This window comes from Carya illinoinensis, chromosome 6 (genome assembly GCF_018687715.1).
Source record: "Carya illinoinensis cultivar Pawnee chromosome 6, C.illinoinensisPawnee_v1, whole genome shotgun sequence".
Taxonomy (NCBI): Eukaryota; Viridiplantae; Streptophyta; class Magnoliopsida; order Fagales; family Juglandaceae; genus Carya; species Carya illinoinensis.
In genome coordinates this window covers 26,072,761-26,144,849 of record NC_056757.1, presented here as the reverse complement: position 1 = coordinate 26,144,849, position 72,089 = coordinate 26,072,761, and the positions used below count along the sequence as shown (strand labels likewise).

Below are 72,089 nucleotides of genomic sequence, written 5' to 3'. Positions count from 1 at the left end.
ATGATTCTTGTTGAGTTGAGGATATAAGTCCAGATGATGGAAATGTGGTAATGGATCACTTGTACGTTTGAATGGTTTTGGTGTTGGCTAAGAGTGCATGAGATCGATGAGTAGTAATGGTAAGTGTGTATGGATTTTGGAGAGTGCTGGTCCTAGTCTCATTTATTTTTTACTTGGTAGGAGTTGAAGAGGAATCTGTGTGATAATATTAAATTCAAGAGATTTTGGCTTTGAGTTGTTTGGTAAGTTGAACGGAATGTGTAGTCGAAGCGGGTTACCCATTGGAATGATGGTTTGTAACAACTGCTGTGTTTATCTTGAGAATTAATTGCGACCTGAAGTCATAGGAATTTAAATTTGTGAGGCTATAATTTTCTTTGGAGATCAAGTATCCAGTTGGGAGAATTAGGGATATTGTTATTTAACTTGAAAAGAGATTGTTAGGTCACCATGTGTGGTGTATGATAAAATCTTGGAAGTTGAAACTTATGCATCAACGGTGGGTAGCATAATCATATGTATGAAGTAATAAAGTATTAGAATCCATGAGTGTTGTTTAATAGTTTTTGATGGATTGAAAATTTAAACAGTATAGTCTGTCTTGAGATTTATTTGTGAAGTGCTATTGAAGGAATTAGTTGTGCTAAAATTAGAATTTTTGAAAGTACAAATAGGTGAGTGAGTTACCAAGAGCGTTTCGATTATGTCTAGGTGAAATCAATGGTAGTTTATAGTGAGTTAGTTATTGCAAGATTAGATGTTATTCAAAACATAGATAATGAGCTTGAAGTGTGGGATATCAGATAGAAGTTATAGGCACTCTCGTTGAATTGGCCGGGAAGGATTTGGGCCTTTTGGATATGTTCCTTATCTTTAGAAGAGACAAGTGTATTTTGGGATGATGTTATGTGTTTTCAATTTTGGGCCTAGAGGTTGATTAGTATTGATTTCTGTCATCAATCAATGAATGTATTTTTGCAGAATGTTGATTTTGATTAAGGTAGCAATAGCCAAATGAGGAGTGAGTAATAATTCATGGCTTTTGGAGGTATATTATTTTTCTATTGAAGTGTGGCAAATGATTTCTTGTTTTCAGGTGTTGAGTTAGCTTGTACTGTTGATTTGTGAGGACATAGTCTTTTTGCATTTTGGCGAGTTATCAGAGTACGCACGGAAGCATGATTTTTTCTTGAGATAATTAGGTATTCAAATTTTGTGCTGATTTTGAGGAATTAGTAGTGGTTCAAAATTTTAATGGAAAATTAATCATTGGTTGTGCAATTTATGCTTATTAATGGTTTACTTTGGAAGTGACTAATAGGTTACCAACTTGTGGAATATAATAGAAGTTTGGAAGTTTTCTTTTAGCATGAGAGTTGACTGATATTAACATAGTTTATGGCGCGAAGATAATAACCATTGGAGTTTATTGGGTGTTGTATTAAGTTTTTTGTGGAATTAGAGATTTCGGATTACATAGTTGCCTTAGGAGTACTAGAAGTGATGGTCATTGGGAGACTTGTGTGGGTATGATAGAATCGCCTATAGAAATAGACAAGAGAGAGAAATATCATTAATTGTTTGGGTGTTAATGATGGTATGTTTTTCCCAAATGTGTTATGAGTTGTATCTTATATCCTGTTTTGTCAATGATGTTTGACCTTACAAATTTCGAGGACAAAATTTATTTTAAGGGGGGAGGATGTAATATCCCGTTTTTACGTGTATTTTTACTGAAAGAATATTTTAATTTAATTAAAATATTAGTTCTTTTATTTTAAATTATTGTATTTTAATTGGATTTATTTAGTTGTGATATTTGTTTTGTAAAGCTTTCTTAATATTAATTATCGTTTTGAGGTTAAATTGCTGTGTAATTTATTTTAGTTTGTTTTTGGATTTAAAATTTTGTTGTTATTTTTATTAGTTATTTATTATATTTTAGATTGATGTAGTGTTTAAATTATTTTAATCGTTTTATAACTTTTAAAATTGTTTTCGTCGGATCAGTTTCTAGACTCCAGAGGTGAGGATTTGACCTCATTTCTTTTTTCCATCTTTTTTTTTTCTTTTTTCTTTTTCTTTTTCCCTTTTCCTTTTCTTTTTCTTTTCCTTCTTTTCTTTTTTCTTTTTTCCGTTCTTCTCTTCCGTGCGACGTGCTCTCTCTCTCTCTCTCTCTCTCTCTCTCTCTCTCTCTCTCTCTCTCTCTCTCTCTCACCATCCAGCTTCTCCGCCCAGAATTGCCTCTCGCTGGCGACATGGTTGACACCACCCACCCAGTTCTCTTCCCCTCCAGTTGGCGCAAGTCCCCACCAAATTTCATTTCCATCCGAATCGTCGAGAGCCCCTCTAAGCCGCATGGTTATTTTGCATTTCCGCAGCCGTTGTTCCATCTCCGGCCACCATCTCTTTACCACTTCATCACCTACCTCTTATCGTCCCAAACCACCCATTTCCAGCCCCGATCTATTGCCGGAGCAACTCCCACGAGTTCAACTCCGTTTTGCCATTTTTTCACTTCCACTGCCATTTCCACCGTCACCCACGGCCAAATCTTACTTCCATTAACTTCATAAATATCTCTAGGCCATTCTCTATCAATCCCAAGTCTTGGTTTGTTCCCGTTCGAAAGTGGGTATTTTACAACCCACGGCCACAGTGTATTTTGCACTGTTACGTTGCTTTTTCTCTGCCGTTTGCAGCTACTTGATCCTTCAAAAATTATTATATAGGTATTTTTCAAACTTTATTTAGATTTAAATATATTATTACTTTTACAATAAATTCATTAACTAGTTGGTTAATTCCGGACCGAATCTGAGGAATCAGGGGTCGGATGGATTGTGTCTTGAGATGTGCATTGCATGGTGCATTCATGTGCATTAGGGGTGCTACCCACACCATACGGTGCGGGGTAGCCCCCTCCCCGCACCATGCGGGGGTGCGGTTTTTCTCCCCGCCACCCACCCCCGCATCCCCGGGGCGGGGTACCCCGCCCCGCTAGGCGGGGTGCGGGGCTGATACCCAATCCGCCCCGCTTTATTTTCACTTCAAATATTAACTATATTTTATTATTTTAAAAAATTATTTCTAGATCTAAAAGTGATAAAAAAATATATGTTTAGATCTAAATTGTAAATTTAAATTTTGTAAATATGACTATAATTTAAAAATTATGTCATTTTTAAATTTACTAATGCATATTTTGTGTAAGTTGTAGTGTAGTAGTTTTTAAACTATATAGTTTTTAAATTTGCTAATGCATAATTTGTGAAAAAGTCTAACAAATTATAATATATATATTTATATATATACAATTTGTAAAATATAAATATATATTTATATATATAAACATATATTTATGTTTTTGTAAATATAAATATTTATGTTTATATATATAATATATATATATAGGTGAGGGCGGGGCGGGGTTGGGCTCTCCCCGCCCCCCGTCCCTGCTAGGGGGACTAGATGAGGGGCGGGGGCCCCCGCCCCTGCCCATGCGGGGCGGTGTACCCCGCCCCGTCGTGCGGGGGCGGGGTAGCGGGGTGCGGGGCCCCGTTGCCCACCCCTAATGTGCATTTATTAAATTGAGAAAAACTGGTTTTATTTGTGTAAATGGATTTTTGGATGCGTGTGTATCACGACCCCAAACCGGGAGGGGTATTATCTCGGTGGAACTCTTCTGATCACTTGGGAGTAGATAATACTGAGTGACATCTCCTGGGTTGTCGCTGGACGATGACCGGATCGCACGATACGGTAACGCTGTAGTATCGACTCTGTGGTTCCTAGGCTGGCGGGGACTAGAGGATGGCTTGGTCCAAGTATGGGCTGGGCGCGAGACTGGGCATTGCTCGTTTAGGTGTCACATTCGTAGTTGTTACTTGCGGTGTGGCACAGGAACCAGAGTGTGCGAATGATCCTTAAGGGAGATCATGGTGCATGCGATAATTGGAACGGGTTTTGGATATTGGATACGGGCAATTTTCTGGGAAAATGACGATGTTATGTTTGAAATTTTGTGATCCATTTTCTGGGAATATGATGGTTTTCTTGATTTGGGTCATTATTTGGGATAATGGCAATGATTTGTTTAAAGGATATGTTTTGGGCCAAAATGAGATTTTTGGCGTATGTAGAAAAATGTGGATTTATAGGATATGTGCATTTGGCATTCTTTCTTGCATATTGTTGAATATAGTATGTTTTTATCTTGTGGCGTTTGGATCTTTACTTATCTGCGGCACCATTTTGGTACCGTAGATTTTGATGCAGATGTCGAGGAGGAGGAGGCTGCTGAGACCGAGGAGGCGGCTCCGCCAAAGTTTTAATTTAGAGTTTTATGCCTTATAGTTTGGTTTTGAAATGATATTTGAGACTTGTAATATTTTATTATGTATGTTTTAATTGGGTTTGTATTAAACACAAAAAAATTCTGGTACTTAATTATAACGCTTTTATTATCCGCTGCGTGTTTTTATTACACACTTGTTGCATGTACACACACTTGGCACTTGGTGATAGGGTGGTGACCCATATTATCATCATCCCGACGTCTCGATTTCCACATGTCCGTACGTTGGATTTGGGGGCGTCACAATAATGGTCCAAACTTTGAAAGTAGGCTTATAACTTATTAGAGCCACTTTTACAGTTTTACGCAAGGCTGCGGTTGCATGGGGAGGTTCTGGTCGTGTCCCCCCAATGGGCGGATTGACCCTTGGTTCGTCCGCCCCTTAGTCTGGCAACAAGTATTACTTTGCCTAATTCAATAAAAAATAATTAAAAGATAATTAAACTTAAAAGTTAAATGCATAAAATATGAAATTTCATAATATTTAATAAAGTTATTAAGTTCTAATTTCTAAGTAATAATTCTAAACTATTTTAAGTACTATAGACTATTACACATTAATCTAAAACTATTATAAATTATTAAATAAATTGAATGAATAAAAATGTTTTGAAAATAATTCTATTACATATTATCAAATAAATTGAATGAATAGCAATGTTTCAAAATAATTCTAAAGCTCCTTTTGGATATGCAGTTGGTCTCATCTCATCATTCAAACATTACTCAAATACATACACTTTTAAATTTTTTTATACTTTTTCATCTAATCATTACTGAGCATTATAATTTTTCTAAACTTTCATACAAAACATAAAAAATAATTCAATATTTTCAAATCCTAAAATAAAATTTATATTAAAAAATTATATTATAACAATATGCTAACTTTATAATATTTTTATTTAATTTTTTTCTACCATTTCCCAAAACAAAAAAAATTAACTCAAACTATTTTATTACTATTCACAAAATATCTTACTACTATTCATAGATTTTTCATCTCATCTCATTTGATTATCCAACAAGACCTAAGTTTCTAGAATTGAAATATATCTTTAAAAAAAATGAGATTATAAGCTTGTTGTTAATGCCTAAAAACGACACAACAGGCTAGAAGATGAGAAAGAGTTATTACTGGCCTGCAATGGCGATTTAGGCCTCGATTGGTGTGGTGTGGAGCCCCTGGTAGTGGTCTGGTGCAGCATCCATGGCAGTGAACATGAAATAAACATAGGGAAAGTAAAGAGAGGGAGATACACAGATTTATATAGTTCGGCATAATGCTTAAGTTCACGGGTCGTTTGATGGGGATAATCTACTATAATATACTTATTTACAGTCTCTCTTCCTCACTGTATATGGAGATCTTATCCCATGAGTCCTAGCTGAGAGGTTGAAGAAACCCAGAAAGTTTTAGTTGAAGAAGAAGAAGTCGTCTAGTTCACTCCCTTTATACTTGGTCCCTACCGTCCCTTTAGGTTGAGCCTGTGATATTTTATCCCTTCACTTGTAGTTGCAAGCCTGTAGCAAGATGAAAATGGTAAATTAAAGTCATATTGCAGCCAATGTAGATTGAGATGTAGCCCTATTTCGATAAGTTGTCTCTACAACAATTGAATTTGCAATTAATTTTATCAAGTAAAACATGATATATTATAACCAAAAGAAAAATAATGAATTAAGAGCGGATCCAAACTGATTACCACCCTCCTCCTTGTTGGCCTCCTCAAAGTCTACCAAATATGGAATATGAATTAGCTTTCCTTTGGTCTTTTGAGTGCAAATCAAAGTCTCTACAGTATTAAGAGATGATGAACTCTGGAATGGATATAATATGTGCCTTCAATGCCAAAGGTGAACTCTGAAGCTATGGTAATAATAGGGATGACCAAGATACTGAGTGCAATTTATCCAAGGATAGGATACTTGACAACATTAGCCTTCCACCAATTTAAGATATCAAAATGTTGCGTAAATGGGTGCATCTCCGCTACCAAGTATCTATCCAACTCCGAGTTGCTATTCTGAAGTCTTCAGAAACTCGAAAACTTGCTCATACCTTTTAGCTCACTTGTGCTTTTTCACCATTCTAACTTCAGGAGGAGGCAATGCGGTAGGTGTAGGTGTTGGAATATTAACATCCCTTAATACAACAAACTCATCATACAATCTACTGAATGTTTCCTTAACCCTTGCTGCAATATGATCCGTCTTCTTGTTAGTGATTTCCAAGCCATACACTATACCCTCAATTTTATATTGTGGGTCAGGAGCAATAGCCACATATAGAAAAATATTGATCATACTCAACTCTCCCCAATACTTCTCAAACTTGAGCCTTATGCTCATTATCATAATCCAAAAAGCACAATCAACACTCTTGCATATTTTATTCAATTGCTCTTAAATCTAAAAAACTTGTTGATAATATTCATTGGATGTAACCTACAAAGACTTGAAAATGGTGCATGTTGCCTCATAGAAAAACCTAAAAAAATTCTACAAAAATCCGCATATTATCCCAATCATCATCTATGGGCCACCCCAATCTCTCATTAGCCTCAAAGTGTTTGGTATATTGTGTGTCCTCCTCATCCATGGCATCAAAGGTCAATCCATATTGCTCAACTGTCTCCAACATGAAGAATGTTGAGTTCCATCTTATAGAGACATCAAGACATAACCACTTCCTGGATTCAATACCCGCAACACAAAAAAAAAAACTCCTTGAATTTTTCAAGCCTAGCCGATGAAGATCTCACAAATCTCATCTTACTTCTAATTCTTGTAACTGACTCATGAACATATTTCAAACTATCGGTTTCAATAAGACTAGGGACATGTGTAATACATCGAACATCAAAACATGTAAACATTCACTACTCATGATTATCTCATTGTCGTTCCTAAGTATATTCTTAAGATATTCAAGTGTGGTATCGTTAAACGAAGTATTGTTAACCATTACTGTCATAACTTACACAAAACAATACTCCTTTATTGCGATCTCCAAGACCTTCTTAATGATATCACATTTTTTATTGGCAATTAAACAAAACTTGATAATCTTTTTGTGTAATTGCCAATCACAATCTACAAAATAGGTAATTAAAAAGACATAGTTCAAGTTTTGAGTCAATGTTTATGTATCAGTGGTGAGGTAAACTCTTTAATCCTTTAATTAGTTTATTAACAAATCTTTTTTTACACCAGATAATTTAATAATATCCTTCATCATCTTGTGACGAAAATGAATGTTAAACCAATGTTCCAAGAACTTAGAATATGGTTGAGCCTTTCACCCTCCACAAACCAAAAGGGTAGCTTGTGAGCTTGTCTATTATGCCCATACGAGCTACATGACTCCTACACCCCTCTATATCATACTTGGTATACCCCTTCAACGTTCCCCACTGCTTTCATTCACCATCTTTTTAAGTCCAATCTCTAATCTAGATTGGTTATTTTCTTGTAAAGAACGTCTAATTTCTTGCATTGTTCTTCTAAGTGGATATTCAATTGAGATGTACTATATCTTTTGTATTAACAATCATACATCTTACCAAAATGGTTACAATTGGTTTGTGGGTTATTGGAGTTACCATCCTCTAACTTGGTGAAGTAATTCCACACAATAGAAGCGGATTTTTTCTTTGGTACGCCCATGTGTACAGGGGTAGGGGTTGGTGTAGGAGTAATGGTATGGATTTCAAAATCGAAACCTCAAATAAAATGAGGGTAGGGCTTTCAGTATAGGCCCCTAACCTAATTTAAACTTTAAGTTTTCAATCATAAACCCTAACATAAATTAGGGTTTCGAATTGAAACTCTAAATTAATATGGGATTTTAATCTGAAACCCTAGTGAATCCTAATTTCTAATCAACAATTCAACTAAATACACACAATCAAATTTCACAGTACACAAAACACAATCACATCCTCCATAGTTCAATCCATTGTAAATTTAAAAAAAAAGAAAAAATTTGAGACTAGAGTTTCAAAATTCTTATAAAGATGGAGGCCGAATGAGGTTTGGTACTTGGAGATGATGACATCAAGAGAAGCTGAGACTTAAAAGTAGAGAGAGAGACGACGAGAGAGAGATAGAGAGGTGAGCCAAAGTCAGGGTTGGTTTTGAGTGCATTGAGAGACTGGGGGGTGGGAAAGGGGGGAGAATATGCTAGTTTTTCTCAAAACTGCGTTGTTTCATTATAAATCTAATATATATATTTATATATATACATACTAGTAGAGGGAACGTCCTTTGGACGTTTGCCTAGCAGGGGGGCATAATTTGTATACTAACCATATATATATAGAAATTATTCTCATCAGCTATTATTTATCATTACATACTATGCATCCTATAAAAAAACATCTATATATCTTATAAAAAGTACCCTTACACTCTATGAAAAAGTTAGAAACGTATAGTGTGAAATTAAATAGTGGCTGATGCATATTAGTTCTCATATATATATATATATATATAGTAGAAACAAACGTCCAATGGACGTTTGCCTAGTAAAGGCAAAATATGAACATTAAATTTTCCTATGAAAACAAATAATAGTATAAAAGAAAAACACAATAATTGTATTAAAATAATTATATATATCTGAAAAATTGGAACATAACAAGTTGTCTTCTGCAACAATAATAGATTGTGGTACCAAAGACATGAACCGTGGTCGAAAGCCTGACGTACAACATTCACTGCTAAATTAACACAAAATGATAAAAAAAATATATTCATTACAATACAATATAAAGGTTTTGGTATTAAAGTTGTAAGAATTTAAAACATAGAAAATTACTTTATTTTAATGTAATCAAATATATGGTTTCTAATATGCAATATCTTTTCCTTTTTCGTGATGGACTCATATCTCGTATTTACGTTTATTTTTATTGAATGTCGATTTTATTTAATATAATGAGTAGCTCTCTTGTTTTAAAATTCAACGTGTTTCTCGTTGTATTGTTTTATGATTTCTAAGTTATGTAATTTAAATAATGTGTTTTCTTGATATTAATCATTATTTTCATTTAAATTACACTCTAGTTTTAATTATTTTATTGTTAGAATTTAATTATTTTATTTTATTAATATTTAGTTGTAATGTTTTTATTTGACTTTTATTTATTTTTATTGTGTCTTTTCCTTTGTTGGACCCTTTATTTTCGAACTGGGTTTGTTTTGAGTGTGTTTTATTTCATTTTTGGGCCCAGCCCGTTTGGAATTAGAAGCCCAACCCATTGCACCAGCGCAGCCCTCTCTTTTTCCCCTTAACGGCGTCGTATTGGCCATCAGCCCTTAGGGCTTTAATTATTTCATTTCTTCTTCCTCCAGCCGCACGCTTCCTACCTTATTTCTTCTTCTTCTTCGTTTATTTCCTTTTCTTCTCCCCGGCCGCACGACAGCTTCTGCTTCTCCTTCTCCTTCTCCATTTCTTTCAGTTTCTTCTTTCTTTTCTTCCCCCCTTGCTGCGCCGCTGCTTCCTTCTTGTTCTTCTTTGGTTTTTCTTTTCTCTTCATTCTCTTACGCTGGTTGCTTCTCTTCTTATGGTAATTGTTTTCATTTTCTCTTGTGGTTCTTCTCTTCTCTTATTCTACTATTAGACCTTGCTTCTTCTTCTTTATTTTGCTTTTATTTTCTTTCCTCTATTTTCTCCATTGTAGGTCCATGTCGTGAAGCTCCATGCTCGGGATCTCCTCTCTTCAGTTTCCTCTCTTGTTTTCCCTTGGTATTTTCATGATTCATTTTGTGGTTTGCTTGTTTTTGGTTCTTGCCGTGACTGCCATCCCCAACCCTCCACCGAAGCTTCCCCTCTCCCCTGCTGTCGATGTGCTCCGTTCCCTCACAATAGTCGACAAACGAAGAATAAAAAGCAACGGAACATAATTTAGGATTACAAGCAAGGGTAAAATTGAAAAAAAAAATATTAGATGAAAATACTGTAGAAAATAGATTCGCACTTTATATATAAGTATAGATATTAGTAGACAGATGGGGGATTGTGCAGGTGGGCTTGGGCCCAACTCTTCCCCTGTCCCTACTAGGCTACCCGCCGTCTAAATTTGACAGACAGAGGTTGGAGGAGCCGAACGATGGAGGGCGGGCAGATAGTGAGTAGGGCCTGCCCCCACCCCTACTAATTTCATTTACGAACTTATGAAATATGAGGTCAAAGTGAGGCACCAAGCTCAAGAAGCTTGGTTAGGCCCACAAGATTTGTGATCTGGCAAATGTTAAAACTACTATAAAACAGAAAGGGAACTTCTTGAGCTTGATCCATAGGTCTCTTCAAAGAAAAAATGGGGTTAGTCTGAGATCGACCAGTGCACGTATTTATTTTTTAATAATTTATTTGTAAGTTTGTTTATTGACACATGATTGACGTAGAAGGCTACACATAAGCTTATATAAATAAGTGCTGATATTTTAACAATTTGTTTTAGATATAATATGCCCCACTAGGTGATATTTGACAAACTTACACACCAAACGTATAGATACTATTACTCATATTTTTTTACTTTAAGCCTGGTTTAGATAGTAAAATCTTCTCTTTTTATCATATTTTATTTTATTTCATCATATTTTATCTCAATATCTAAATATCATAATATAAATAATTTTTAATTCAAATATTTAACTCTTTTATCTAATCATTACAACTTTTTTAAATTTCTAAACAAATTACAACAAATAATTCAACTTAAAAAATAATTTAAAATTTTTAAATTTCAAAATAAAAATAATATTTTAATTTTATAATATTTTTATTCAATTTTTTATCTTTCTTTTTTGGAAACCCTATAAAATATTTTGACCCCAACTATTTCTAAGTCTACTCAAGATTTCAAACAAACATGAAGTATGTTTGGATGTAAGAATGTTTTAGAGAAATTTTGAGGATGAAATAAGTTGATTTAAAATAATTAAAACAAAAACTTGAAACCAATCCCCGTGGTGGTTGCCAACTTGGCCGCCATAGGTGGTCTGATATGGGCGGCCAGGGTGGGCACCTCTTGCCTCTTGGTGGCACCCACCATGGGGTGGCGTGCAGTGTGTTTTTTTTTTTTTAAAAAAAAAAATTATATAACTTTATCTTGCAGAGGAATTATTGAATTTTTGTACGATTGGATGTAAGACATCTTTTTAACTGAAAAATGGTTTTGACTTTTAGAGAGAGTTTTGTCTTTTGATGGATGATGGTCTCACCCCAACTGGATTTGAATTTTGTCTTTTGATGGACTTTATGTGGTTTCTTCGGGTCATCATCAATAACAATCGTATTTACCGAAGCCCCATTCGTGTTAACTCTTGTTGGGTTGGGCTGGGCTGGGCTGAATTGTTGCTGAAACCCAATCATGCGCTTTTGGATGGGCCTTACTTCTGACTGCTTCCCCCAAAGCTCTCTTTGGTTATTATTAATAATAATTATTATTATGATTTGTCATAATTGGATATTGAAGTCAAAGACTGACCCAACAAACAAGCTACCAAGACTAGTTTGGACTCGGCACAAGATGGAACTAATCCCACCTTCACTTAACAACAAATTTACTTTCAAGTCAATTACAGCCTTTATTCACACGATTAACTATTCTATATATACGTATCTTAAATTTATAAATTTTGGGTAAATTTTTTATAAAAAAAAAATTATTATGAAAAATGTGAAAAATTCATTTTTTGTTAGTGTAACTTATCTTTTTATAAAAAATTTGCACAAAACTTATGGATTTGGGACTTGTCTTTAATATTATTCTATTTATATTTTATCAATAAAATATTAACTAGGCTTATCATATTCATAAAAAATTAAAACATTAATATTTTTTTTATAATTGATGACTCGAATTTTCACATTAATAATATATTAAATGTGTCAAATGTCAATAAAAAGTTCATAAATAAATTTATTCTAATGGTGAAAGAGAGCATGAGGATGCAATTAATAATTTTTATAAGGCCTCATTTAGATAGTTAAAACGTTTTATCTTATTTCATCTCATCTTATTATTATAATTTTTTTAATTTTTATATAAAATATAATAAGCAATTTAACTTTTTCAAATTTTAAAATAATAATAATATTAAAAAATAATATTTTAATAATATTTTATTTACTTTTCAATTTTTATCTAAAATTATTTCATTTCATTTCACTATCTAAATAGTACCTAAATGTGTCGTCCCCCTGTTTAGAAATAAAAAATAAAAAATAAAAAATAAAAATCAAGAAAATGTTACCATTAATAGAAAATTAGAAAATAAGTAATTTTGAAGTTATTTAACATCACAATAAAAAAATGATTACAATGAGGAAAATAATATTTTCTTACATAAAAGAGAATAATGATATATAAATGAGTTATTTGAGAGATTGGATTGGAGCGTGCAGTGCAGTGCAGTGCAGTGAGCTACTTCGTAAGCACGCACAAAAGAGCCCTAATTTGCGATCGTAGCATTATATCAACTGCCTATACCCGGTAACCCATACATTAGGCAACCGGGAAACCAACGTCCAACCAAAAAAAAAAAAAAAGAAATTAAAAACCGAGAGCTTACATCCACACCAAAAATATATATATATATATATATATATATATATATATATAAATTCTGCTAAACAGCCTAAACTTTGTTTCTCTCTTTGCATTGTATCTTCTGTTCTCCGTTTGTCTTCCGAGAAAATTAAACTAGTAAAAACTTGTTTTTAATCGTCGTGTTCCCCTCTCCTTGTTCTTTAGAACATACACGTATAATCTTCGTGGTGTTTCTCTTTCAGACGGGGACTCTTTCTTCTTTTCGTATTTTCTGAAAGTTTCTTCTGGAAGACTTGTTTTGCATTTTAACGATCTCTCTGCCGCACTGTAAATTTCGCATCGATAATTATAACATTTTTCCTTCACACGTAGCTTAATCTTGAAGTAACGCGAATTGCTTGTATTTTTATCTATCACGATTTGGCTCTTCGTAGGTGATCTGTTTAGGAGGTCCGGATTGAAATTCTTGCTTCTATTTTTATTTTTTTATTTCGATTTTTTTGCCGCTTAGATCTGCTTTCTGCTTCTTGCTTTGGTGTGAATGAGTGAGTTGGTTTTCCAGGATTTTTATTTCCATTGGAGTCCGCAGTATGATTCGCTGTTGAAGATATAGGAGTCTCGTTTGCAGAGATGAAGAGGTCCAGAGAAGAGCTTTACATGGCCTCTCAACTCAAGCGGCCTATGGCTTCTTCTCGAGGAGAACCGTTAGTGTTTTTATTTTTTTCCTTTCCTCTTTTCGCCTTTCTATTTTTTTTTTAAATTTGTTTAATTTTGTGTACGTAATATTTTTTTTTTATAAATTAAGTCTTACCGTGTAGACGATGAGACTAAGCTTCTTAGCAATTTGACTGGTGAATTTGTGCTCAGGAAAAGTGGTTAATTTGTGTAGGGGGGGGAGTTGTGAGAATTTTGTTATGGATGTTTGTTGATTTACTAAGTAAAACTGTTAAATATGTTTGATTCGCTGAGAAAAATATCAGATTTTTGTACGATAACTTCTTTTAGTCGTTCTATTCTGTTCAGTTGTTGATTGAGAACTGAAAAATAACGATCGTTCTTCCTGTATGGATGTGCTCTTTTCTCGTCTTTTAACGATGAGAATATTATGTGTTTGATGATTAAGTTTTGATTCTACGATAAAATTGTTTTTTGGGTATTGATCTACTGGAAGAGTTTGTGAACTCGTAATTGGTCCAATTATTTACATCTTTGTTTTGGGCAATGAAGATCTGGCCAGCCCCAGATGCTGGCAGGGGCAACTACGCAGAAACTAACAACCAATGATGCCCTAGCTTATCTCAAGGCGGTGAAGGACATATTTCAAGACAATAGGGAAAAATACGATGACTTTCTTGAAGTCATGAAAGATTTCAAGGCTCAAAGGTTTGACTCTGATACACATTGTGCTCAATTCTAGCATTCGTTGTATACCTTTCTTGGTGTATGGAGATAATTGTTCATTTTATCTTGTTGATCTGTATTATTTTTATGCTATTGTAGGATTGACACTACGGGTGTCATAGCAAGGGTAAAAGAGTTATTTAAGGGCCATCGAGACCTAATTTTGGGTTTCAATACCTTCTTGCCAAAGGGATATGAGATCACCCTCCCAAATGAGGATGAACAACCTCAACCAAAGAAACCTGTTGAATTTGAAGAAGCAATCAGTTTTGTTAACAAGATAAAGGTAGACATTATTCTACAGCTTATTCTGAGGTGATGCCTTTGGTTTCACTTGATGTAATATAAACTATTCTTTGCCTGCAGACACGATTTCAAGGTGATGATCACGTATATAAGTCATTTTTGGACGTTTTGAATATGTACAGAAAGGAAAGCAAGTCCATCAGTGAGGTCTACCAGGAGGTGTTTCTTCTTGACCCTTGATATGGTGACGCAGCATTTATTTATATCTTTAAAAAAAAAAAGTTGGTTTCTGCTATTGATGATTATATTTTCTGACTTATTCAGGTTGCTGCACTTTTCCAAGATCACGAAGACCTGCTTGTTGAGTTCACTCATTTTCTGCCTGATGCCTCAGCAACAGCCCCCACTCATTATGCCCAATCTGGTAGGAATCCAATGCTCCGGGACAGAAGCTCTGCCATGCCTATAATGCGACAAGTGCATGTTGACAAGGTTTGTTTCATTTTCTTATGCTTATGTCACCCATCTTATTTCCTAATCATAGGGGCTTACATTTGGCTTACAATTTTTTTTGCCAGAAAGAAAGGGCAATGGCTTTACATGGTGATCGAGACCTTAGTGTTGACCGGCCTGATCCAGACCATGATAGATCTTTGGTCAGAGTGGAGAAAGAGCAACAGAGGCGTGGTGAAAAGGATAGGCGAGAAGACAGAGACAGGAGAGAACGAGATAGGGATGATAGAGAATTTGAGCATGACAGCAGTAGGGAATTTAATATACAGCGATTTCCCCACAAGCGAAAAACTTCTCGTAGGGTTGAAGACACTGCTGAACAATTGCAGCAAGGTGGGGACGGTGATGAGAACTTTAAAGTGCATCCTAATTCATCCTCCTATGAAGATAAAGGTTCCATGAAAAGTGAGCATTTTAACTGTTTTTAATGCTACACTGGGGAGACTATTGTTGAACTCTGCGCCCCAATTACCAACATTATATACTTATCAAAAAATAAAAAAATAAAAAAAATACCAACATTATATAGGAAAAACTCTTCATCACTCAAGTAACTTGACATAAATCAAGTTTATGAGAACAATTTGCAGAGTTCTTCAAAATTTTTTGAAGCAGTTTCAGAAAGACGTCTCTCTTTATTGTTAACTATAGATGTCAACATAAAGTTCAATTGCTTAATTCATCACATTAATATCACTGTTCAATTGCTTAATCTTTTTCCCTTTTTTTCTGGATATATGTTTACTTAGTTGCATGTTAACCTCTATTTGTTTTCCCTACATTAAAACATGGATATTTTGTTGACATAAATATTTTTTTTTTGGGTCTTAGCATTTTTCTCATGGTTTTAAGGATCCTAAGTTACATACATATATTTTTTTCTACAGAAATTCTCCTTTTTCTTAAAAGTTTTCGTCAACTCTTATTTCAGTAATTTTATTGCTGATTGCCTTGTTTTTGCTTTAACTTGGTTCATGTTCTGACAGGTTTGTGTGGTCGAGAGTTTGCCTTTTGCGAGAAAGTTAAAGAGAAGTTACGAAACCCTGATGACTACCAGGAATTCCTGAAGTGCCTTCATATTTATAGCAAGGAAATAATTACAAGATCAGAATTGCAATCTTTGGTATGGCTAATAAGAACATCTAATTATAATGTCATTGGCGCTCGTTAATATAGTTAAGTCTATCAAGCATTTGCTATGATAGATGTGGATAATATTACCAAACAAAGAAGTGTGAAAACTCTTAAATTAATGAATGAATGAAAAATGTTTAACTGGAGCCGTAACAACCCTTTCCCATAGGTTAGGAGTGTTGCGTGCTTTCGTAACTGTGCCCGATTACCCAACTTGATAAAACTATCTAGTTTATCAAAAAATAAATTCCCAAAAAACATAACATAAAAATATAGTCTCATAGCGAGAAACTTTAAAATTGATGTTTTAATTAAAAAAAAAAAGGACGCTTATTAACTAAATCTGAAAATCCCTTGACACTATCTATGCCTGGCCTCGAGCTCATCAACACTATCTTCTTTACCTGGACATTATAAAAACATAAAACAAACAAACAAAATGTGTTGAATACTCAATAAGGAGTACACCATATAGTAAACATAATAAACATAGGGTCTTCTTGAAAAGTGTGCATGCTCAATACTTATACTAACATATACATGTAACATGTATTATGCGTAACTTATTAAACTTGTCTTTTCCTTTCTTTAATGACCAGCACACCTTAACCTCCGTGTGCAGGGTTGTGTGCTTGTTCCACTGCCTTTGGCCACAACGGGAACCTCTTAACTTATCATAACATACTTTGGTGGACCATGCTTAGGTCCTTGGCTTGCACATCCACCTATAATTGCTTTGGTACCAAGCATCTATTATGGCCATTTTTAAAGCCTCTTTCATAACTTATCTTTTATGTTTCTTATTATGATGCATGTAGGGCACATAATGACATAGCTTATCGTAATCATAAATGAAAACATATCATGATGCATGTAAAACATATAGTAAATGACATTGAAACTCGCTTTCATTATATCATAACTGGGTACGTAAAAGGAGCTTTCAATAAAGGGCCATACATATATAATACTTAAAAAAAAACGTTGTTTACCATACATATAAGTGTATGATCATGCTACTTACCTCTTTTCTTCTATCAATAACAAATGCGGCAATAATCATGCTGGAAAAGGGTTGGACTTGATAGGGTGAGGCTGGTTCTTTTTTTGCTCTCCTGAAATTGCAGAACCGGGTTGGACTTGATTGGTATTCTTGCAGAACATCACATGGGATTTTTATAAAAACTTTCCCCAGTCACAACAGCCTTGGTTTTTTCTAGTTTCCAAGCCATACAGTCCTTTTAATGAGATCTGAGAAACCTAATAATAGGGCTGTACGAATTTAACTTAGTTTGTTTTGAAAAAGGGTTCTAAGAATCATAATGGCTAGGAGTTTTAGGGTAAATATGTTTCTATTCTCTGGATCCATTTAGGAGTCATAGATGGGGCTGATTTTCCAATATCATGAATATAACATCCAAAAATCAAATGGCCTTTGGCTAGAAAATACTTGGGGTTATACATCCATATATATATATATATATATATATTTTGATAGGTAATCAAGAATTTTATTCATAAGAAAAGGAGGCATAGCCCAAATACATAGGAAGTATACATGAGACGTACCTTACTAGGGTTTTGGAGGTTACTTCATCAAAAAAAAAAAAAAAAAACTAGGGTTTCAGAGGTTACCCATCCAGATATGGGCCTAATGTGCCAAACCTACTCCATTTTCAATCTAGGTCCATAATTTCATATCTAATCCCATCTCCTCAATACTAGATCCTCAAATAATATACATACTGGCTAATGAGCCCAATAAAATAATCTTTCTTCCAGCCTTAACAAAATTGGTGTTGTGGTCGGTGCCCATATAATTTGGCCGATCTTCAGCTTACAGATGCTAAGCATGAGACCCTATTATTTTATCATGTCGAACAAAATGGGTAGTGTTGGTTGGAAACGAGTTTGTTGCAGGCCAGATTCATCAGAGTTAGTGTGTGATAAAGTAGCCTTCTGGTTAAAATGTGTATTAATTTAGGTTGGTTTTATTACTGAACTTTATATTTGTAAGATTTTTGCATCACTCAAAATGATAACTTTATGGCCATAATTGTAGGATATTAGTTTGTTATACCTTTGGGTGGACAACCAGTGTTAGGTGGCAAGTTTTTCTTCTTGTACTCTTTTCCTTGCTTAATGAATAAAAGGATACTCTTATCAAAGAATATAAAATACATTCTTGTATAAAAAAATATAAGAAAGATTATAATATTTTGGTCTTTCTTCGATATATTAAGCACAACATATAAGTTGAAATTGAAATATCATTAATTCTGCAGATGTTTCAAGCCCTGCCCGTCAATTGAGGCCTCCTAACTCTAGTTTTTCAACTACTTTCCTCTCCTGCATATCTGGCTGCCAGTGGTGTGTTTTTTTATTTTGATTTAGTTTGCTAGACTGGTGTTGATGACAGCCCTGATTTATTCAGAAAAATTATGGATCAACTTGTTCATTTTCCTAATATTTTCAATAATGTTGAGAATACCTAACTTAACCCTGTTGCCAATAGTGATCTGGAGTTGAGATTCTAGCATTTGCCTCCTTTTTTAATTTGGTTTATGCATTCAGATACTCTACATGCGTTTAACATCTAGTTTTATTACCCAACAAAAAAAAAAAAAAAACCTAACTTAATCCCCCCCCCCCCCCCCCCCCCCCCCGCGGCAGCGGGGGGAATTAAGAGGCATTAACTGAAGTATAACTTGTAATTTGTGTTTCTGCACTTATGTCAGGTGGGTGATTTACTTGGAAGATACCCGGATCTTATGGATGGATTTAATGAATTTTTGGCACGTTGTGAGAAGAATGGTAACTCTTCACCTAATGTCACTCCTGATTCTGCATTGTTAAATTTGTATCTAACCAACTTCTGTATTACAGATGCACTCCTTGCTGGTGTCATTAATAAAAGTACGTAAAATGGTTTCTTTCCTTTTGTTATCCTCAGGCTAGATGCAGTTTTTTCTGGAAGTTGTTTTGGGCTTGCATTGCTTCTAAACAGAACCTATTTTAGATTAAAATAGGTGCATTATGATCTTCTCAAACTGTGTCAGGTCTGTTAAATTTAACTGAACTTTTACTTCATGACAGAACCCTTCTGGAATGATGGACATTTACCCAGACCAGTAAAGATAGAGGATAGGGACAAAGATCGAGATCACGAAAAGGATGATGGGGTTAAAGATAGAGACCGTGAAAACCGAGAAAGGGATAGACTTGAAAACCGGGAAAGAGAGAGACTTGACAAAAGTGGAAGTAAAGATGTTGGGGGTCATAAGATGTCTTTATTTTCCAGCAAGGATAAGTATATGGCAAAACCTATTAATGAACTTGACTTATCCAATTGTGAGCGCTGCACTCCTAGTTACCGTCTGCTGCCAAAGATTGTATGCAATGTTTACCTTTGGCTTCATGTTTTTAGAGACTTCAATGCTTTTATTTTTCTTTTGTATTCATCTGCTTTGTGTCCTTCAACGATGCAGTATCCGATACCTTCAGTTAGCCATAGAACAGAGCTTGGTTCCAAAGTATTGAATGATCATTGGGTATCTGTCACATCAGGAAGTGAGGATTACTCTTTTAAACACATGCGCAAAAATCAGTACGAAGAAAGCTTGTTTCGATGTGAAGATGACAGGTTAGAGATTGCTTGAGGTTATAATATTTGTGTTTGCTGTTTTCTTTCCATTTTGATTTAATTTATAGTTGATATAAAGTAATTGGTCTTTTGTTTTCTTCCCCGCCCCCCGGGGGTATATTTATTCTCATTGGGCTTTGGCTTTTCTCTTGTTAGTTCTAGCTACCTACTTTGTCATATATGCTTGTGTTCTATTGCTGGAACTCAAGGCTGTGATTGGATTCAAAACATTTTCACTTTCAATCCAAATAATTTTTAAACGCTAAAACAGATTTTCATTTCTAAAAGGAAAAAAAACTAATCATTTGTGTTAGCTTCCGTGACTAAGAGAAAAAGACAACTAAAACAACTTTCAAAAACCCAAAAACAATAAAGAAATTTTCTTCCCAAATATATTTTCAGTTGGTTTCACTACTTTGTAAATCCTATAAGAAAAAGTACCTCAAAAACTTTCTCAATTCAAGCACGTTTTCTACTGTTATCACAACTTAGACCCAAAAAAACTAATTTTAAACTTCTTTCACAACAATTTCAGATGTTTTCAGGAAAATATTCAATCCTAACAATGCCTGAGCTTCAAGAATAACAATAACATTACTGATATCATATAAAGATGCGAGTCTATCATATACTTATAAAAAAAAAAAAAGAAGAAGAAGAAGATGTGAGTCTATCATCATTTGATATGTTTTGTTGAAAATCTAGGTGATCTTCTTATGATTATGCTTTCAGGTTTGAACTGGATATGTTGTTAGAGTCTGTGAATGTAACAACCAAGCGCGTTGAAGAGCTATTGGAGAAGATCAACAACAATACATTGAAAATTGACAGCCCAGTTTGTATTGAGGAACACTTCACAGGTTATAGTTCGATTAATGGCTAACAAAATCCCTGGACATATATCATGATATGTAAGCCTATTTGTTACATTTTTTCTGAAGAATATTTTGCTGTCTGTTCTTGCAGCTCTGAATCTCAGGTGCATTGAACGCTTATATGGTGACCACGGGCTTGATGTGATGGATGTGTTGAGGAAGAATGCACCTCTTGCTTTGCCAGTTATACTAACACGCTTGAAGCAGAAACAAGAAGAGTGGGCGCGGTGTCGTTCTGATTTTAACAAAGTTTGGGCTGAAATTTATTCTAAGAACTATCACAAATCGCTTGATCATCGTAGCTTCTACTTCAAGCAACAGGACACAAAGAGCTTGAGCACGAAAGGTAGTTTTCACCTTGATATCTCAGTTTATTGATTTATATTAACCTCCTTGACTCCACCAATCACAATATGTTTGATGTTCATGATATATTGTAATTAAGCATATGGTAAAATAAATATAATTAGGAATGGGCGCGGCTTCAAATAATAACTTATTCCCTTTCTGGATTACTGGGTTACAGTATGATCTGATTTTGTTGCCATAGCTTTTCAGGTTTTTTGAAGGAAAATGAATGGTCTTAGATACTATAGAAATGATAAAAGGCTGTTGGACTGAGTTATGTAATTATGGCAAAAACAATAGACCAATCACCATGAGATGTCCTGATACAATATATGTTCAGTTTTCATGTTTCACTGTCATGCATTTTTTACAGCCTTATTGGCGGAGATCAAAGAAATTAGTGAGAAAAAGCGCAAGGAAGATGATGTGCTACTTGCTATTGCTGCTGGAAATAGGCGACCAATCATTCCAAATTTGGAATTTGAGTACCCTGATCCAGACATCCATGAAGATCTATATCAGCTAATTAAATATTCCTGTGGAGAAGTTTGTACAACCGAACAGTTGGATAAAGTTATGAAGATTTGGACAACATTTCTGGAACCCATGCTTGGTGTTCCTTCTCGGCCTCAGGGTGCAGAGGATACCGAAGATGTTGTTAAGGCAAAAAGCCATCCTGTCAACAGCCGTGCTGCAACTGTTGGGGAAACTGATCTCATTGCTGGTGGTGGCAGTGCCACTGCCATGAATCCTTCACATTCCAATCCTTCCAGAAATGGTGATGAAAGTATTCCACCAGAACAAGCAAGTTCTTGCAGGGCTTGGTCAGTAATTGGGGATAATGGAGTTAAAGAAGAAAGTCCTCTTGATGCTGAACATATTGTACATAAGAGTGATACTTTCTGCAACCCTCCAAACGGTAAAGTACAGATCAATGCATCTATGGCTGATGAACAATCTGGAGTCAACAAGAAATATAACTCCAATGAACGAATAGTCAATTCAAGCACATCCCTTGCCACTGGAGTGGAGCAAAGTAATGGAAGAACTAACATAGAGAACGCATCAGGTTTGCAGAATGCCTCCAACTAATTATGCTTATATTAATTGGCAAAATAATCTTGTTGAACCTTTCACTGCTAGTTATTTTGATTCTTCGATATGTTTTGGTATGAATTCTGAAATACAGTTTTTTTGTTACAAGGGCTTAGTGGTACTCCATCCAGACCTAGCAATGCTGCTGTTGAGGGCGGGGTCGATCTACCTCCATCAGAGGTATGGCAAATAGTTGTCTAGCAGTTCTCTCGAAACTTAACATCTCAAGTTTAGATATTTGCCCCTTGCTCATTACATGAGTTCATTTTGCCTGCCGGCTCCTCTTAGTCTTAATTTGGACTCCTACTGTTTCCAATTAGATTAAAAAAAATGGTATGAAATTGTATCTTTCATCAACTACGACAGATTATAATAATTATTAGCTACAAAATATTATCAGCATATAGTGAATCATGGTAGCCTTTCCATATCTGTACTGTCGCTCTCAGAAGGTCACATCTGTCTGACTTAAAGGAAGAGCTGTAAGACAAGAACTTCTCTATCAGTTATTGATCAGTTTGTTTGTCAATGCTTATCAATAATCTGGATGATAATTATGGTGCTAGGTTCTGGATCTTGATGGTGATAAATATTGTGATTAATATGGACTGAGAAAATGTTTTTTTTTATAAAAAAATTGATCCTAGGGTGATGACTCTACAAGACCAGTTATATCCACCAACGGGGTGGTGTCAGATGGCATCAAAGTTCAGAGATTCCATGAAGAATCAGTTGGACACTTCAGAGTAGAAAGAGAAGAGGGTGAATTATCTCCAAATGGAGATTTTGAGGAGGATAATTTTGCAGTTTATAGAGATTCTGGTTTGGAGGCCGTGCAGAAAGCAAAGGATGGTGCTATGGGCAGACAATATCCAACCAGACACAGAGAAGAAGATATATGCTGTGCAGAGGCAGGAGGAGAAAATGAAGCCGATGCCGATGCCGATGATGAAGGTGAGGAAAGTGCTCAGAGGTCTTCTGAGGACACTGAGAATGCTTCTGAAAATGGGGATGTATCTGGAAGCGAGTCTGCTGATGGTGAGTGTTCCCGTGAAGAGCACGAGGAAGATGGAGATCATGAGCATGATAATAAGGCTGAGAGTGAAGGTGAAGCCGAAGGGATGGCTGATGCACATGATGTTGAAGGAGATGGGACATCTTTACCATATTCGGAGCGCTTTTTACTTACAGTGAAGCCTCTTGCAAAGCATGTCCCATCAGCGTTGCATGAGAAAGAGAAGGATTCTCGGGTTTTTTATGGAAATGACTCCTTATATGTGCTTTTCAGGCTTCACCAAGTAAGGCTTGTCATATGTTAATGTGATTGTATTTTTTTTTAAATAAATAATTCTTCAAAAATATATTATGATTGGTATCATAAACTATACTTTTATCTTTTGTCACTGCTTTGACAGACGTTGTATGAGAGAATACAATCAGCAAAGGTTAATTCATCATCTGCTGAAAGGAAATGGAGGGCTTCAAATGATTCAAGCCCTACAGATCTTTATGCCAGGTGGTTTAGCTCTAGTTTGTTTCTCAAATCAGCTCCAATGCCATTCCCTACTAATCAATACACTTCTTTTTTTGGTGTTTCAGATTCATGAATGCACTTTACAATTTACTTGATGGTTCTTCTGACAATACAAAATTTGAGGATGATTGTCGAGCTATTATTGGAACTCGTTCATATGTTTTATTCACGCTAGACAAACTGATATATAAACTTGTTAAACAAGTAAGATCCTTAAACAATTTAGACTTGAACTTTTGCCTTTTCTTTCTCTATTATTACCTCATCTGACATATAAGGGCTATATTCATGCATTTGCTTCAGCTTCAAACAGTTGCCACTGATGAGATGGACAACAAGCTTCTCCAACTATATGCATATGAAAAATCAAGAAAACCTGGAAGATTCATTGATATAGTTTATCACGAAAATGCTCGTGTTCTTCTCCATGACGAGAACATATATCGCATTGAATGTGTATGCCTTACAGTGGTTTTGTCTCCTTATTATTGTCCTCTCTGATTATTTTAATTAAAACATGGATTTTATATGTGCCCTAAAGTGTATGATTGTAACTTGTTTTCCAGTCATCTACACCAACTTGTTTGTCTATCCAACTTATGGACTATGGTCATGATAAGCCCGAAGTGACTGCTGTTTCCATGGACCCAAATTTTTCGGCATATTTGCACACTGACTTCCTTACAGTTGTTCCTGAAAAGAAAGAGAAGTCTGGAATCTTCTTGAAGAGGTATGTAAGAAATAGGAGAAAATTCCCTGTATTTGCAGTCTAGTGGTCATGGCTGACAATGCCTGCTGGTGTTGACAGGAATGTTCGCAAATATGCCAACGGTGATGAATTTTCTACAGCTTGCCAGGCAATGGAAGGAGTTCAAGTTGTCAATGGATTAGAGTGTAAGATAGCTTGCAATTCATCCAAGGTATGTTTAAGTAAAAATTTATATCTTGTTTCTGTTGTACTGATAATGATAAGGTTTTCGGTTCAGACATAGAAAAGCATATAAACGTGTAATAAATGCTGAAGATTTTTGTTGTACGATGTAGGTCTCATATGTTTTAGATACAGAAGACTTATTGTTCAGGGTGAAAAGGAAAAGGACAACTTACGGCTCATGCCATGACCAGGCAGTGTCGTCAAGTAGACTACAACGATTTCACAGACTGCTTTCTAGCTGATACTAGACTTACTGTGACCCTAAGTAGATATGGTATGTACTAATCCTTTTGTAGGTAAATCTGGTTTGCCCGGCATTGGTATCCCTTTCTGCTAAAAAAATGTGCCTGGATGAACATATTCTGTTGCATATTAGCTTTTAAAACGGATATTTTCTATCCTAGTTTTGATGCTTTTCCGTGGTTTTTTTTTTTTTTTGGTCGGTAGCATTTTGCACGCGATAGTTACTCAGGTACCAGAGTCGGAAAGATTATGGCGCCACGGAAGGAAAAGCTTTCGTGGAATCATCTTCCATTTGTTCTCACATTTCTGTCTCACCAACCAAATAAAAGAATTGAAGAGAAGGGGGGGAGGGATATGGCTTAACGGGTGTGGTATAATGTATGTATGTATGTATGTATGTGGCGTTTTTGGCCACATGTAAATAGCGGTAATTTGTGATGTAAACCTGAGATATATGTTCATTCCATTCATCGATATTCTTGTTGAATCTTTTGACCCATAAGAGATTTTCCCTTTTAATTTCATCGAATTTCAATAGTTGAACGTAAGAAATAATATTTGCAGTCTTAGGATCTGTAAGCGCATTAGTAGCACATAGTTAAAGTTTGACTAAAATTTAATTAAGAAATTTACTTTTATAAATTTATTTAGTCACTTTTCAACAACACTAAATGATAAACTCTCTAAATTTATCACTATTTTATTAAAATATTTATTATCTAGTCAATTTTCACTATATATGATCCTCCAAATTTTAAAATTTCAACTAAGAAAATTTCAATACAGAACCAACCTAAAAAGTGAAAGACAATAAAGGAAAAGAAAAATTACAAAACTTGTTTGGTCTAATTTCACGGTTCCGAAAAATTAGAACATCAAGTAGCAAAAGCTTACCATAAAAAGGAATAGGGGTCCTTGAGAAAAGAACCTAAAATTGTTTTTGAGGCTACAACAACAGTGGTTGATAATTTGTTTTTTCAAGTGTGATGCATGACGAAGATAGAAGTAGAAAGATTATTTTATGGCCAAAATATTATTTGGCCAACGGTTTGGGTTGGCTATATTTGACCAGTAAAAAGAGGATGACTAAAATTAAAGTAGAATTGTTGATTCTGGTGTAGGAGGTTTTTAAGCAAGTTAGCTTTAGCTTGGCGAAAATTTAACTTTGGCTAGGCTACTACTAATGCTCTAGACTCAAGTTCTTTCCGTTTAGTTCCTTTGAAAAAAATGGATAAATTTGAAACTCATAAAAAAATTATTTTTTAATAATAGACCATTTTTTTTTCCCCCAAATGGAGTACATGGGAGACTTGCATACAGTAACATTGTATATAGCATTACTCTAAATGTAACATAATTACTTAGCTGAACTTCTAGGTGCAGGTATTTATAAAATTGTCACTCACTACCAGATTTTAGCTGGACGTTGGAGTTTTAGGAGGGGGTTTGGGTTGGGCTAGATATTTTGGCTTCGGAAGTCTGGGCATTGGGATCTTGTTCTCGTCTTTAGTTTTTCTTACAAAAAGTCTACTTATAACCAACCTAGGGGAACCCTGCGTCACTATATCCTACATAGCACATTTCAAAATGAAGACCATCCCAGTCGAGACCCTCTTCCCCAGGAAGCCAGCCTTCCATCCCCCTCCATCCCAGTCGAGACCCTCTTCCCCAGGAAACCAGCCTTCCATCCCCATCCCCCCACGAAGCCAGCCTCCATTGAATCAAAACCTTCTTCTTGCTTCGTCTTCTACACGAAGGTAGTAGGTATTTGTCTTCTCTACGAAGCCAATGGCTCCTCGTCTTTTCCACGAAGCTAGTGGGTCTTCATCTTCACCTCAAACCCAAGAGCCACGAACCCACAAATCCACATTTCAGCCCCGTACTGAAGACCTAAACCCAAGAGCCACAAATCCAATTTGAACCCACAAACCCATGAACCCCTTTCGTCTTCTCCACTCAGATCTGAAATCTCGTTCCCACAAAGTACCCAAACCCTAACCCTACAAAATTTGGCACAATCATCAATTGGACCGAGTTTCAAATTACGTCCTTGCAAAAATCAAGTTAGTTTTCTCCTTTTTATGTGTTTTGGTTTTAGTTTCCAACATACATTCTATACATACTTGATGTGCTTAGTATCCCTTTATTGTAAAGGGTAGATTTTTTTAATGATTATTTTGAAGTCAATAACTCTTTAGTCATATAATTATTGAAATCACATACTATATAGTCAATACTTTCTGGAGTGATCTGCTTTATTTGCAACCTTGAACTGCCTATTGAATGCCATGATTTGCATCTTTGGCGGTTGTAGTCTCTTTGATATGGTTGTGATTAACTTTTCATCTATGGTAATATTTTTCAAGCTTTCATCATTGGTCTTATGACCCATTATCCTTGCTCTGTTTATTCGTTGGGTCTAATTCTTCCACCTTTTTTTCTACACAAGCTTCATTTCTTAGTTATAGGTGTCTCAGACAATCATTTCGCAAGTTCGTTTTGATGATAATTTTCTGGCAATGGATTATGTTAATGCGCCAACGTAATCATATTCCCATATTGTGAATATAATGAAATACTGTGACCTATAAGTACATAATGCTTGCCTTGCATTTAGTCTCTTGGTGACCTATAAGTATATAATGTTTCCCTTGTGTTTAGTCTCCTATTTCATTTTCATTTTCATGAATGTCATGAATTCCTTCATTGAATGCTGGTGTTAGAGCTTTGTGTGTGAACCCATAGTAGTTCTAGTTTCAATAGCCTTCGAGTACTTGCATATTTTCTTAGTTTTAGTTTCAGATCTTAGCAAGTGATGGGCTCAAGGTGGACCACGTTTTAAGGATCAATTACAAGATTAAGAGCCATGAAGATCAAAAAAGCAATGCAATGATTGGTGTAATCCAATTGAGATGAAGCTAGCAAGAGTCAGAACCAGATTTGATCCACTTGATCTACGTTATGGAAGACACAACTTGGGCCTATTGTTATTAAAGGCCTTGGACTTATTTATTTCATTAAAAGAGCTTATTTTATTAGTTTAGAATAAGTGGGCTTGAGGATGTCAGCCCACACAGACGTCTTATTTATAATGAACTAGGATTTTTAAAAAGACCTTATATTTTGGCCAAAGGCTTATTTGGAAAGTTATTATTTTATTTGAACTAGGGTTTTAGAAGTTAATGTAGCGAGGCACTGTTTACACTACAGTACCACGGCACTATTCCTTTAGGGTTTTGGAGATTGTTTATTTAAAGCACTTGTAGCCTCATTTGAAAGGAAATACATTATTGAAATTGATGAATTTTATTCATTGTGAGTTGAGTTTATCTCCTCTTGTTCTTAATTGAACGTTTGAACTTATCAAAGGTAAATCACAACCTTTGTGGCGTTCCTCCTTTGTAATATAGGTTCTTGAGACAAGTTCTTCAACGGGTTTAGATATTCATATAATCTAAGTTCTTGAAACGATTTCTCATTGGGTCTAGATTCTCCATCCATTGACTTGAGTTTGGCTTTCTTGGATTTGTTTTTCCAATATTGTTGTTGGGTTTCAAAGCGAGTCGATTGAGGTTCACATCAGCAAGTGTAATCCATCTTGATACAGAATTTTCCTCTACTCATTAATAGCTGGGCAACAGCCATTCAGTGGTTCCAAAAGCTTTAGTTGCAACATGGTATGTGAACAATCACTTTTCCATGCCTTTGTATGCATTTCTCTCTGTTATGACCAATGGCAGGTCCTTGATCAAAATAACCCTTGTTAATCCTTTACTCGTCTTGATTTCAGTTATCTAATCATCCCCTACGATCCTTGGATCTTGAACAACTTTTATCTTGCAACCAACCTATAGGCACCTAGGTGTTTGTAATGTTAGACTCAATACAACTGAATATTCATCTCAAGATCTCACTTAACAACCCATGAAGATCTCTCAAGCAATCTCGAATATACTGAAGTTGTAAAACAGATTTGTATATTTAAATTAGTTTGTTATGATCTTAAGATTAGTTTGTTATTATCTGTTAGCAGATATCTTTGTAATTCAAATTCAAAGTTGTAACCAACACGTCTATAAATACAAATGTTTGTTTATTGAGTTAGGCACTTAGCCTACTTCACAAATCTCGTGTATTATCTTACATGGTATCAGCCAGAACAAAGGCACACGCCTGATCCATCTTTGATCTCTGCTTCTGCATATATTTCTCCCTTCATACAATGTCTTCCAACTCTAGCAATGTTGAATCCCTCCCTCACCTGAATACTCATATTCACACTCTTTCTCAGCCTGTTACTGAGAAACTCAATAGTGCTAATTTCATGGCCTGAAGTAAGCAATTCATGGTATTTCTCAATAGCCATGAACTTGTTGGTCATATTGATGGCACCATCATTGCTTCTGTAGAAACAATTCAGGATGAACCCAATCTAGCTTATGCAATATGGTTCCGGAAGGAAAATTGTGTCAAAAGCTGGATACTTGCTTCCATTTTAGAAAAGTTGGTTGCCTCTCTCTATGGAATAAAGACTGCTAAACAAGCATGGGATTCTATACAGACTCGATTTGAATCTGCCTCGAGGTCTCGGGTTGCTTTACTCAAGAGACAACTTCAAATTTTGTCTCAGGGTAATAAAATCTATTTTGTATATATTGATGAAGCAAAGGCCATTGCTGATCAACTAGCAGCAGTCGGCAAGCCAATGGATGATCAAGATCTCATTGCTCACTTATTGGGTGGACTCAAAGTAAGTTATACTCCATTATCACTTCCTACACCCTCTCTGCTCGAGATATTGATCTTACTTTGGAAGATTTTCAAGTTGAACTCTTCAGCTTTGAGGCACTCTTAGAAAACCAGTAGCAAAATAGTGCAGACTCTCACTATGCCTTTGTTGTTCATAAATCTAAGATGCCTCCTTTCACTAAGAAACCACAAAGATCAGGGCAGGCTTTTGATTGCAGATCCAACAAGCCATCTGCAGCAACTCCTAATCGTATCTATGATAATAGTCATAGCTCTGGTTCTGTCCAATAGAACACTCGAAATTCTGGTTCTCAATCCAATAGACCTACTTGCCAAATTTGTGGTAAAACAAATCACATTGCTCTTGATTGCTATGAAAGATTTAACTATGCCTATCAAGGCAGAATTCCTCCACCTGATCTTGCATCTATGGCAGCAGAGACAAAGACACAATTTGATAACTAGGTCTGGTATGCTGACAGTGGCACCAATGCACACATAACCACTAATGCTGCAAATCTCAGAACTAAGCAACCCTTTGAAAGAACTAACATGATCACTGTTGGGAATGGCACAGGTTTATCTATTAAAAACACTAGACATTCTTCTCTTTTTCTCAATCAAAAACCTTTTTATTTAAACAATATTCTCCATTGTCCTCAAGCCTTGGTTAATTTATTATCCATTAATAAATTTTGTTTGGATAATGATTGCTATTTTGTCTTAACTGGTTCCCATTTCTTTGTCAAATAGAACCAAACCCACAAAACTCTATTCCAAGGACAGGCTGAGCATGGTTTATATCCGTTAGCTGGAAATAAAAGCTTCTCAAATAAGGTGCAATGCTTTGCAGCCAAACTAGGAGCCAAGACTGCAAAAAAAAAAAAAAATGGCATGGTCGACTAGGACATTGTTCTGAATATGTATTAAATAAATTATTTCAATCTGGCTACTTACCAAGCACTGATTCTTTTCAAAAACTCTCATTTTGTGAATCTTGTCCTTTGGGCAAAGCAAAACAGTTGCCATATGAATTGTCTACAAGACAATCACATGGCCCCTTAGATCTTATTCACTCTGATGTGTGGGTTTCTCCAATAAATCTAGTGGCTGTTTTCGTTATTATGTTCTTTTTGTAGATGATTTTTCTCGATTCACATGGTTGTATCTAATGACAACTAAATCTCAAGTATTCTCCGTTTTCATTAACTTCAAAAATCTAGTTGAGAATTACTTTTTTTCTAAAATTAAACAAATCCAAACCGACAATGGGGGTGAAAACCTTTCAAATGATTTCAAACAATATCTAAAGGACCATGGAATCTATCATAGACTCACATGTCCTTATTCCTCTTCTCAAAATGGCATATCTGAAAGAAAACATAGACACATAAGAAAAATGAGATTAACACTTCTTGCACAATCCAATTTACCAACCTCATTTTGGCAAGACTCCTTCCTAACCATAGTTTATTTGATTAACAAATTACCCTCAAAATCGTTAGATAATCTGTCCCCATTTTCTTTACTTCATAAAACCATTCTGAGATATAGTGACATGCGTGTCTTTGGATGTAGTTGTTACCCTATTTTCCTATGAACAACATAAACTCTATTTCAAAAGTAAGAAGTGTGTCTTTATTGGTTATTCAGCTCAACAAAAGGGTTATAGGTATTTGGATTTAATTACTGGCAGAATATATATTTCCTGCAATGTCATCTTTGATGAAAGCTCATTTCCAACTGCTGATATGAAGTTAAACTCTCTGGTCCAAGGTGCAGAATTTGATTCTGGTAATCAGTTTAAATTTTCACGCATTTTTCCTTTGCCTAGTATCATAACATCTGAGTCAGGAAACCAACATACTTCTCATGTTTCAGCCCCAGTCGAGATTGAAACTGATTTAAATCTCACACGTTCACCAATTCCATTGCCTTTAAATCCTCCAATCGATACCCAGAATATTGCCTCCAATATTCCCGCATTAACTCTTGATACCTCCACTACTAAAATTGTGTCCCAACCAAATCCAACTCCAGAAACTAATCATATTCCTGATCCTCTCCCTAACCAACCTCACCACATGCTCACACGATCCAAAACTGGACATCCTAAGCCAAAGTAGTTCCCCGACTTCAAAATATTTTACTCAACAAAGCATCCCATATGTGTTTAGTCCTCTGTTTATCTAGAAAAAAAACCAACATGTTATTCCCAAGCAGTGACACTTCCTGAATGGAGGGAAGATATGGGATGTGAGTTTGATGCATTAATGGCCAATGGTACATGGTCCCTCTATCTGAGATCACTTCATCATCCAGTTGTTCGAAACAAGTGGGTATATAAGATCAAAAGGAGGCAAGATGGCACCATTGAGAGGTATAAGGCCCGTTTGGTGGCAAAGGGATTTGATCAAAGAGATGGTGTTGATTTTACTGAAACATTTTCACCATTTATTAAACCATCAACTATTAGACTAATCTTAGCCATGGCTGTTAATTTTCATTGTTCTATTCATCAGCTTGATGTTTCGAATGCTTTCCTACATGGTATTCTAGATGAGCAAGTTTTCATGGAACGACCAAAAGGGTTCATTGATCAATCCCAACCAGATTTTGTTTGTTGTTTGCACAAATCTTTATATGGTTTAAAACAAGCTTTAAGAGCTTAGTTTAAGAGGCTTTCTTAAGAACTCATTGAATTCGGGTTTATGGAATCTTTTGTTGATACATCACTATTTATTTATGTCAAGGATGGCTTACAACTATTTGTTCTTGTGTACGTTGATGATATTATTATCACAGGATCAAATAAGGAAGCCATTACTCGATTTATTACTCAACTTGGTACTAAGTTTCAACTCAAGGACCTTGGTAGTCTAAATTATTTTCTTGGAGTTCAAGCTTCCCGCGACTCTAATGGACTTCATTTGAGACAAAGCAAGTATATTCTTGATCTCTTAGAAAAAACTGGAATGGTTGGAGCTAAGCCTATCTCATCTCCAACAATTTCTAAGAAGAAACTCACAGCTTTTGATGGTGATTTACTCACTGATCCGAGTCAATATCGTATGGCAGTTGGTGTACTCCAATATTGCACTATCTCAAGGCCCGACATTGCTTACATTATAAACCAATTATGTCATTTCATGCACAGCCTATGTGAAGGACATTGGACAGCACTAAAACAAGTTCTAAGATATCTTAAGGGTACAATTGACTATGGTCTCTATTATACTCTTTCAGTAACAGAATTACATGCTTTTTGTGATTCTGATTGGGCAGGCAATCCAGATGATTGAATAAGTAGCAATGGCTATGGTATTTTTCTTGGCAACAACTTGATTTCATGGAGTGCAAAGAAGCAAAGTGTTGTTTCTTGTTCAAGCACTGAAGCTGAGTACAGATCACTTGCATTAGTCAAGGTAGAACTCTATTGGATGAGGATACTTTTCAAAGAATTAAATATTACTCTACCAAAATGTCCAATTGTTTGGTGTGATAATATTGGAGCAATTGCTTTGGACTCAAATCCGGTCTTCCATGCTAGAACAAAGCATATAGAAGTGGATTATCATTTCATAAGAGAAAAAGTCCTCAACAAGGATATTCAAGTCAAACAAATCTCAACAGACGACCAAATTGCTAATGTTTTTACTAAGGGTCACACGGCTATGAGATTTAAATTTTTGAGGTCCAAACTGATGATTCACCTCCTCCCCATCAGTTTGCCAGGGGGTGTTAGACTCAATACAACTGAAGATTCATCTCAAAATCTCACTTAACAACCTGTGAAGATCTCTCAAGCAATCTCCAAGATACTGAAGTTGTAAAATAGATTTGTATATTTAAATTAGTTTGTTATGATCTTAAGATTAGTTTGTTATAATCTGTTAGCAGATATCTTTGTAATTCAAATTCAAAATTGTAACTAACACGTCTATAAATACAAATATTTGTTTACTAAGTTAGGCACTTAGCCTACTCCACTAATCTCATGTATTATCTTACATGTACCACGTCTAGATACTCTACTTAGTTTGAAATGTATAACTTAATGAATGAACTTATTATATATCTTTTATGTATTTCTATTCATATGGGGTAACTGAAATAGTAATGAGTAAGATGATTGCATGTTTTGTACTTTTCTTTCATTGTGGGGAAGAGAAGGCCAATAGAACTTCTAACATTCGTCATTTTGCCTACTTTCATAACTGGTACAGACTTGGTTTATAATTGTTGCATGATTTCTAAAATTTGTTTCAAGAAAGTTGTTTTGTATATTCTCTCTCTCTCCAATTTGACCTAATTTTTATTTTGGTTCAGTTTAGAAATGTCATCATCATCATCAATGTCTTTTCATCCTTTGCTAAACATACCTTGGTCAACCATTGTGCTTCTGTGAGGTCAAATCCACACTGAAATACTCAACTACTGCATCCTGGACTACCCATCTTAGGGTATCCAAAATATAACACAGAGGTGACTACATCATTTGTCTTATATAACATTTTTTGAGGTGTTCATTAATATGATGTGTCTTATAATGCTCAGGGATTACCATTCTGCAAATTTTTTAAGTGGGCAGATAGTAATCAAGTGACTGAGCTTCAACTTCTAGAAAAAATCAATGACCTATTACAGAAGGAGAAAGATTTCAAGAAAATAGTCAAGCTTCTCGAAAAGAGGGAGATTGATCTGCGTAAGATAGTGGATTAGCTCAGGAAGGAGTTGGTGCGTCATGCACAAGAAGCTAAAATTAGGCTTTTACCACACTACTTCAAATTTATTGGGGTTTTGCATTACTATTACCATGTTTTTGTATTAGACTTTGGCTCTTGTATTGAACTTCAGACTTAAGAAATTTTTGTACATCCTAGCATGAAATTGTTGTAATTTTAATGGTTATGTGTGGGGTTGCAAAATAGGTTAACTTCTATTATATCTATATATATATTTATATATTATGGGAGGGGGATTGAACTCATGATTTCTATTTTGTAGATTTGAGAATTGTTGGCAATGAATATGCTCAATTTCAGTTGTTTTTTTTTTTTTTTGTATCTAGTTAATTGTTATTTGGTATGCTTACTTCGTCAAAAAATAATTCACAGGTTGTGGTGCCAAAGAAGAGAAAAACATCAGCCATAACGATAACTTAAAAAATGTTCCCAAAAATATAAATAAAAGGCTACCATGATTCTTAAAACATCGGCCATAATTCTGGAAAGTTTTGATACAAATTTTGATCCTCAAAACTACTCGTAGCTCCCAGATGTATGAGAATCACTTTTGAATCTATTAAAATACAAGACTTTGGAAACGTTAGTCATGCCAATATCCCTCATTTTCAAGGACTTTGGTAAAAAAATGCCACTATAGATAAACTTTTTGAGCTAAATGACCACTTGTATCAGTTTCCATAAATCGTGTCACTCTACTATAAATAAACAAGGAAAACTATATTTGTAAAGAGATTAAATTGATAAAAAAAAAAAAAAAAAAAATCTTGATTCTTAACTTGGTTGGGGCTATTTCTCATTAATAGGGCAAGTCATTTTGATTAAAAATCAACTAGCTCTTCATCATATTTTAACGCTAATAGCTCGCAATGGAAAGCAGATTCACATGTCATAGAGAATGGAAAATCTTGGAAACTAAGTGGAAATAGAAAAATAATTCATGTAGAATATGATAGCCTTCTCCTTTATATCACTTTCTAGTGATAAGAGGGTTTATCCTAAAATTCTAGACCTTCTGTGAATATCTACAACTATCCTCTTGAAATATTTTCTTTTTTGTTTTCATCATGGAACAAGAGTATATTCTTTATGATCACAAGAATATTGACACATGATGCAAGAAATATTCAGCTGGCCATGCATGCCAGTAGTCCCTCAATGTATTCCATATTCCATTAATTTATAACCAACCATGACACTCCCATGCATAACTTCATCTGAAATAATCTCAATCCAAAACTCCTAAATCCTCATGCAAAGCATTTCAAATAAACAGGTTGCCCACACCAACCTGAAAATTTCTAAAAGCCATATAAATGTTAGTATTATAAAAAAAATATACTCACGATAATCATATCATTGCCGTGGTTGTAATCCATCCAACTCAATGTGTAACGGTTGTGATTCATCCAACCCAAATTACATATGTAAAAACTAATAAATTATATATTAATGTGATGTCGTTATTACTATTAAAATGCTGATAAAGTTGGGATCCACTTATACTCTCTTAACTTTGAATTATTATTTCTCAGGACTGTGTTCCACTAATATCAATAGCTAGTTTGCTTTCTGGAACAGCCTGATGATAAATACTTGTAAAAACACATCAATAAATCAGAACTCAAATATAAATATATACTTATTATATTACCTGCACATGTCCAACATTGGACATATCCATCTCGAAATGGCCAAATAAATTCTTGCAAGTATCCACGACCGGTATATCTTCTCCATCTCGCTAATAATCAAGTAACAAATTTTTCAGATAGAATTTATAAAATTTAAATAAACAAGATAATATTACAAATCTATACTGTTGAACCCAAGGTTTCAAGTTTCATGTGATTATAAATCTACACATAGATTTTGATGATAACAAATGAAGGCTCAAGAATAAAGGAGTTTCAAACTCAAGTTGTCCACACAATGGAGTCAAGCACATCAAAGAACCAAGCATGAGCAAGAAGGAAACAAGTTCACATTAAAGTCATAGAATAATGTTGTAAATCTCTTAAAATTCGAAATTAGGATTAATACTTAAAATTAATATTTTATCATAAAGCATTAAAATACATTTTCCACATGTGCATGAATATTTTTGAAAATTATATTTGAAAATTTTGAAAGATGATTGATTGTCATCTTTTACATGTGCATGCATTGATTAAAGGGTTGAACTTTGAAAATATTGAAGATGATTGATTGTCATCTTTTACATGTGCATGCCTTGATTAAAGGGTTGAACTTTGAAAATATTAAAAATGATTGATTATCTTCTTTCACATGTGCATGTTTTATTTGAATATTTTCAAAAGTGATTGATGCTTTTTTAGACTTATACAAAAGGTAGATGATTTTGTTTGAAAAATTTGAAAAGTAAAGTATGCTCCTTTTGTCATATACAAAAAGTAAAAGATTAGGTTTGAATTTTTTGAAAAGAAAAGTGTGCTCCTTTTGTCATATGCAAAAAGTAAAATATTAGGTTTGAATTTTTTGAAAAGGAAAGTGTGCTCCTTTTGTCATATGCCAAAAGTAAAATATTAGGTTTGATATTTTTGAAAAAGTGAATGATGTTGTCTTTGACAATTGAAAAATAAGAACCTTTTATTTGAATTTTTTGAAAAAGTGAATGATATTGTTTTTGACATGTGAATATTTTTTAATTTGAATATGAAGTCTCATATGCCTATAAATAGATCATTTGAGAGCTTCACATTTACAACATCCAGAGCATACAACATTTATTCAAAACTTTCATTCTCTCTTTTCTAAGTATTGAGACTTAATCCTTGTTCATTTTAAGAGATATAGTTTGCACTGTATTGTTCTTATTTCACTCATAGATGAGTGTTTTCTTATAACCTACCCACTATCAGCTTTTGTATCAGAAAAAGGGTGTGTATAACCCTTGTGCGTGTAAAAAGTATTCTACACGGGAAATAGTTGAATCACCACGTGTAAGGTGATTGCAAGTGTAGAGGGTGTTCTACACGGATATTTTGTAGCGGTGTTGTTCAAAGGTGTAATAGGTTTCTATCTCCACCTGAATGAGGTTGAATAGTGAATTTGGGAATCCTCAAGGGGTAGTTTGAGGCCAGGACATAGGTAGTGGGGCCGAACCTCGTTAACATACTGAGTTTGCTTCTCTCTTACCCTTACTCTTTATATTTATTGTTATTTCATATTTTGTTTATATTTTTTATTTATAATTGTTATTTTTTTAATACAACTCAATTCACCCCCCTCTTATGTTAGTCATCTGGGTAACAATTGGTATCAGAGCTAAGAGCTCTATTATAAGATTAACTATCTTTTGAGTTAAGATCTTATGGCTAACATTGCAGCTTCATTTGGTGAAGGTCAATCTAGCAGTCAGCCTCCACTCTTTTGTGGAGATAATTATTCATTCTGGAAAGTTAGAATGAGAATATTCCTACAGTCTCAAGGTCGAGAAATCTGGAAATGTATTGTAAATGGACTTTTTATTCCAACAAAAGTGGTTGATGGAGTAAAGGTCAAAAAAAAAGAAGAAGAGTTTGATCGTGAAGACGATAGATTTTATACTTTGAATTTAACTGCTATGAATTTATTATTTAATGCTCTCAATGGAAATGAGTTTAATAGAATAATGACTTGTGCTACGACAAAAGAAATTTGGGATAACTTGGAAGTTATTTATGAAGGAACTTCGTAAGTCAAGGAATCAAAAATTTATATTCTTACTCATGAATATGAAATGTTTAAGATGAATGATGATGAATCTATTTCTAGTATGCACACTCGTTTTACTAACATCATAAACAGCTTGACAGCTCTTGGCAAAGTTTATTCCAAGGTGGAGATAGTAAGAAAAATTCTCAGCTCTCTACCAAAACGCTGGGAATCAAAAGTGACAGCGATTCTTGAAGCTAGAGACCTCAAGAAGCTCGAAGTGAATGAATTCATCGGGTCATTTATCACCCATGAGTACACATTGAAAAGAGGAGAAGAAGAAGGAAAGCCAAAAAAGAGCTTGGCACTTAAAGCTGTTCCTCATGAAAGTGAAAGTGATGAAGATGAGAAAAATGAAGACAAAGATGAAGAAGTTGCGATGATAACAAGAAGAATTCAGAGGTTCTTAAAGAAAAATAAAATTCCTCCGAGAAAATCCTTCAAAAAGTTTTCCAAAAAAGATTCAGGTAAAAATGACACTTTAATTTGTTATAAATATAATAAGTCTGGTCATATCAAGCCAGATTGTCCTCTGCTAAAGAAAGATCGAAACAAGGGCAAGAAAACAATGAAAGCTACATGGGATGATGATTCAAGTAGCTCAGATAGTGAAGCAAGCAATGGAGAATCAGCATATCTTTGTCTTATGGCTAAAGATGACATTGAGGTAGCAAATCTTGATAATATTGAAAATCTTTCATATGAAGAATTGCAAAATGTTTTAGAAGAGGTTTATGAGAAATTTGAAAAATTGGGTATCAAATATACTGCTTTGAAAAAGAAAAATTCTTCTTTAACAAATGAAATTGATATTTTAAGAAAAGAAAATATCATTTTGAAAGATGAAAATCTTGAATTGAATAAGAAGAAAACCGATTTAGAAAATATTGTTGAAAACTTTACGAATGGAAAAAGAAATTTTGAAAAACTTTTTAGTAGTCAAAGATGTGTTTTTGACAAGGCAGGCTTAGGATATATGCCAAAACAAAAATATAAACCTTATAAAAATTTCTTTAATAATCCTTCTATATCAAAGACCAATAATCAAAATTCTTTTCATAAAAATAATTTTGTCAAAAAAAGATATTATTATAATCATTCAAGTTCTTCATATATGTCATATGCTATTTGCAATTTCTGTAATAGAAATGGTCATAATTATCATACTTGTCCTATTAGAAGAAATCATACAATGACTGTTAGGGCTATATGGGTACCTAAAAATCTTGTTTCTTCTAATACTAATAAATAAAGGACCTAAAGAATTTGGGTACCAAGAAAAATTATTTTAATTGTCTTTATAGGTATGCATGAAGTCATCCACAAGCAAAAACAAGTGGTTTTTATACAATCGATTGTATAAAAATCAAAGGTTTCAAGTTTCATGTGATTATAAATCTACACATGGATTTTGATGATAACAAATGAATTCAAAGAATAAATGAGTTTCAAGCTCAAGTTGTCCACACAATGGAGTCAAGTACATCAAAGAACCAAGCATGAGCAAGAAGGAAACAAATTCACATTAAAGTCATAGAGTAATATTGTAAATCTCTTAAAATTCGAAATTAGGATTAATGCTCAAACTTAATATTTTATCATAAAGCATTAAAATACATTTTTCACATGTGCATGAATATTTTTGAAAATTATATTTGAAAATTTTGAAAGATGATTGATTGTCATCTTTTACATGTGCATGCCTTGATTAAAGGGTTGAACTTTGAAAATATTAAAGATGATTGATTGTCATCTTTCACATGTGCATGTTTTATTTGAATATTTTCAAAAGTGATTGACGCTTTTTTAGACTTATACAAAAGGTATATGATTTTGTTTGAAAAATTTGAAAAGTAAAGTGTGCTCATTTTGTCATATACAAAAAGTAAAAGATTAGGTTTGAATTTTTTGAAAAGGAAAGTGTGCTCCTTTTGTCATATGCAAAAAGTAAAATATTAGGTTTGAATTTTTTGAAAAAAAAAGTGTGCTCCTTTTGTCATATACCAAAAGTAAAATATTAGGTTTGATGTTTTTGAAAAAGTGAATGATGTTGTTTTTGACAATTGAAAAAGAAGAACCTTTTATTTGAATTTGTTGAAAAAGTGAATGATGTTGTTTTTGACATGTGAATCTTTTTTAATTTGAATATGAAGTCTCATATGCCTATAAATAGATCATTTGAGAGCTTCACATTTACAACATCCAGAGCATACAACATTCATTCAAAGCTTTCATTCTCTATTCTCTAAGCATTGAACCTTAATCCTTGTTCATTTTGAAAGATATAGTTTGCGTTGTATTGTTCTTATTTCACTCATTGAGGAGTGTTTTCTGATAACCTACCCACTATCAGTTTTTGTATCAGAAAAAGGGTGTGTATAACCCTTGTGCGTGTAAAAAGTATTCTACACGGGGAATAGTTGAATCATCACGTGTAAGGTGATTGCAAGTGTAAAGGGTGTTCTACACGGATCCTTTGTAGCGGTGTTGTTCAAAGGTATAATAGGTTTCTATCTGCACCTGAAGGAGGTTGAATAGTGAATTTGGGAATCCTCAAGGGGTAGCTTAAGGCGAGGACGTAGGCAGTGGGGCCGAACCACGTTAACATACTGAGTTTGCTTCTCTCTTATCCTTACTCTTTATATTTATTGTTATTTCATATTTTGTTTATATTTTTTATTTATAATTGTTAGTTTTTTAATACTACTCAATTCACCCCCCTCTTGTGTTAGTCATCTGGGCAACATATACCTTTTTCCATTCCCTTCACCTTCTTCTTCTTCTCCTTAACTTTCCGCAAGTCTTTCTCCATCCTAGATGCTTTCCTCAAAGATGGGGTCTGCCTTTCTCTCGCACAACACGTGGACTGAGTACTTGCATTGAACTACCAACTCTAGTTGTATCCTTTTTTGTACCACCAACATTGGAACACTTTTGGGTCATCGATAGGCGTTATTGGTTAGCAGAATACAGGTCAATCATTACCACCAACTTGATCGTTGCATCCTCAGAATGCTCTTTCGAACCTGCTGTATGAGTAATCATCTTATAACATATATTCAACATATTTAAATATCTGTTAGCATCTGCCCACTAATCCCCTACGTCATAGCTGCTATGGATTAACGTGTATCTTCTTTTGATGCCCTTTTTCCATTGATCCAAAATGTACCTATCTGGCTAAAATTTAATCCTGTTACATTTGAACATGACGAAGATGTGCTGGCACACTATCCCCTCATTTGAAATACACCACAAGAGCACTTGGTAGTTTCATTTTCCTCACTAAAGTCCACAAAATGTGTAACTAACTTAGTGAACTCTTCAACATGAACTTCTTCTTCTACTAGATAGGTCTTTACTATATCATCCGCCTTAAGTAAAACTGAAAAGATATTCATGCTCTCGCTCCGCTGCATTGTACTCATTCTAACCCAAAAACCTCTTTCAAGAATGCCGGTACCCAATGCTCACGCTTAGTGTATAAACTCTGTAACCAAACATTCTCATGTCAACTGTATGTGATAATTAACCGATCCCAACAATTTTCAAACTCTTTCCCAGTTTGGGTGTCATATACACATTTCATCAGTACAGTTTTCATTCCACTTTTATAGGAATTATAGTAGCCAAACTTTTCGAGGAGTTTCTTCAGTATATGTCACAGGCAAAATCTATATTTGCTTTCTGGAAAAATAATTGCAATTGCATGTTTTATTGCTCTGTCTTGGTTAGTGATAATAGCCTTCGGTGTTATACCATTCATACACTGCAACTAGATTTGGAATAACCACATGAAGGTTTTTGTATCCTTACTGGAAATCAAGCATGCTCCTAACAAAATTGATTGTCTATGGTGGTTTACACCAACAAATGGTGCAAAGGACATCCCATATTAGTTCGTCAGGTATGTGATGTCGAATTGACCACATCTTCGAAATATTGGTAGGCTGCTCTACTATGAAGGTTTTCCTAGAATACATTCTTTCAACTTATGTCATCATCCAAGTCCATCAATGCAAAGAATCTCGGATTTTTGTATTGTATCTGTAAAAAATAATCTCGAAGCACTCTAGCACCATCTGCGCCCAATCATAGATGTCGTACCTTATTAATGTAATTACGGCAATCTTTTTCTAAAAACAGAAGGTTCTCAAATCCACTCATGCCGATAGCAAGAGATGTGAAACTCTTATTCATTCGGATGCCAACCAAATCATTTGTATCTATGACTCTTTTTAAGAATTCACTCACTTCTCTATTACATCGAAAGAAGTGAGATTTCTTTAGATTAATATCGTGGTTGTGGATGTTATGAACTGTAATCATCCAAAACTTTCCATCAACAACTTTTAAGGCATTAATCTTTCCTTACATTCTGTCTTTCCTTTTGGACGTGGGTTGACGACATTCAAAGTCCTATTCAGGGCCTTCCCACCACGAGCACAGGCAATGGTGACATATCTAACAATCTCATTCTCTCCTCTTTCACTTCTTTTTGTCATTACCACAAACTTGCATTTCTTACCATATTCTTTATAATAACTTATTAAATCTTCTAGAGAATTAAACTCCATCCCCGACTTTGGCTTCTCATCACCATCCATTTGCACATCCTCAAATGTTCTAGCACTGCCATACTTGGTTTCCTATGCATCTGGTCTATCCTTGTTACTTTCTTCAACTCTAGAGGATATACATGGCGCTTCAGTTTCCTCACCATCTAGTTTATTATCCTCTGTACCAAGAAATCTACTTGTAATGAGCTTGTATTGATGAGAGATATAGGAGGTTCCATGCTATATTGAAATGAGTAACTAGCATTTTTGCAAAAAGAAAAAAAAATGCAATTAAACTCTTGGAAAAAACCAACTTATTAAAATTAAACGAAAAACATGACATCACCAACTATAGGTTGCTTGGATATTGATTGGCAATAGGATATGGCAGAAAAGTCGGTGACCACATAGGCATTGGTCCATAGTAACCATGCATGTAATTTGGGATGTTTGGACAAGTTGATGGCATGTCTTAAAATGTTATTGGATAAGTGATAGTATCGGATACGTGAGTGAGAAAGTTTTTGAGCTGTTAGTTGGAAATGCTTTGATGGGTATGCGGTCGTTTCTATGCTTCTCATCATAAAATCTTATTGACTCAAATGACTCAACTATCTATGTAGCTTTCAAAGTAATCTGCAATAGAATGTGTATCTATCTGTTGCCTCTTTGAGCTACATTCATATAGCAATTCAGAAAATAAATACCTAGGAAGGTTATAATTAGCAAGACTATTGTCTAAACCAGGTTTGTGTAAAAGGAAAGAATAAAAACAATAGAAAAGAAGAGAAAAAAAAATACTCACATATGAAGAATCATCCAGTAGAAGAAGCAGACTCGAACGACGATCGCGACTTAGATCTGGAATGTGTGACCAACGGCGACCGCACCGGTTCGATCCATGGCAGGGACCACAAATGGGATCCTTCAGAGCTCTATCTCTGGTTCAAATCGAACAACGCGGGGTTGGGTTATTTGATTTCCCTCTCTTTTCTGCATATTTCGATTGTTTTTTTTTTTTTTTAATAAAATATTGGCTGACGTGGCAATATGCCACGTCATCCAGTTTCACACCAGTTCTACACTAGCGGTTGTCTATAGAAGAAGTATTTTTCTTATGTTTTTTTTTTTTTCTTTAGAAGAAGCTGCACACACATGGCCTTGCCACCTAAAATATGTAATAGTTTGTATGTTTTCTTTTCATACAAATAGCATTACCCTTCTATATATCAAATTAATTTATATATCTATATATATATATATAAAGAAAGTAAGCAAGTAGGGTTTAGCATGTATTCTTGTAGTGGTAGTTAGTGATGTAACAAATCTGGTTTGATTCGATTTTGGACGTATTTTAGAACTGAACCGGTATGTACCAATTTTGAGAATCGAAGAACCAATACCGGACAAATTCATCTCCAAAATTAGTATTTCTGATTTTACTGGTTTCTTCTCGATGTACTAGCAAGGTTGGGAGCTTAAAAAGTCAAGCTTGGAACAACAAACCGATAAATTAAAAAAAAAAAATATTGTCTAGATATAAAAATAACATGCAACAAAAAATAAGAATTGTAGTAAAACAATTATAGCATACGTACATTATTTATAAGAATCTTATTATCATATATGTTAGTGATAATATGATGGTTACATATGCTAAAACTATTAGCCTATTTATATTGTATATTATTTTATAATAATTATATTAATTAATACATACTAGTATAGTATTGAATTTAACTATACTATACTCTATATAAGTTACGCTATACAATTTTTATATGAGTGTATATGATCAAATGTATACAAATATATTTATCAAAAAGAATATATATTATAATTTATTATGCCATAGAATGTATTTATCCTTGATATAATATATATACACATTAAAATTAGGTTTATATTAATAACTTAATATTAATGTTCATGTTTGACATTCAAATTTTCAGTTATATTAATTTTATATTATAAAATTAAAATTTATATATTATATCAAATATTATATTAAGATTTATAAGATTAATTTTATGTTATTAGATTATTATACATGAACCGATCTGATTATTATAGGATTGATTCATATCTATCAATCCGATCGAGTGTTAAAAAGAGTAAAATTGAAACTTGACCGATTTGAAACTGATTTTACAAAACTGAAACTAGTACCCAACCGAACACCCCGGTGTGGTCTGATTTACAGGCTTATCAATTTGTTTTTCAGCGCCAGGGCTAGAGCTTGAGTTGAGATGCAATAGATGGGACTTCATATTGAGATATCTACCCTTGGAGTCTGGTTTATATAAAACCTACCTACCTACCTTCACACGTTGATCACATTTTCGTTTTACTTGCCAACCTTCCTTGCTACAAACCGAAGAATGGCGGCCAAACCTTTACTTGAGTATTCAATGTTTGACTTTTATATAGGATATATATGTGTGTGGAGGCGGCACCAATCTCCTGTCTTCATTCCATTTCTCTCAACATTCCACTCTCTTTCTATTTTAATACATGAAATTTTGTACAATTTTACATAATTAACAAATATTATTCTTTTCTTATATAGCAAGAAGTTGATGCCTCCCCCTTTCCTTTTAGTTCTGTTCTTTAATGCTCCTATTCTTTTTTTTTTTTTATTGTAATAGTGATTCTAAGGTAATTTTAGCTGGGGTTTGAATATGAAGTTGAGATGAGATAAGTTGAGATAAAAGTTAAAAGTTAAATAAAATATTTTTAAAATATTATTTTTTAATATTATATTATTTAAAAATTTAAAAAATTGAATTATTTATTATATTTTATGTGAATTTAAAAAAATTATAATGATGAGATAAAATATTTTTACTATCAAAACAAAGTTTTATTCTTACAATTTTTTTTTTCCATTTGAAATTGTTATTGTAAGAAGAAAAGAGTTAAAATTTTTGTCATAATTATTATCAATTTTTAGAATAGAATAAACATAAGAGTAACCATAAATATTCACTTATTTGTATATATTTTTTATATAATTAAAAAAATTCTAGGTGCTATACTATTATCTCATTTTAATTTTACTGTAATAAGATAATATTATTTATTAAATTTTAATTTTCTTTTTAAAAAGTAAGAAACAAAAAAAATAGAAAAAACTACAAAAAAAAATTATATACGAGTAAATATCATATTATTTTTATTTTATTTTATTTTTTTATTAAATATGTTATGTATGAATAATAAATAAAAAAAATATAATTAATTTAAAAATATAAAATTAAATTAAAAAAATGTAGTATACAGTATAAATAATGAAAATAAAAACTCTATAATATATTAAAATATCTGTAGTGGGTACTCAGATACTCTGTCCCAGTCTCATTTTTATGCCCAAAGTCTCTTCCCCAGACTCTTCCTTATCACCTAATCACCAAACCCACCTTCTCTTCTGAAGCTTCGCGTGCGTACGGCTGACCGGCCAGAACGATCCAACGGTTGAGATGGCCCTATCGCACTTAGCCTCTTCATCATCTCGCTCCAAGCTCCTGAAGCCCCTCTCCGCCGCCTTATACTGCACCCCGTCTCTACGCCGTCCGATCTCCTCTGCCGCCGACGACACCAGAACCCTCACCATCGAAACCTCCATCCCATTTACCGCCCATCAATGCGAGCCGCCTTCGCGCTCCGTGGACACCACTCCGAAGGAGCTCCTCACCTTCTTCCGCGACATGGCTACGATGCGGCGGATGGAGATCGCCGCTGACTCGCTTTACAAGGCCAAGCTGATCCGCGGGTTCTGCCACCTCTACGACGGGCAGGAAGCCGTGGCCATCGGCATGGAGGCCGCAATCACGAAGAAGGATAGCATCATCACCGCCTATCGCGACCACTGCACCTTCCTCGCCCGCGGTGGCACCCTCCTCGAGGTATTTTCCGAGCTCATGGGCCGCCAGGGCGGATGCTCCAAAGGTAAGGGAGGCTCTATGCACTTTTATAAGAAGGAATCTGGGTTTTATGGCGGTCACGGTATTGTCGGAGCTCAGGTACCGCTGGGTGTTGGCTTGGCCTTCGCGCAGAAGTACTCTAAGGACGGGACTGTGGCGTTCGCGTTGTACGGTGATGGTGCGGCTAATCAGGGCCAGTTGTTCGAAGCCTTGAATATAGCCGCGCTTTGGGATCTACCGGCGATTTTGGTCTGCGAGAACAATCATTGTAAGGAAATGGTAGAGTTAGGGTAAAGATGATTTTATTTGAAACTTGAGTTACTATTTATCTATGTGCTTTGGTATTTTCTGTTTGATTTAATTTGGTTGTGTTTGGTAATTGCAGATGGTATGGGAACTGCGGAGTGGAGAGCAGCAAAGAGTCCGGCCTACTACAAGCGTGGGGATTATGTTCCTGGATTGAAGGTCAGTTTGATTTATGGTCTAATCTGTTGGTGCATTGAATTTTGGATTTTTTTTATTATTATTAATAAAAGTAAAACTTTATTGGATTTTAGGTCTTATTGTCTTTTCTTTGTGCTTATGTTGTTGCTACTTTATTTTTAGCCGTTTTCAGGGATGAAATTATCGTGATTAGTGAAAAATGGATTTTTTTTTTTCCCCTGTTCTTTAGGTAATAACTTCTTGCCGATAAAATATTAGATCACTATGGTGTTATAATATTGAGACTTTTGTCTTACAATTATGTGTTTGAAAACTCCAAATACTACTGACCTGAGTCATTGTAGTTGCGCACTTTTCTCGATCTTCAATTGTGTTATTTATTCAATGGCTAAGCCTTTCACAATTCATCCCTCTTCTTTCACCGATCAAAAAAAAAGTTATTCTTTCAATGGCTAAGCCTATGGAATACATCAGTGCTCTACTGTTTTGCTTGGAACCCCATTACCTGATTAGGTAAGACCGAATTGCAGGATGCAGTTTCTTTTTCTTTGCAATCCAGGTTGATTCTTGCCTATGAACACACTATGGCCATGCTTCCAGGCTGCATATATGTGCATTTTAGATGTGGTTAATCTGCTTGGATGTTAAATATTTGGACGCTAAAATGTTTGAGTTTCATGTTCACGATCAGGATATACCACATGTTCAACATTTTAGATTTAGTGTCTGAACAGCGGCTTCATTTTTCTTTTCCTTTGAGATATCATCTTGGAAAAGAAAGGAACAATTGAAATTTAAACCAGAAAAAGGTGAAATGCTTTTGACCTTGAAGGAATGTAATTTCCTCCCCTCTGAAATTGCTTGCTGTAAGTATAGATTTTGGAGGGTTGCACACATTTGTGGCACATAATCGGGGTTTTCTAAGAACGTATAAATGGGTTATTTGTTTCATACAAGTATTATAGGACATCTTTTACAATTCTCATCTTGATAGTTGGCTCTGCTGAAGGCTGCTAGCTTATGGTAAATCAAATATAAGGATTTCCTCCAGTAACTTGTACCTGTGATGGTTTTTTATTTTTTATTTTTTTCATCACAATTATTTTTCTTCAACAACACCCCCCCCCCCCCTTTTTTTTTATAGGAAATCAGCATGTGGTATTAAGAGCATCAATCTAGATAATTAAGTTTGAAATAATAATAATAAGAGACCAACCAAAAAATGAACTTGTTTTTAAAAAGAGCAATATTAGCTTTCATCCTGAATTTTATCATCTTTAGTCACACAATTAATATGAAACCGATGATTAATAATTATAATAATACTCATTTTAATAAGAGACTGTAACTTAAGACTTGTTATTGTTTATGTAAAACCCATGATTGAGTATAGGAGGGTGGTGAATGGAGATTACACATTGCCTGGGAGGAAGAAGTTTTTGCCTTTTAGAATGATTCTAAGGAACTCCACCTATAACCTTGACTAGTCTGTTTGGAGTGTAAGCCCAGATGTGGCTTGAGCTTTCCTTAGGTTGCTACACATGTTATCGTAGTCAATCTCAGCGAGAAGCATGAGACTTGTGCCGTGGCAAATATTATTGAATGACACGAGGACAAGAGATTTAAGGGTGGAGGTTTTACTCCTTGATTGAGTATAGAAGGGTGGTGTATGGGATCCCACATTGCCTAATATAATCTCAGCAAGGGACTGCTTGCCTTCTACAATAATTTTTTAGAGTCTCAAATAAAGCTTGGATTTTTAAGAAGGCACTTTTTAGTTCTTCTGAGGCATTCAACGGCTTAAGTTAGCATATAATGTATGTGTTATAGATTGTTTACCATAAAAGCTAGATAATTCACTTTAAAATATATTTTTTTTTTCATTACCTATCAAAAAAATAATAATAATAAGAGATTGTAGCTCTAACATTTGTTATTGCCTATGTAAAAAACTGCAAATTGAGTATAAGAAGGTGGTGCATGGGATTCCACGTTGCTTGAGAAGGAGAAGTTATTGTCTTCTGTAATGATTCAAAGGAACTCCAATTGTAACCTTGACTAGTACTTTTGGAGTATAATCCTGGATGTGATTTGAGCTTTTCCTTAGATGTAACAAATGGTATCAAAGTCAATCATAGCTAGAAGTGTGGGACTTGGGCTGTGCTACCTATAATGGGGTGGCTTGACAACGACATCAAGATTTAAGGGGGAGGTTGTGACGCCCTAGATTGAGTATAAAAGGGTAGTGTATGAGATCGGACTGCCCAAGAGGATAAAGTTCTTGTCCTTTATGAAATATGTTTGAGATATTTATGCCTTATAACACTTATCAAAAATATTTATGCCTTATATCTGCATTGAAAATATGTTGATCATTACAGAGTTGGTGGTTTGAGTACCAATATAATTAGTGTCTTTTGGAGGAAAAAAACAAGTCAATTTTATTAAGATTGCAAAGGGGCATCACCCAATCAAGGCAATAGAGATGTAAAACCAAGGTCCATTCTATTCTAGATACTTTGCAGTGCAGCGATAAGCAATCAATTGTTCTCTGCTCTTCTCACACATGCAACATTAATCTATTACTAATATTTCTCCGCAAATTGTCCATAGTAAGGATCCTTTCCTAACACCACTATCCGTTCAAAGTGCCAACTACATTGGGATTTTGTTTTGCTAAATGCCTTGCAAAGATATAGAGTTTCCGACCACAGGGTGCAGTGCATGATAAAATTTTCTTTCCTCGAGCTTCCTCTTTTTGGAAAGAAAAGACCATTGCCACTCCCCAGACTCTCTAGAGGGAGGCAGTGTTTCAACCATGTTCTTTTCATGGAGAAATAATTGCAGGCTAGACTAATTGAAGAGACTTTTTAAATTTTGGGGATCGCTATCTTGCCTTTTTTACAAATTGAAATATTGCTAACGGTTCTCAAATATTTTATATATTTAACAGGTAGATGGCATGGATGTCCTTGCAGTGAAACAGGCCTGCAAATTTGCCAAGGAGCATGCTTTGAAGAATGGCCCCCTTGTGAGTTATTTATTCAGTTATTCTGGTATTATGTCTTTTGAAGTTAGGTTTGCAAACTATTGCTGATAGGAGTATGATCTTTCCACTTTATTGCCAGTGCACAACAAAGCTATTAAACATTGTTACTTGGGGTTGACTGCATGAATTTCTCACGTCATGCTATATATAGGGCTGTCATATGCTGATATCCTCAACACCTTAATATATTAGAGAGAGAGAGAGAGAGAGAGAGTGATATTTACTTAGTTAGTATACCCTTTGCATTCAGTACAGATGTAACATGATTGAATTTTCTGCATGCATGTGCTGCTAGATAAACTTAGTGATTGGCATCCCTTGTCCGAGGGCTTCCAATAGGTCCTTCTGAATTATATAATGGTGACTGTTGACCTGATAAAATGATGGGTCGTAGTATAAGTGTGGCTTGGGAATGAGTTTCTCAATGTATCTTTTTGGTTTAATCATGCAACATTGTTTCATTTTACAATTTATTACTGACATTGATTGATTTGTTCTTCTAAATGCTTGTGTTCAGATTCTTGAAATGGACACCTACAGGTACCATGGTCATTCCATGTCTGATCCTGGAAGCACCTACCGCACTCGTGATGAGATTTCTGGTGTGAGACAGGTTGATCCATACCTAATACTCCTTTTGTCAAAGGGAGGCATCTCTTGATTTTATTAAGAAGAATACATGCATAACAGTTTTCTTTTTACCAACATGATTCTAGGAGCGTGATCCGGTTGAAAGAGTGAGAAAACTGTTATTATCTCATGATCTAGCTACTGAAAAGGAGCTGAAGGTAATTTATAACACTTGAATTTGTAATTAGACTTGCATGATTTCTAGTTGATTTTGAATGCTGTTCTCCCCCTTGGGTGTTGGGATTAATCCTGACAAGTCTAACGGGTGGAACATGGCTGAATGCTATTTTCTCCCCTCTGCAGGATATGGAGAAGGAAATAAGAAAAGAAGTTGATGTAGCCATTGCCCAAGCCAAGGTACAATTAGTCTCAATTGTTTCAAAGTTATTGTTCTAATTTATATCTGGCCTGTTCATATCTTTTGCAATTTATAGAGAAATATTATTTATTATAATTAAATTCCTGATGGTGCATTATTTCATTGTCCTTCCAATATTTCCAGGAAAGTCCAATGCCAGAACCTTATGAACTCTTTACCAATGTGTATGTGAAAGGTTTAGGAGTTGAGGTACTGTTCGTTTCCACAGTGTTATGTTTTTGCTTCCTTTTTTTTTTTTTTTTTTAGTCCTTCCAATTTCAAAACCCTGCTATTGAAATGATACTTCATCCAATGAAACGTGACTTAATTAAAGATGTAATTCGTGTTACCCTCCTTTACCACTTGATTTATCACTTGGAATCAAGTGGAATTTTATCTTTAGAAACTGGCTGCTGGATCATGTATTTATGAAGGAAGCTATACATTCAACCTGATCTATCTTTTTCTATTTCTTGTGATGTTGATTGATTTTATTAATTTTCATTGCAGGCATTTGGACCAGATAGGAAAGAAGTCAGAGCGCTGCTTCCATAAGTTAACGAATATGGAGCTTTGGCAGATAAACCAAACCCACTAAATTACAACAATAAAAAGGTTTGAGTATAGATAGTCATCTCTCCGACTTTGAAGTTAACTCTTTGTTTGTATAGGAAGCTGATTCCTGTGTAGCTTTGGCAGAATTGTTACATTCTGCGTTCTATTTTTGGAGTGCTTACAATCTGAAATTTTTGTGATTGATTTGAATTTTCCCATGCTTCTGAATATCTGAATATAAACATTTAAGGATGATGAGTTTTTCCTGCATAATCCACTCGTTTCTGTTCTCTGGTAAGCATTGTTCAGTTTCGGGGTCGGTTTCGGGTTGTGAGATTGTTTTCTCGCTGCCTCCTATTTTATAGGGAACATCTTGTATTTCACAATTTGTTTTTTAATAAAAGAAAATGCACTACTGGCATTGGTAGTTCATGTATTTTGTTTTGGTGTCATGTTCAATGTTTTGCATTTCATTTTGGCTGGTTTGTGATGCCTCGCCTTATTCCATTTTGGTCTAAATTCCGTATTAGTTGGGATGTTTCAACTAATGCCAGCAATCCTCCTGAGCGGAATTGGCATTTCGTTTCAGAATTCATTGTTTTTCGGCTAGAAGAATCGCAACTCGCACAATTTCTATCTTTTTTTTTTTTTTTTTGGTGGGGTTTTTGGTTTTGGGGGGGGGGGGGGGGGGGGGGGGGGGGGGGGGGGGACACGTTTGGGTGTTCGATTGAGGCAATTTTTTTTATTTCATGTAATTTTGTCAGATCTGTCTCGTGAACTGCCAAAATCATTCTGTTAGAAACGTATTGTGGAAAAAGCACCTTGAAGAAGGCTTTTAAGGTTTTTTATTGTTAAACCGAAAAGTTCACAATTTAACGTGGGTATCAACTTTATCAACTCGTTAAGAGCATTAGTAGTGAGATACTTAATAGTCAAATTTTAGTTAAGTTGCTTTAAGATCAACTGTTATGTTTTTCACCGGTCAAATTATTTTGAGTAATTTTACATGGAACTGTGAAGTGTATAAATATTTTATAATAGTTTTGAAAAAGAATAAAATTTATTATTAAAAATTAATTTTTTTATATGAATTTTTTATTTTATTTATTTTTTTAAAAATGATTACGAGACGGTTATACAAAAATCAAGGTGGTAATATCTTTTCTCAATTAGTTTTTATGCATAAAAGCTACTTCCCGCTTGTATGTTCATTATGCGCGAAAGGCTTTTCCACCACAAAGCATCTTCTAGAAAAGGCTCCAAAACATGCTGAAGTCTCTTAAAAATTGAAGAACAGTCGTAGCCTTCTTTATCCAAAACAATCATTGTTGGCCCAACGCTAAAAGTCTCCACTGTCACCGTTGTCAGCTCGTTTGGGTAAACCCACGCTGTCGTCGACTCTCTCTCCCCCCCCCCCTTTTTTTTTTTTTATCTTTTTCTGTTCTGTTTGTCCAGATCCTTTTCTATGATTTCCATATGTTTCTGGATTTTAGATTTTTTCCAGTTCTTTTGGTTGTTTTTTTTTTCTCGGTTTTATTTCTACCGTTGACCTTATTTTACCTTTTCGTTTTTGAGGTTCTGTTGGTTATTGGAGATTTTTTTCAATTTCTTTTGGTGGTCCTTGAGCAAGTTCCTTCCTCTCTAAGGTAGCGTCGACTTGAATGTTGTCCTTTGGTGGTCCTTGACTTGAATGTTCATTCATAACACCTTTTTTACGTTTCTTTTGGTGGTCATTTCTTTTGATTAATTGTTGTTGCATGCTCCCCAATAGTCACTAGTTTGAGTTCCCTCAAAGCCACTGGAGATTTATCTGACCGTTAACTTCAGGACCCCATGAGATTAGTCGAGGTGCATCTAAGCTGGTCCAAACATTCAAGGATATCAAAAAAAGAAAAATTGTTGCAACTTGAATGTTGTCGATTATGAATTTGGGCTGTTTGGGGAAATTACGAAGAGGGCCTTTGAGCTGGATATAATGATAGTAGGTACTTTTGTTGAGGGTTTGTGTAAGGATGGTAGGGTTCATTGTGCGCTTCCACTGTTTGATAAACTGTGTGAGAGAGTTGGAGAGATTGTGATCATATATGGGACTCTTATTAATGGATTTTGTAAAATGCACGAGATTGGTCGAGCTTTGGAGATGCATAGAAGGATGGTGAACGTAGAGTGCAAGGTGAACATGCTAACTTATAGCATGATCATCGATGCTCTGATGGGTGTATATTGAAGGATTTTGTGCATGTTGTTTGAACACATGACATGAATTCTATTCTTTTGTTTTTTGGTTATGGTATATGGATTGAAAGAATTTTGGTTAGAATTTTGTTTTTTGGTTAGAATCATCTTATTTTCAAGAATTTTCCCCATGTCCTAGGGTGAATTCAATAGAAGTTAATTGGCTGAATTCTTATCTCATCACAATTTCTACTATCCTCTAGAAAAATCTTTTGTTTTTTGTGGCACATTTGGCTCTGCTTGTCTACCAATAAAAGCAAACCACTTTGCCAAATAAATTAAAGTATGAGCACTACAACTCATAGAACATCATGAATAATTACAAAGAAACTTAAAAGCATGCAGCACCTTGACAACCGAAAATATTCTCCAGCTAAGTGATTAAATAAGAACAACTTTAGTAACAATTTGTCTTAGTCATGGAGGAGTCCACATAAACCTAGTAAATGAGATCAAATACATCTTTCATTTTTCACCCCAGCAGTCCAGGGAAAATCAAACTTCCCACTTTATATTCAAACAATCACATAAACCATAAAAAACCCATTGATCAAATAAGTATGGAAATAACTCACATTCTTATCTACTGGATTTCATACTAAAATTCTGTCAACATTGTATTTTCTAGATGAGCAATGCTACATACAGTCATGGAATTGCAAACGCCGAGCAATCGTTTTGAAAAAGAGTGGGGTCTACGATTAAAAAGTTAGTTTTTTTTTCATGTGGGTCCTATATTAATTTATTTTTTTCAAAGCGACTGTACACCGTTTACATAATCACGACTGCAAATATCATTTCTCTTTCTAGATATATGGAAAAAAATATATCCCTTATAAAAATATGACTATTGGAAAAATACAACCATTGTAATAAACAAAAATCGTTAAAAAATTTTATCCGTTAAAATAATAAGAATATTAAAAAACTAATGTGAACTTTTTTAATAATGAATAAATATTTTAATTACAATTAGAATTAAAATAAATGAAAATATCAAAATTAATATTTCATTAGTGATAAATTTAGAGAGTTTGTTATTTATTATTGTTTAAAAGTGTCTAACTAAATTTATAGAAGTAAATTTTCTAATCAAAACTTAGCAGCCCTTAGTTAGTAGTGCTCTGAAAAGAGAGGCTAGGGGCCGGATGGTTGGAATTTACACCTTTCAATAGAAATGTGTTAAATATGATTTCTAACAAGTAAAAAATAGAAGGAAAACACTATTTTTGTTTGGTTATTTAAAATATCTCATTTCATCTTATTTCATTATTATAAATTTCACAAATTTTTATATAAAATATAATAAACAATTCAAAATTTTTAAATTTCAAAACAAAACTAACATTAAAAAATTATATTATAATAATATTTTATTTAACTTTTTAAAAAATTTCATCTTATCTTATCTCAATTATGTAATCAAACTTGTCCGAATGAGTGTCCCAAATCACTTTTTTTTTATTTAATAATTAAGAAAGTGGTTTTAAATAATGTTGTGATTTTTTTTATTTTTTTTAAAAATGTTTATAACGATTAAAAAAATGCATTAAAAAAAAAAAGAAAAAAAATACACTATTTAGATACTTTTTCGGGTGAAATGTTCGGTACATGTAGCATCACCCAAAATAAAAATGATGGTAGGTTATCAAAACCCTAACCTCCTCCCCAGGTGCTCTCTCTTTCTCCCCCACACTCTCTCTCTCTCTCTTCCTCTCCCCCTCTCTCCGAAGGTCTATTTTTGTCCCCACTCTCTCTCTCTCTCTCTCTCTCTCTCTCTCTCTCTCTCTCTCTCTCTCACCCCTCGTGTGAGCGCTTAGAAAAATCTCTTCTTTCGCAAACTTGCCTTCTTTCACGTGAACTTATAATGTGGCCAAGATTTCGTTCTATTCTGTTGGTTGATCAAGTCTAAACTCAAGTCTGTTGATTGGACATGGCATCTATGTCCAACTCGTGTCTGTCCGATGAGGTGTCCAAGATTTTAAAAATTCCTTCGTTGTTATGGTTTTGTTTAAAATTAGTTTAGTTACCATAAGATACAGCAAATGAGAATCACAACATTATATTCACAACAACGACAATCACAACATCAAATTTACAACGACGAAAACCACAACAACTTGAGGGGTGAGAGAAAGTTAGAGCCTGGGGAGAGAGAGAGAGAATTTCTTCAGTCGGCTTGAGGAGAGAGAAGAGAAAAAGAGAGAGAGAGACAGGAGTTACCTGTTGGTTTTATTTTCATCTTGGGAGACATTTTACCATACGTGTCACAATTTTAGTGAATGATGTAAATCTCTACTTAACATTGCATCGGATTTGAAGTTTTTCTCCCCTCAAAATACTTTTTTACCATAAAGTGTTACCATAAAGTGTTTCTTCATTTCTTTTCGAAATATATTAATAAATAAGTAATAAATAATAAATACTTTTTAAAGGTGTTTTACAGCCACCGACAGTAGCCACCGAAATTTGTTACGGAATGTGTACTTTTTTTATTTTTTAAAAGAAAAAATTATAAATTTATTAAAAAATATTTCATTAACAATTAAATAAAAAAATTAAAAACAATTCGATAGAAAATGTCTATAAATAATATTATTAATGAGAGTGGGTTTTTTTTCTAATTATTTGATTTTACATCACAATGATGAAAGATGACGAAAGATGAAGATTTATCTGTAATTTCGTGGGAAGCTAACATGAAAACAGACAATAACCTTATTCCACAGTTAAGGAATTTCCGTTATTGATATTTAGGGACTGATGGACATAATTATTTATAAATTATTTTATTATTATTTATAAATTTTATTATTACTTAAAAATAATTAAAGTAATCGGAACGAATTCGAGAAAATGGTATAAAACATTGATCTCTAGCTGGTTCCATCGCTCCTTTCAAGTAATATTATTTTATTATTATAATGTAAATATCGTATAATTATTTTAAAAAAATAAAATTTATAATTAAAAATTAATTTTTTATATAAATTTTATATTAATCTTTTTTTTTTTTTAAATTATACAAAGCTTACTTAATTACTGCAAATATTATTTTGTTTTTTTCTCTCCCTCCATCATGTATGTGGGGTCAACATGTTTATTCGCTCTTGTGTGGGTGGGGCCTACTGATGCAGAGAATGTGGGTCCTACTTTCCTCGCCCGGTCGCCCATTAATATGGATGGGTGCGTCCATCCTTTCGTCCTCCTAATGAAGGTTTTTAACACGTGGAGAAGCAACAGCGTAAAGACTGCCTTTTGCACATCGATTTCGTCGTCGGTTGTGCGCTTTGTTTTTGGCATTTCCGACAGAGTATCTCTATCATATGCGTATTTGCATATTATTTACGCACATCTTTCCCAACGCCCACTACTTACTTTCATTATTATTATTATTATTATTATTATTATTATTATTATTAGAGTTTTGCTACACAACTTTTTAACACTTTAATACTTCACTTTTTTTTTAATTTTTATTATTTTATTTTTTATTAAATATTTAATATATAAATAATGAATAAAATAATTAAATTAATTTAAAAAAAATAAATTCAAAAAAAAAAATTAAAAGAATATTAAAAAATTAAAAAAAAGTATAATGTTGAGGTGTTGGAAGGTTGTGTAGATTTTTTCTTATTATTATTTCACGCATCATCTTGAATCTCTCAATTTACCATACTTTTTAAGATTTTTCAGATAAGTGACGAATTAGCTACCCTCACTTTCAGTTCTTCATGTTATGTTTATACGTTGAGATCATTTTAGATTATCTCTAAATAATAATAATAATAAAATAATAAATAATTTATTAATAAAAGTAAATTTTTTATAATTTTATAAAATAAACTTATATGCTAATATAATTTTATAAAATCTATTAGATTTTCTGTATAATAAAAATAAATTCATAACATATTTATGTTAAGTATGATTTCTAAGAAGTAAAAAATAAAAATGATGGTAGGTTATCAAAATCCTAACCTCCTCCCCTCCCCTGATGCTCTCTCTTTCACCCCCTACTCTCTTCCTCTCCCCCTCTCTCTCTATAAAAGTCTATTTTTGTCCCCCCCTCTCCCCCTCTCCCTCTCTCTCTCTCTCTCTCTCTCTCTCTCTCTCTCGTGTGAGCGCTTAGAAAAATCTCTTCTTTTGCAAACTTCACTGTAATTAATCTTTGAATTCATATAGTCAGTACCATAAGATAATAATTTCTTAAGAAAATATTTGAGTGAAAAGCTTGTAAAGAAAAAGACTTGGCAAACGAGATCTTGGGAAAGTAACTTTCTCACATCGTCGGTGTTAATTTATCAAAAGTCGGTTGGTGCACATAATTTAAGTGCACCAACTCCACCCTATTACTTCCAAATTTCTCGCCTTCATTCCGTGATCGTCTGAATGGTTGAGTAGAAAACTATCTAAAGGAGTTTTTAAATTAGATATTGAATTTATATATAAATATATATATATATATATATATATGAGTTTATGTGGAAGTTTTTACGGCTGAACTTTTTCAGTCAAAGCCGCGTTATGAGCATAGAAAAAACTGCCCATTTCTTAACGTGGTAGTAACGTTGCCACTTGCTTTTACACCTATAAAGCAACGCAATGAACGCATGTCCGCTTCCTTATTAGAAAGTAAGAAGAGAGAGAGAGAGAGAGATATATATATATATATATATATATATGTATGATTGAATTAGTGATTCTAATCGCCTTTTTTTCAAATCAATGATTATATATAAAGAGTAGAAAAAGTAAAAAAGCAATTAAAATATCCAAGATTAAAAAAAAAAAAAACAATGTTATATACAGTTTTAAATAATGTAATTTTTGTATATTTTCTTTAAAAAAAGTAAATTTATTATTTTTTATGTAAATTTTAAATTTATTCATTTCTTAAAAAATAAATAGAAGGAGAGTATGCATTTCAAGATTGCAAATATGAATATATTCCATATATAGGTTGTTGGAGACGAAAAGGGCAAGCATACTCCATTGCAAGCATACTAGCGTCCAAGGGATTGATTTCTTTTCCTTTCTTTTTTTTTAATTTGAAATTTTGGAGCAACCAACCAAGTTACCAAACCCACTCTATGGTTTCTTGCTTCTGCGGATACTTCAACTCAAAGTTGTTCTTTTTACCGACTGCTAAATCATACTTATTTCTCGTTACCTCTTATTGTAAATTCCGCGCATCAATTTTCATCTGTTGACGAAAAGTCACCTTATCATTATTTAGTCCCGTTTAGTTACACGAGTAAGAGAGATATTTTGAATAATAATAAATAAAATATTATTATAATATAATTTTTTTAATATTAATTTTTTATTAAAATTTAAAAAAATTATATTATTTTATATATTTTATATAAAAATTTTAAAAAATTATAATAATAAAATGAGATAATATGAAATTTATTTATTTTAGTTAATCAATCCAAACCTTACAGTTAAGATTTTAGCCATTGGCAATTAAAGTATCTACGTCTAACATTCTAACGGGACAATTGGCCACGTGGCAATACCGACATTTAAAAACTAATAAAAAGTTGACATGCGATCTCTTGCATTTACATTAACAAAAATTATAAAAAAAAATATAAAATATTTTTGTTGAAATAAAATATTCTATTTTTAGTAAAAATATTCTTAAGAAGTAATTAGGGGAGGAGACTCTAAATGAATTAGTGAAAGATAAGATGTATTATAATTATATGATTGAATTAGATAACACAAAATGTTTATAAATCTTTCAAAAGTAGCATGAAATACTTATTCTTAACACTAAAAACTTTTCCATGAGGTCTATTTTATTCTTTAACACTATGTTTTCATTCAATCAACCACTTAAGATGACTGAATCTAAGATGAAAAATAGGATTACTACTCTTCATCTTTAATGTTATAATCCTTAGTCACATTTATTAATCCAGTTTATTTTAATCGATCTCACATTTCAACCTTTTAAAGGGGAGCTATTTAAAATGTGCCATTTAACGCGTGTGATTGGAGATTAAAAGACAAATCTAAGATGGGAAAAATAATTATCTTTATGGGTTGAACCTCTCATTTATATATAATGAATGTTAATATATCAAAATCTCTATATTATTTTAGTTTTGGAACCATTGAATTAATGGAGCAACGACGTGATTTTTAAATGAATTAAATAAGAGCCTTTTTTTATGAATATGTGATTCTTTTTTAAAAATATATATATATATATTTAAATAGTGAAAAAAATAGTGAAAAAAACTTCAACTAATCGGTTGATGATTTCTGTAGACATCCTTTGTGGACCTAGTAATGTCTATTTCAATTAGCAACACAGCTATCATTTCATTTTAAATTTCTCTTCCACTTTTGCCTCTCGCCCATGCATATGCTCTCCATACTCGTGCCCTCATCTAGGGGTGGGCTGTAACTCGAATGGAGTCGGAATGCCCGCCTTCAAACTTGGATGTCAAAACCACCTCCGACTCCAACTCTAATTGGAGTCAGATTTCTAATCTGATCGGAGTTCTCAGAGCTAGAATCGGGATGTCGAAGGTAATTGCCAAAATACTCACACACACAAAATCAATCCAATGGTGAAGTGGAGAGATCCAGTGGCGACAGAAGCCCTAGAGACATGAGGAATATAAAGAGGTGAAGTGGAAAGAAGTGGAGATTAGATCCTACTCTTGGTGAGATTTTTCCCATAGCCTAGGCCCACGAGGATTGGCCCAGACAAGGCATCATGAAGACTCGAGAAACCTGGCCCAGACTTGCTCGCAAGGTCTCCCAGCAACCCAAAGGGGATCTACGGCCCATGGAAGTCAAGTGTGAATGCAGGAAGCCAAACCAGAAGAAAGGGAAAGAACACGCTAAAGAGAGGGGATGAGATCCTAAAGCAGCACAGAAAGAGCACGCCGTATTAAATAGGTTCACCAGGCAATCACGCCGTATTAATGACTAAACCTAGAGGGCCATATTGCAATATGGCAAATGAAGCTTTGAGAGGACTTCCCTTCCCCCCAGGTCGCAGGGCATGGCCTTCTAGCCCCTGGGGCTGGATATATAAGATCCATCAACTTTCCAGTAAAAGGATTGATTTTACCTTTAGCCAGATTCTCCACATACTGAGCATTTTATTTACTAAATTTCCTACTTCCCAGAACAAAAGAGATGTATCGTAAACTTAGCCATCAGAGGGTTCCCAGGCCTCCCTTTCCTACTCTCTCTCTTTATCATCACAGGTCCACGAAACCAAAGTCCTGGACCGCTAAGAACCTGGCCCTTAGGCATATGAAACACGCCGTTAACAGTAGTGACATCTGTGGAATTTGGAAATTCCTAAAACAACATGTCTCCCGTATGCCTGCAAGGATCCATTCTTAGTTGGTGCAGGATCAAGAAGAATAAACCTTAGTCAACATGGAAACAAGGCTAGCGGTCGTGAAACAACTCTTTGAAAAGCTCACTAATGAGATGGATATTCTCAACGAGGAAAACCAAGCCCTTAAGGAAAACAATCAAAATTCAGCATACCATGGAGATCCAAGTGCCAACAAGCATGTTACCCAAATTACTAACACAAGAGAGTAGGTGAATTGAGTTGTATTTAAAGATTAACAATTATAAATCAAACACAATATAAAGTATAAATAAAATACAAAACAGTAATAAATATAAAGAGTAAGAGTAAGAGATAAGCAAACTCAGTATGTTAACGAGGTTCGGGCCGACTGCCTACGTCCTCGCCTCAAGTTATCTCTTGAAAATCTCCAAATTCACTATTCAACCTCTTTCAGGTGAAAATAGAAACCTATTATACATTTGAAGAACACCGTTACAAAAAATCCGTGTAGAACACTCTCTACACTTACAATCACTTTACATGTGGTGATTCAACTATTTCCTGTATAGAACACTTTCTAGTCGTACAAGAATTATACATACCATTTTACTGATACAAGAACTAATAGTGGGTAAGTTATCAGAAAACACTTATCAATTAGTGAAATAAGAACAATACAGAGCAAACTGTATATTTCTCAAAATGAACAATGTTTAAGGCTCAATGCTTAGAGAAGAGAGAATGAAAGTTTTAACTAAATGTTGTATGCTCTTGGTATTGTAAATGTGAACCTCTCAAATGAGACTTCATATTCAAATTTAAAAATATTCACATGTGAAAAATAATATCATTTACTTTTTCAAAAAATTTAAATAAAAGTTTCTTCTTTTTCATTTGTCGAAGACAACATTATTCATTTCTTAAAAATTTCAAACATAATCTTTTTACTTTTCACATATGATAAAATGAATATTATTTACTTTTCAAAATTTTCAAATAAAATCATCTACCTTTTGTATAAATCAAAAAGAGTATCAATCACTTTTAAAAATATTTAAATAAAGTATACACATGTAAAAGATGACAATCAATCATCTCTAATATTTTTAAAATTTTCAAACAAAATTATCTACCTTTTTTTATAAGTCAAAAATAGCATCAATCACTTTTGAAAATTTGAAAATTTTCAAATAAAATATGCACATGTGAAAGATGACAATCAATCATCTTTAATATTTTCAAAATTCAAACATTTAATCATGTCATGCACATGTAAAAGATGATAATCAATCATCTTTCAAAATTTTCAAATTTAATTTTCAAAATATTCATGCATATGTAGAAAATGTATTTTAATGTTTTATGATAAAATATTAATTTTGAGTCTTAATCCTAATTTTAAATTTTTAAGAGATTTACAACATTACTTTACAAACTTTAATATGAACTCGTTCCCTTCTTGCTCATGCTTAGTTCCTTGATGTCCTTGACTCCATTGTGTAGACAACTTGAGTTTGAGATTCTTTTATTTTTTGAATACATTTTTTATCATCAAAATCAATATATAGACATATAATTATACGAAATTTGAAACTTTAGGTTCAACAAAACACCAGGAGTCTTAAAGGGAGGAAGAAAGTGACAACGACCAAGAGAAAAGGAAGCACATGCAAGATGAGCTCCGCAACCTCAAAGGAAAGTATGAGGAAAGGAAGCACACACAAGATCAACTACTTGTTAGCACAAGCTTACCCTACAACGCAAAGATAATGGCGGTTCTGTTACTGGAATCGCTGAAATTATGAGTCTCCCCGTGGAGGAGTATGATGGGACTCAAGATCCAATGAAGCATTTTGAAAATTTCAAAGTCCACATGATGTTGCATGAGTTTCTCGGGAAGGTAGCCTGCAGAGCCTTCCCTTTAACTTTAAGGAGATCAGCGAGGACATGGTTTGTCTCTCTAGTGCTCGAATCCATTGAAATTTTCGACGAGTTGGCCCACTTATTCGTCACCCACTTTATGGCCAGCAGAAGGAGAAGGCTCCCGACCGCTTTCTTCCTCACCATTAAGCAGAGGGAAGATGAGGTCCTAAAAGCCTTACCTGGCTAGATTTAGTAAGGAGCAAATGACTGCGGAGGATCAGGATGAAAAGATCACCCTAGCAGAGCTTATGGGGGGAGTATGGCCCCGATCCATGTTCATAGCATAGTTGGCCAAAAGAATCCCCACGACTCTCCTAGAGTTCATGGACCAGGCAGACAATTTCATCAATGCCAATGAGACCGTCCGTGCCCTCGCCTAACCAAGGTGGCAAGAGCTAGAACAAGCATAAAGAAAACGGAAAGCCCTGACAAAAGGCCATACTCGAGAGAAGACTGAGCGAAAACAATGAGAGGCAAGGAAGGAAGAGCCGACCGAGAAAAATGCATTATACCGGCATGACCAATCAACATTCACTGTCTCAAATGAGGATAAAAAATCAATCCAGGAGGAGCTTTGCTATTGCACCTACCATCAATCGACCACCCACAACATCGGGCAGTGTTGTTTGCACTAAGGGGATCAAGCAGCACCTAGATACCCTCCAGGCTTTATCCCAAATGTTGAGGGCCCTTCCCAGTTGTTCGCTGGACTAGGTGGCAACCTCTTGCACCTGTGACAAGTCACCTTGCAGATCCCAGATGACCAAGTCCTGGGCAACCATCCTTTTGTGGGTTGCTCCCAATTTGGCCAAGGCCTCATCCTCTCGGATTCTGGACACAGACAGTAGGGCCCCTTGGTCCTCCGCAATGGCCAAAAAATTTGAGCGCTCCTCCTCCAACATTTTGAGCTGCTAGGTGTCGAACTCCTTGAGGCCCTTTAGCATCTCGTTCTCCGCCTGCACCAAGTCCAAAGATTCCTCGAGCTTGCTCAGAGACTCTTGGGCTATCATAGCCCACTTTTTGGCCATAGCTAGCTTTGCCTCTAACCAGCTTCTCTCCTCCCTCTCTCCCCTGGTGTAATGGAGAGTCATCATCACCATGGATCGAATATTCAAGTTCTCCCTCTCAACCGTCTCTCGGCCATTCACTATATACTCGACCAACCTCTCAACTCCCTACGGATTCTGAAGTTAGAAGAAATAGATAAGGATGAAGAGAAAGGGAGAGAGGGTAGCTACGAGAAAAGCATAAAACAAGAAGGGAACTCGGAGAAAAGTTTCAACAACAACCTAGACTCTAGCTCCAGGGCCTCCGACCGCCAAGTTCTACCCTCAAGATAGGGAGGAATCGAGAAAACTTTGTCTGCACCTTCCGAAAAATGTGAGTCCATCTGGCCTCTCCTAGATTAGTCTGGGAGCACCTCACGTGGCTTATGACTAGAAGAAGCACAATCACCCTCAGTCACTGACAATGGAGCAAACGCAAGAGATGGTAACCCTTCCTTGCCCTCGGTGCTACACCGACTTCCCTCCTTGGAATTCCCTACTACCGCAGCAACCTTCCCAGGACTCGACAGGCTAAGGGTAATGGGCTCAACCACCGCAGCCTCCCCAAGACTTGGTAGGGTAGGAACAGCCAACTTGGCTACCAACTGATCGCCTTCAACAATGCTAACGGTTGTGTTCGTCGACTACCCAACAGCAGTAATAGAAGGCAGAGCGTCTCCCGCAGTGACTCCTTCTCGAGGAGATCTCCAGGCAAAAGTGCCCTATTCGATGGACTCTAGACCCACCGTGAGATGACCCAAGACTTCTTCAGACGCGTACTCCCCCGCCAAGGATCGAGCGATAGACACAAATGAAGGAGACATCTCTACATTCAACTTCGGAGGCAATTCCACCACCCAATTTTGATGGGGCGTTTTGTCCAGAAGAGAGCCCCAGAAGTGCATGTGAACCAAGTTCCCCCTCTAGGACGCGTCCTACAACTCAGCAAAAGTGTTTGGCCCCCTTATACCAGGGATCACGACAGGCTTCACCAATAAAGCCACGGGTGGCATGGCAGACGTCCTCGGATTTGCGAGCTCTCCCACCTGTGGCACTAGGTCGACCTCATAGAAGATGAAGAAGGAGCAAGGTATCGCGCAGGCTCCGTGGTACAAGGGCGTTCGCCTCCAACGGTCTTAGGGAACACAAGGTCATCCCTGCTGAGCTCAAAGTGGACTTTATTTCCTTTACCCTCAAGGGAAAAGCTCGAAACCCACTTCCTTGACGAGTCAGGAGATGAACAGATGAAAATGCCAAGGGCGGAGGGAACAACATGGCCCATCGGAGGAAGGAAAGCGGCGAGATTATCCTCCCAAAGGAGAACTTCAGAGTGAATAAGAAGAAGATGTTGAGTCGCCCAATCCCGAACGATCGCAATACGGCACAACTCCACTCTATTACTTCCAAATTTCTCGCCTTTATTCCGTGATCGTCTTAATGGTACAGTAGAAAACTATCTAAAGGAGTTTTTAAATTAGATATTGAATTTATATATATATATGTTTATGTGGAAGTTTTTACGGCTGAACTTTTTCAGTCAAAGCCGCGTTATGCGCATAGAAAAAACTGCCCATTTCTTAACGTGGTAGTAACGTTGCCACTTGCTTTTGCACCTATAAAGCAACGTATGTCCGCTTCCTTATTAGAAAGTAAGTGGAGAGAGAGAGATATATATATGATTGAATTAGTGATTCTAATCCCTTTTTTTTCAAATGATAGTGATTATAAGAAACGGCAATGTTATATACAGTTTTAGCGAACATAGTTTTTACGTATTTCTTTTAAAAAAAATAATTTTATAATTATAAAAATAATTTTTTGATATAAATTTCAAATTTCCTCTTTTTTTAAAAAATATATATATATACGGATGTTGCACATTTCAGATTTGCTAATATGAATACATTCTATGGTAAAATATTTTAGTCAAAAATAGATTATATAAAAATAATTCTACAAATTAATATAATTTAATATAATTCGTTAGATTATAAAATTACTTTAATTATACAATCAATCTAACATATAAGATAAAATAACGTCAATTTATAAAATTATTTTATATAATTTATTTGTAAATATAACAATACTATATTCCTGTATTCCATATATTGATTGTTTGAGACGAAAAGAGCACTCTTGCAAGAATAGCGTCCAAGCCCCCAAAGGATTGATTTCTTTCACTTTTTTTATTAAATAGAAAATTTTTTTAAAAAAAAAGTTGATGATATTTTGGAGCAACCAACCAAGTTACCAAACCCACTCTATGGTTTCTTGCTTCTGCGAATACTTCAACTCAAAGTTGATCTTTTTACCGACTGCTAATCATACTTATTGTAAATTCCGCGCATCAGTTTTCATCTGTTGACGAAAAGTCAAAGTCACGTTAATATTATTTATACTCGAGATTTTAGCCATTGGCAATTAACGTATCTACGTCTAACGGCACAATTGGCCACGTGGCAATATCGGCATTTAAAAACTAATAAAAAGTTGACACGCATGCTCTTACATCTAGACCAGCAAAATTTATTAAAAAATTATAAAATACTTTTGTTGAAATGAAAAGTAGTTAGGGGAGGAGACTCTGAATGAATTAGTGAAAGATAAGATATATTATAATTATATGATTGAATTAGATAACACAAAATGTTCATAAATCTTTCAAAAGTAGAATGTAATACTTAGGCCGGATTGGTTATACAATATCAAAAATTTCATCTCATCTCAATTTATTATTACAATTTTTTTAAATTTTCATATAAAATATAAAAAATAATTTGACATTTTCAAATTTAAATACAAAATTAATATTAAAAGATTATATTATAACAATATTTTATTCATTATTATTTAAAACATTTCATCTCATCTCATCTGCATAACCAAACGAAACCTTATTCTTAGCCCAATGACTTTTCCATGAGGTCTATTTTTTTTTTTTTTGTAATTCTATATATTGTCATCTAAGTTATATTTCCTTACGTGACACATTTTAAATGATTTACTCAATTAATCACTTAAGATGTGTATGTGATTAGAGATGATTAAATCTAAGATTAAAAAATATTTTTAAAATGAACAATTTTTAAAATCAAACTGGTTACACCGGTTTTGTATTTTTAAGAATCGATTTTACACTGGTTATTCTTATAAATCAGTATTTCCAGTTTTACCAGTTCTAGTCCGGTTCGGTCCAACTTTTCAATTTTAATCAAGTGCCAATTTCATTAAAAAAAAAATATGTTGTATAAAAATAATCAGTTATATAAAAAGTGATTTAATATAGTACTAGTATTAATATTAAATCACTAACTACTAGTATAGTATTAATAATAATATAGTATTAGTATTAATATACACATTAGTATTATACTAATGTATACCAATTATTTAAAGCGAAATGTAATTAATATATTAATGTATATTAATTTTACTAATGTATTATGTATTTATCAAAATGATTAAAAGAAATATGTTGAGAATTTATTAGACCTAAAAATATAACTAATATATATTTTATATTAATAACATATGATCAAACAAATGTTCATGTTTAATATTATAATTTTATGTTATAAATTATAAGGTAAAATTATTTCATGTATAATTATATATATTATATATAAAATTCTCTATATAATATTGAAAATTAATTAATTATATATATATATATATATATAAAACATTGAATCGAACCGGTTCTATCCAGTCTATAAAATCATAAAACCGGTCTAAGCTGATTTTACGGTTTAAACTTTCACTCCTATCAATTGCAATTAGCAACATAGCTGACTTTTCATTTTGAATTTTTCTTCCACTTTTGCCCCTCACCCATGCATATGCTCCACATTCCTATCCCCTCGTCTCTTTACTCTGAGAGTTTGCCTATAGTTTTTTCTCAAGGAAAATGAAAGGCGGAGGCTATCAATGTAGTAACTTCTTTTAGGCATGATTATAGAAGTCCCTTTCTACTATAAAATATTTGATTTAAGTTATAACTACTGTCTCAAGGATAAACTCATCACCACAACACTTCTAAAATATCCAATTAGTCTAAAGCCTATTTCATAACTCAAAGATCAAGTTTTACTGCCACAAGTGATTTCAACTTATGTCCTGATTCAAACTCCTAACCTCAAAATCATAAAATACTAACTTGATGCAACTAGGCTACCACCTTGATGGAGAGAGTTTGCCTTCTAATTTTACTCTCGTTCTAAATCATATTTATTGATGTTATTTATTTTATCTTGAATAATTTTATATTTCAATTATTTAAGCAAAAAAGGTAAAGAGTGCAATTTTTCAGTAATTTTATTTTAAATAGAGAACAGCTTGATGAAATAAAGATACCATTTCATTATTTTTTCTAAAATAATTGCACATAGCTTATATGTTGATTTATAAATAATAGTAAAAATATATAAATATAGTAAAAAGTAATTAATAATTTGTAAATAATATTAAATAGCAGTGAAGCAGTGTCAGGTGATCTCACTAACGAAGCACACCCTTAGTCAACTAATTTTCCTTCTAAAAAATAAAATATTTTATTTAAAAGAATGTCATATCCATAAAAAGATTTAATAAAAATAAATTTATAAATTGACGTAATTTTAAATAATATATTAGATTTATTTTATAAATTTTAAATGATATATTATATTTATTTTATAATAAAAATAATTTAAAATTCAATTTATAAATTTATGTTTATGATATGTTTTTATATTTAAAGTATTTATCTTTATAAGCTGTGAATTATGAATTTACAAAGGAATTACTTGTTTGTTAGAAAGATCAAAAAAAGGTTCAGTTTACACCAGTACCTATCAAAATGCGTTGAATAGTAAATCAGTCATGCTAGTTTGCCACCCAGAAAGGACCGTTGGGGATGCTGCCTAGAACAATTTTAAGTTTTTATTTTTATGTTAATTTTTTTTCATATATTTTTAATATATTTAAATATTTTAATATATTAAAAGTTACTTTCTTAATCATTAAATAAAAAAATTAAATTAATGAGTGGTCATTTGAAACAGTACAATTGAGGCGGCATTCTATCATATATACTAGGGGTGTCAAATTGTGTTAACAGGTCGTGTTCGTGTCGTGTCAAAACATGTATATTATATTATATAGCTAAACTCTAACTCGACCTGTTAAACTTATTATGTCAAAATCTCAAACCCTAACACGATCCATTAACATAACGTGTCTTGTCGTGTCAATCCGTTTTAACCCATTAGTGAATATTATGAAATAGGTTAACACGATACAATACAAGCCGTTTCAAACTGTTTATATAAATGGATTGAATAGACTCAAAATTAACCGGTTTGACCTTATTAAATTTAGCATAATTTTATATAAATTTTAAAATCATAATATTTATAAAAACTATAAAACTAACTACAAGTCCAAAATTATAATCCAAATAATAGAAGTATCGAAATTGAAATTCTAACAATTTTACTTTTAGGTATAAGGGTATAATTGTAATTTTAACTTTCTTAACGTATCATAACGGGTTATATCGTGTCATAACAGGTTGACTCGTTATTAACCCATTAAGCAATCGTGTCTATTTTACCCCTAATTTTATAACCAAATTCAATCCTTTTTCTTTGTGCTTTTCCTGTGCAGACGGGCTATATTGTCTTTTACAACATATTTTCTTTTTTTACCCCCAGTTGTATGACATATTTCCTTTTCTTTTTTTTCCTTTTTTGCCACTGGGTTTATAACATCTTCCAATTTTATTTTCTTTTGCTTCTTGAGCCAATTTTTTTTTTCCTTTATCCCTACTTTTATGGCATATTTCCTTCTTTACCCCTGTCTTTATGACATCTTTGCATTTTCTTTTCTTCTTCTTCTTTCTAGGAGCATTTTCTTACCCTTCTAATCAGATCGAAACAAAATCCCTTCAAATTTCTATAAACTCACTAAATAAATTATGTGCATTTACACTAAAGGAAACTAAATCTAAAAACAAGATCTAATACGTCTACATCTAAAGAAAACAAGATCTCAAGGCAGCCATTTTTGTCATGTTTGTTGAACTTTTTGTGGACTATTGTGGTTGTTTGTGATGGAAAGTTTAGTAAGGAAGAGAAAAATAAATAGAAGCCGAGATGTGTCATGGTTTTGCAATTGTGTAAGTGTATCGGCACAAAGGAAAAAAATGAGAGAGAAAGAGAGAGATGTGACAACAGAGATCTTGTGAACTGCGACAACGATGGGCGGTGAGGGAAAGCGGAGGTAGAGAAGCAATAAATTGGTAGGGAGATGTCTAAAGAAAGATAGAGGATTTGAATGTGAAGCGGAGAGGGAGGAGGGGTCCCTCACCGGTGAGGCGCCATGGCATGGGCGTAGTGCTGTCGACGGCGGGGGCACTGGCTTGCAGAGAGGCTCATTGCAGAGTGATGGGGTACGAATGACACGGTTGGGTTTTTTTTTTTTTTGTTTTTTTTGCCGGGTAGAGAAGAAAAGAGAGAAAGAAATAGGAGAGGAGGGGGAATTAGGGTTTTGGAAATTTCACCCTAACCTTACAAGTGTCACACTTTTAATCTAAGGGTGAAAGTTTATTTAAATGGATGGCTTAAAATCATGAAGTGGATGATAATTGGACCAAAAGGAAATACACTAAATTTTAAAACAAAATGTTTTATTCTTAATTCAAAAATAATATTTTTCATTATAAAATAAGATGATAAGTTTTATTAAATATTTCTTAGGACAATACTCAAAATAGAGTCATCTAAGTAAGGATAGTTTTTAACATAAAATAAATTGATGAATATTAAATAATATTCTTAGAAGAATATAATCATTTAAATAAAATCATTTTTTAAAACTATATTATATTTGGGACTCTAAAATATAAAGGGGTTTACTTGAAAATTAGACTTTGTTTAATAACACTACAAATACCTCATTTTAAATTATTTTGGACTTTTAAAATATTTTGAACATTTTAAAATACTTGAGTCAATTTAAAAATCATCCGCTAAATTTAAAATAAAGATTTTAGTTTTAAATTTTTTTTATTAAGATGTTACTCATCATTCCCATACTGCACATGAACATGTGATTTGTTATTTTTATACTTGATGTGTAAATACATATATTTAGACATCAATATATATATATATATATGTTTTGTCTAAATATGTGTGTTTAAATTTGTTTCTTAATTGTAAATAATGAAACTCTATATTATAATTATATGATTAAATTATTTAAAACTTATTACTGTAGTTTGTAAGTTTAAAATTATCACATTATATATTTATTTTTGAAATAAATATAATTTTATTACTATATTTATAAATTTTGATAAGTTAAGAAATTATAGTTCTTTAATAATTTAAATCTTCATAATTATTAAATATCTTATAGTCTCGAGGGAAAGTGTTCATGGTTTTTTTATTGACCTTTTCAATTCTCATTTAGTACAAATTTTATTTTATTTTCTACCAATTGGTGACACGTGCAGTGCACGTTGCGCTTACCAGTTTTATGAAAAGAAAGAAAAAAAAGAAGTGAGAAAACAGAAACGATGACCGAGACGGTAAGCGTATCCCATACAAATAGCCTACAAATCTCCATCCCCAAAGAGAAAATACAGTCCCCTCCCGTCTTCCTTTGTCTCTGTCACGCGTCAAGAAGAAGGAAGAAAAAAACTTAGTAGCAGCGAGGGTATTGGGCTTTTCTCCGATCTATCTCTCCATATGCATTTTGGGCAGATTCGCGTTTAGCATTGACCAATCTTTTCCGTTCCAAATACTCTCCACAACCGTCTCTTTCTTCTGCTTTTCCATTTCCCCTTCCATAAATGCATGATCTACCCCTCTATAACTATACTTCCCCTCTGCCCCCTGTATTTCATTCCCAAGAACCCCAAGAAAATCTCCCAGAAAGT

The 72,089-nt window shown here is 34.0% G+C and overlaps 3 protein-coding genes across 5 annotated transcripts in view; all 3 read left to right on the top strand.

The window, feature by feature from the left end:
* Positions 1-13,003: 13,003 nt before the first annotated feature.
* LOC122313047 (paired amphipathic helix protein Sin3-like 4) lies at positions 13,004-25,411 on the top strand. Of its 3 annotated transcripts, none has more exons than XM_043127754.1 (24): positions 13,004-13,248; positions 13,484-13,625; positions 14,149-14,304; positions 14,422-14,608; positions 14,689-14,787; positions 14,893-15,060; positions 15,147-15,486; positions 16,068-16,204; positions 18,954-19,029; positions 19,102-19,131; positions 19,312-19,607; positions 19,704-19,858; positions 20,591-20,718; positions 20,825-21,079; positions 21,455-22,150; positions 22,286-22,356; positions 22,824-23,474; positions 23,592-23,692; positions 23,776-23,914; positions 24,014-24,166; positions 24,277-24,440; positions 24,519-24,630; positions 24,755-24,918; positions 25,092-25,411. In XM_043127754.1, the coding sequence occupies exons 2-23, from the start codon at positions 13,552-13,554 to the stop codon at positions 24,884-24,886; spliced, it is 4,320 nt and encodes a 1,439-aa protein (XP_042983688.1). In that variant the 5' UTR covers positions 13,004-13,248; positions 13,484-13,551; the 3' UTR covers positions 24,887-24,918; positions 25,092-25,411. The 3 variants fall into 3 exon arrangements, with proteins under 3 accessions (XP_042983688.1, XP_042983689.1, XP_042983687.1); XM_043127755.1 differs by having other exon boundaries at positions 13,004-13,371; positions 15,147-15,414; XM_043127753.1 differs by having other exon boundaries at positions 13,004-13,371.
* A 20,578-nt stretch (positions 25,412-45,989) lies between these two features.
* On the top strand, positions 45,990-51,889 carry LOC122313795 (pyruvate dehydrogenase E1 component subunit alpha, mitochondrial-like). The gene is made up of 8 exons (XM_043129033.1): positions 45,990-46,848; positions 46,966-47,045; positions 49,978-50,055; positions 50,591-50,686; positions 50,790-50,861; positions 51,007-51,060; positions 51,206-51,271; positions 51,572-51,889. The coding sequence occupies exons 1-8, from the start codon at positions 46,137-46,139 to the stop codon at positions 51,614-51,616; spliced, it is 1,203 nt and encodes a 400-aa protein (XP_042984967.1). The 5' UTR covers positions 45,990-46,136; the 3' UTR covers positions 51,617-51,889.
* Positions 51,890-71,729: 19,840 nt separating this feature from the next.
* The window catches only part of LOC122314067 (probable galacturonosyltransferase-like 9), a 1,711-nt gene continuing 1,351 nt past the window's right edge, over positions 71,730-72,089 (top strand). The window contains exon 1 of the mRNA XM_043129454.1: positions 71,730-72,089. This exon is cut by the window's right edge and continues 1,351 nt beyond it. The gene's annotated coding sequence lies outside the window, so the exon portion shown is untranslated.

What these genes read in the sequence shown, in the direction of transcription:
- LOC122313047 (XM_043127754.1), top strand. Translation starts at nt 13,552, where the DNA reads ATGAAGAGGTCCAGAGAAGAGCTTTACATGGCCTCTCAACTCAAGCGG. An exon ending in TAACATAGAGAACGCATCAG is followed by an intron (nt 22,151 to 22,285) that starts GTTTGCAGAATG and finishes TTTTGTTACAAG; the next exon opens with GGCTTAGTGGTACTCCATCC. An exon ending in TATATAAACTTGTTAAACAA is followed by an intron (nt 23,915 to 24,013) that starts GTAAGATCCTTA and finishes CATTTGCTTCAG; the next exon opens with CTTCAAACAGTTGCCACTGA.
- LOC122313795 (XM_043129033.1), top strand. Translation starts at nt 46,137, where the DNA reads ATGGCCCTATCGCACTTAGCCTCTTCATCATCTCGCTCCAAGCTCCTG. An exon ending in ATTATGTTCCTGGATTGAAG is followed by an intron (nt 47,046 to 49,977) that starts GTCAGTTTGATT and finishes TATATTTAACAG; the next exon opens with GTAGATGGCATGGATGTCCT. An exon ending in TAGCCATTGCCCAAGCCAAG is followed by an intron (nt 51,061 to 51,205) that starts GTACAATTAGTC and finishes CAATATTTCCAG; the next exon opens with GAAAGTCCAATGCCAGAACC.